General features: G+C 49.0%; 1 protein-coding gene across 1 annotated transcript; it reads left to right on the top strand.

Annotated features, from left to right (window-relative positions):
• The first annotated feature begins 775 nt into the window (after positions 1–775).
• Positions 776–8,063, top strand: LOC119963891 (neurophysin 1-like). The gene is made up of 3 exons (XM_038793261.1): positions 776–1,121; positions 4,646–4,850; positions 7,488–8,063. The coding sequence occupies exons 1-3, from the start codon at positions 1,002–1,004 to the stop codon at positions 7,649–7,651; spliced, it is 489 nt and encodes a 162-aa protein (XP_038649189.1). The 5' UTR covers positions 776–1,001; the 3' UTR covers positions 7,652–8,063.
• Positions 8,064–58,706: the final 50,643 nt, after the last annotated feature.

Below are 58,706 nucleotides of genomic sequence, written 5' to 3'. Positions count from 1 at the left end.
GGCAGCTGTAGTACATCCCCATCATAGTGAGATGGGGGAAAATATGTTTGGGTGGTTGTGGTAGCTGGAGGTGAAAGGTCGGGTGATGAAGGTTCCAGAAAAAAACTCAAAGGTTCACAAACCCTGCTTGCAACTCCACAGGGAATGGACAAGTGGGCTAAGCATTCATTGCAATATATCACTCCGTGATTACAGATTGCAAATTGCACCCTGCCAGCCATTACTGAGCAGTACAACAGCCCAAACAATTTGCACTCTCAATGTGAGTTGCACTTTCCGAATTTTAATCCCGCGTTAGTGGGTGTTTTGGGGGGGAAAAAACAATTTAAATGTAGCTGTTTAAGCAGTAAGCTACGTTTTCGTTGTGCAGGGTAACTGTTAAAATGTCGATGTTTTTCTTATGTTCGAGGTCATTGGACAGACACAGCAGGGTACAACAGACAACAACAACACCCAGTCCCTTCACCTTGTGATTAATAGTTTTACAAACTCGAGTTAACAATCTTTGGAGGTTGTGCAAGAGTTGGAAAGCAGCCTTGAAAAGGACAAAGTTAGAATTTAGAAAATCCAACTATTCTTGTGGTGGGGGGGGGGGGGTATTTTGGCCTCAGATTCTCCTCTATTGTGAAGAAGGCTAAAGACACAAGAAGTTGACAAAAGTTTATGAGCCTGGCCATTTCTCCCCCCGGCTGTAAATTCATGCACAAGGCGTCGTTTGCAGTCCCAGTTGCTTTCTGCTTGCAAATCGTCCCTAATTTTATTTTGCTGTCGGGACATTTAAAAGTTGCTGAGCGACATGCCCGTGCTTGGCGGTGGGATGCAACAATTAAAACCGTCATTTCAATTTAAAAAAAACACAGCAGCAATGTATGCAGAAGGTGAATTGGCAGAAATCAGTGACGTCTGCGATGAAATTGCTGGTGAGTATAAATAAAGGCAGCCCGAGCCCAGGCTGCACTTCAATCCACCCAGTCAAGTGTGCCAAATAGCCTGCGATCACCATGCTGCATCTCTCGCTGCCAGTTTGCCTGCTCTGCCTCCTGCCCTTTACCTCGGCATGTTATATCCAGAACTGCCCCAGAGGGGGCAAGAGGTCCTTTCTGGATGAAGCTGTCAGGCAGGTGAGGTCCATTTACCTTCAACTTTCCTCTACATCTTTTTAAAAGTGGCAGCTTCTTGTTTTTTTAAAAGTTGGGTCCCAGTTTAAATTCCATGTGTACCTAAAGCCTCCCGTGCTTGTGTCGATTAGCTTGCATCTAGTTAGTTTAAACAAATTCAGTTAAACGGTTGGCTGTAGATTTTAACTTTGTGAATTATTCCCAAATTGTAGTGGATTTATAAGCTATGTAAGAACTAAATTCTGCACTAGACATTTTTCAACAAGTTTGTTATCCAGGTCAGAACAGAAGCATTTTTGGAAAAATGATCCACTGTCTTTCATGTCTTTGCTATGCATTCATTTGGACTTTCTGGGCGAGACTTGCTACACCTGAAGTAAATGTTTTTGTTTTGCCTGGAAGTGTGTAGTCACAAGCCTCACTTGGTTCCAAAACTAAATAGCTGTAATTGTTCTGTCACTGGAGTTGGATCTCCTACTTTCTGACAGTACATCCTCAAGCAAGTGCCCCCAAAACAGACATCAAAAAGATAAATAGCTGGCCATGCTGCCCAAACATGCTGACATTGTGAAATCGACAAAATAATGTCCAATTGAGGGAGCATTAACTGTCTTTTCTTTCTCGATGTAGCTCGACCTTGGGAATCTGGCAAATGTGGCAGGATTTGTTTGTTTATTTAAAAAATACTGATTTTGCCTACAAGCATTCTTGTTTTAAACCTTTTGCTTCACTTCAGTACATGATTGGCATTATCAAAGGTTGAAGTAAAAAGGATTTCTCAAACTCAGCTGGAGTCCCGTGCGAATGAGATGTAGTGGACAGGTGTAGGCTGAGTATACGGAAACCAAACTTTTTCAGCATATAATAGAGAAATACGGTGATTGTAAATGTACAAGCTACGAATAGCTTGTGCCATGGATTGTACATTGGGTGCAGAATTGTAAAAACAGATGCACCGACTGATAAAAGGGTATAAACTGGATATAGAATGTAAATTGTGACATAATTTGCCTTCACAGATTCCACCATTCACTACAGCTCCGAGTGTCAGGGGTACAGGTTCACTCCCATTAAACAATGACTGAAATTGGTCAGATTAAAAACAAAGAAAAATCCTCCCATATAGAAATAATTCAGAAAAAAAGGCAAATTTTATCCCAACAACATTAAGTGAGTCTTTAAATTAACATTTTAGCATTCGCGTGTATTTCTTTTGTTGGGCTTTCTGAATGTAAATGTTTAATACTGAAAGACCTTAACCTCACCTGTATTGGTTTTCATTTGTCATAGTTCTGTCCGCTTCGGGGTATTTTTGACGGCCTTCTCCCAAGTGTTTTGCAAACAGGGAGAAGGAGGTTTCATGAGGCAGGTGCTTTGGAAAAAATCCCAGAGGGAGGACTTGAGGGGGTGGGGGGATTGCAGAGCAGGAGTGAATAACTGAGTGAAACAGACTTGACTGTTTGGAATCTGCTTTATGATTTTCACTCAAAGTTTTAAACTTGACCATGGAATTGTTTTACTTGCCCAGAATGGCAGATCCGCATCTTTGACACCTCTCAGGTTCTTGGTGCAGACTATGTTGGGTGTGTGTTCACCCCAAGTGTTCTTTTCACCGTGCCAACCTAGCCCAACATCAACATCTAAAACCAACTACTTTTCATAGGAGAAGACAATGAGACTGTTTAAAAGAAGACACTTGGAATACTTGGCTTTATGAACAGATGCATAGAGTAGCAAAGAGATTCTGTTGAACCGTTACAAATCACTGGTTAGTCTTCAGCTGGAATATAGGCTGGGATTTTCCAGCCCCCACCCTGTGGCGTGTTTTCCCTCAGCAGAGGAGGCTCACCTTTGACCACCGCCGGGATCTTCCAGACCCACCAAAGTCAATGGCCAATTTGCAACAGCAGGACTGGGAGATCCCACCTACAATCTTCAGTCCTGGGCAGCAGACTTTAAGAAGCATATCAAGATCTTTAGTGAATACAGGGGAGATTTACTGGCATGGTAACATAGATGGTGGACTTCAGCTATGGGGGGAGGTTATGCTGTCTGGGATTATTATTTTTATAATGGAGAAGGTTACAGGGGAAATTGATTAGAGATGTTCAAAATCATTCTTGTTTTAGATAGAGTAGGTAGCAAGAAACTGTTGCAGTGGCAGAATGATCAGTAATCAGAGGAAGGAGAAGGAGATTTGTAGGATTTGTAAATCGTTCCTGACAAATCAAATTGAATTTTTTGATGAAGTAACAGAGAAGATGGATGAAGGGAATGCTGTGGATATTGTCTATATGGATTTTAAGAAAACATTTAACAAAGTACCACTTGAAAGGCTAGTTAAAAAAAATTGAGGCTTATGAAATAGAAGGGTCAGTGTCAACTTGGATGAAAATTGTCTCAGCGACAGTAAAACAGTGAGTCATGGTAAGTGGTTTTATTTTGGACTAGAGGATGGCACACAGTGGGGTTCCCTAAGGGTCAGTGCTAGGGCCATGGCTTTTTTTGTTGTTGTTATTCCCTTCACTTCATGCTCAATGTCTCTTCCAAAGCACTCTTAGATTTTGGAATGTAACATAAATGTAATTTGTTGTTGCACTTTCCCATGATGCAGAGCAGCTCGTTCAAGAGGTTAATTGAAATGGATTAATTGACAAGAAACTGGAAGGCCATAACTCTACCTGTCTTAGTGGCTCCGAGGGGTTTGCCTTGTCATGTACAACAAAGCTCGCAGTGTATACCATGACAGTGCAACCAGGTTTGTTTCTGCAGGGATTATTCTGCTGAGCTGTGAAGGCAATGTGACACTGTTGCATACATCCACTCGCAGATACTTTAGAGCTAAACTCTTATGAGAGGAACTGCACTCTTATGTCAGGGAAAGTAAATAAACCTCTCACTCGCATTGTGAAGCTTTAAAATAGACCCTTCAGCATTGTACATGGCACTGCGCAGGAATCACTTGAGCCTGACACACTTAAAACACGCAATTTTCGATTGGCGGATTTGTTACTGCTGGTGAAATGAGGGAGGGGGGGGGACAAACCGACTGATTCAGCTTAGAGACTAATTTCCTCTTTTTTTAAAGTTTCTTTTTTTTTTAAAGGCTCGTGTTCATCATACACACTGCAGGTGAGTTTTGGAACACCAAAGATGATTTTCTAATGATGCACTGTGAAGCATCCACTGCAGTACACAATATATGAACAAAGGACATGGTTTCGGTGGCTATTTCCAAACTAAGCAGGGGTGAAAATGCATGAGATGCACAGCATATACAGAACCAACCCTTAAAACTACCATATTGTATCAAATGGAAGGCCAGTAAAAGTCATACTGAGAATATAGCCTGTGGGTAACATTAGTAGATGTATGTTTAGAAACACCAATTTTAACAGTTCACCTCATCCTTAGATTTGAAGCATTCTGGGTGCAGTGATTAAAATGGGGAATAGGCCTTTGAGCCAGCGCCACTTTGCAAAACGTTGAACCATTCTTTCCTCTTTCCCTTTTCTATGCTTTGTCAGTGCATGCCTTGTGGCCCTGAAAACAGAGGCCACTGTTTTGGAGCTAACATCTGCTGCGGCGAGGAGATTGGCTGCTACATTGGAACCTCAGAGACGCTAAGATGTCAGGAGGAGAATTACCTGCCGTCCCCTTGTGAACCTGCTGGAAGACCCTGTGGTAGAAATGGCGGGAAATGTGCCTCATCGGGAATCTGCTGCACTGACGGTAGGACTATTTTCAAGTACAGATCTCTTAATTTCTAGGCAAATGTCCTAGAAGGGTGGTGGTGGGGGGGGGGGGGGGGGGGGGGGGAAACTATTTCTTCTGCTTGGCGAATTCAGGACTATGGTCCATATTAGAGTCAGATCTTTCAAGAGTGAAGTTGGAAACAGTTTGAGATTCAAAGGAAGTTAGGAAACATTTTTTCATGCAATATCCTAGGGGTTACTATTGACCAGAAAGCCGCTGAATTCTCCGGTGCCGGAGAATTGGCGGGGGCGGGAATCGCGCCACGCCAGTCGGCAGCTGCTCGCAGTGCCCTCCCCCCCCCCCCCCCCGGCGATGGAGTAGATCCCTTACTGGTGGTGTGGGCGGACTCCGTGTCCTGTGGGGGGGGGGGGGGGGCGATCTGGCCCCGGGGGGCGCCCCCACAGTGACCTGGCTCCTGATCGATGCCCACCGATCGCAGGTGGGCCTGTGCCGTGGGGGCACTCTTTTCCTCTGCGCCGGCCGTGTCAGCCTCCGCGATGGCCGATGCGAAGGTGAATCCCCCTGCGCATGCGCGAGGATGATGTCAGTAGCCGCTGACGCTCCGGAGTGGTTCCCGCCACTCCGTCCCACCGGGGCCCCCCGCCCTGTCGGGTACCGGAGAATCCTGCCCCCTGACTCCCCAAAACCTGTCCACAATCTCCAAGGCACAAGTCAGGAGTGTAATGGAACACTCTCCACTTGCCTGGATGAGTGAGGGAGAAGCTTGACACCCTCCAGGACAAAGCAACCCATTTGATTGGCACCCCATCCACAAACATTCACTCTCTCCACACTGACAGACAGTGGCAGCTGCGTGTGCCATCTACAAGGTGCACTGCAGCAACTCACAAGCATTCTTGGACAGTACCTTCCAAACCCACAACCACTACCATCTCAAAGGACAGAGCAGCAGGTACATGGGAACACACAACATGGAAGTTCCCCTCCCAGTCACTCACCATGCTGACTTGGAAATATATCGCTATTCCTTCACAGTTGCTGGGTCAAATTCCTGGAATTTCCTGCCTAACAGCACTGTGGGTGTACCTACACCACATGGACTGAAGGGTTTCAAGAGATCTGTTCACCACCTGCTCTAGGGAAACTATAATGCTTGCTGAGTCAGCGACGACCACTTCGCATAACTGAATAGGTAGAAAGTTTGTAATTCTTTAAGAGATACAAGACCAAGGAGTGTATATAGAATTAGGTTACAGATTGACCCTGATCTCACTGAATAGCGGAACAGGCTCCAACCACTAAATGGCTGACTCCTGGTCCTATGTTCCTGATTGGCTAGCTGGCTCTCTGCTTATGACAGGCGATTGGGGGAAAAAATGGTTGGAATTGAAAAGTCTGTTGGGAGGCAAAGGGTTAAACACTATTTTCAATATAACATCTGCCAGTAGGACAGTAGGTTGATGGATAGGATAGACTGCTTTCTCAACTTTAGCTTTCTCTTGTGCAAAAGGGACATTTAAAACAGACATTTTGGAGGGGGGGGGGGGGGGGGGGGAGAAACAATCTTCTTTACTCAGAAGATGGTAAACCTATGGAGTATTCTATCATGTGAGGTGTGTCACGGCACCCTGGGCTAGTGTGTGATCAATTCCAGCCCTACTTGACCCAAAGTAACAAAACTAGTAAACTTGGATGTTATTCTTAAATACCGGAGGACCTCGGCTGATCCCAATAAAGTGCAGTCACCATGTTTGTACACTTTAAATGCAAATAACCTTTTATTATTTAACAGTAATATATTTAACCTGACAATGTAACTTCAGCACCAAGAGATAGAGAGAGAGAGAGAGAGTTTCTTTTTCTTTCAAGGTCTAATCACTTCTGCCCAGCTCTTTCAGAGTATCACGCAGGAATCAATCATTATCTGTTGTCAGCCAAAACACTGTCCCTGGCTAGTTCACGGGTTGTCAGCCAGCCAACTGAACATACTTCCTCCAAAGCTGACTCTTAAAATTCACCCGCTGCCGATAAGTCTGTTCCTGTCTCTCCAAAATACAAAACCTGGAACACACTGTCCTGGCTAGCAGGCAGCTTCATAATATAATAATCTTTATTGTCACAAGTAGGCTAACTTTAACACGTTACTGCAAAAAGCCCCTAGTCGATGGGAGGTAAGGATATCCCCCAGTGGTGGAGAGCTTGAGGGATCATAGGTCAAGAATCGTCTTTTTCCTCCGAAGAACACCATAATTCCGACATGTCATGTCCCAAATTACTTACGTACTGCATCCGGAGTGTTTTTGGAAACGTACAATTTTGTCACCCTACCCACCTCATCACTTTTACCCAAAGACAACTATTTCACTGATTCACACTGTTAACAACAAGCACTCGTCAGGGAATTAATCCTCGGCCTGCTGAGTGTAGCTCTTGTTTGGGAGTGTCAGATCCTCACATTTATCCTTTCACTTTTACACAACTGAATCAATTTCAGACCAAGGGCCTTCTCTCTTTCCATACTTCAATATGACAGAGGAGAGTGCAGAAGGAATGAACATGGTGGGCAAAATGGGTCTTTCTCAATAGATGCTTTCCAATGCCAGAAATATTGAAATCAAAATCATGATCACGTGTCGTCTTTCTTCTCTCTAGAAACCTGCACTACAGACTCCTCATGTATGGAAGATGAGGGTGAATGGAAACACTCTCCTATGGCAAGAAACGTGACCCTTTTAGACAGTGCTGCAACCGATCTCCTTCTGAGACTAATGCGTCTATCTAACAGGCAGCCCGCAGAGAAGCACCAGCTGATATAAAATTGCGTGTTTAAGTGTACCCTCTCTTTGAAGCTGCCTTTGAGAATTATACAACACTCATGGTATAGGAAGCAGCTGGGTATGAAGCTGATGCTTTAGCAAGATGGCTATCAACAATGCATGTTATTCTATGACCTACGATATATCAAAGTGCTATTGAGTGTACTTATCTAATACCTAACAGTATGGCAATCTCAATATTTATGCTCAAGGTAGTAAATATGCTTTACCAAATGTCAATTTTAGTTACATTTCCTTCACTCAAGTTTTTGTTAATAGTATATAAAAGTACAACCAATTTCCATTTCTTTGGTAACGTGTAAACATTATAAGGAAGCATGTGTACATATGTAGCAAAATAAAATCCTTTATTGCTTAACGTGGAATTGCAATACAAAATGATTGGATCTCATATTGTCTTTGTGTGTTTATTTTTCTGCTGGGTATCAGATCAGTCACAAGGCAAATGTTACGGATAGGACAGGTGTTAATTTAAACAGCCAGGATGTCCTCTCCCCCCACTCACCCATAAACAGTGTTTTTATTTGCTTCCCTCTATATAAACGGTGGTGTATTTCCCAATCCCTCAGTTTTGGTGAGAACCAATTTCTATTAATAACCCCACAGCAAACTTGAGATACTGAACTTGAATTCAAGGATGGCAGAGTCATTAGCACCGCTGCCTCACAACACCAGGGATCCAGGTCCAATTCAGGCTTTGGGTGATTGTGTGTGTTTCCTCTGGGTGCTTCGGTTTCCACCCAAAGTCCAAAGATGTGCGGGTTAGGTGGATTGGCCATGCTAAATTGACCCTTAGAGTCCAGGGATGTGCAGGTCGGGTTATAGTGATAGGGCCGGATGAATGGAGAGTGGACCTGAGAGGAGTGCTCTTTTGAAGGATGGTGCTGGCCTCCTTCTGCACTGGAGTGAGCCTGTGGTAGGATGAACTCAGTGGGTTAGTTTATTTGCACACACAAAGCACAGGAGATGGGGTCACAACGTAGCCACCCCAGGCACTGAAACAGGAAGAGAGGGATAGAAAAAAGAACGATTTACAGGGCAACCGCCCTAGAGAAAAGAATTGTCCAGAATCGAAGTCTAATGAGGAGGTTGACAGGTTGAAAACCAATGCTGTATAATTCAGTTTTCCTGTGATGTTGACTTCATATGATGAGAAAGGCACATGGAGAAGAATCTGTCTTATAGATAATGGTACAGCAGTTCCAGTAGAAAAGGTATAGATGGGGCCAGGTCTTCAGCCTGGACAGGACTCCTTTTCGCTGCTACTGCTAGATGCTAAAATCATAGATTGAGTTTACAGTATAGAAAGCTGATTCCATCAGCTAGAGCTTCATGTCACATGATTCTCACCTCTCCCACATTGTCATTGACAAGGGATATGTGCCCCTTGTCTGAGACCACGAGATGGGTAATTGAATCAACCATTAAGAATTGAAAGAAAGATTGTGGGGCCCTTTGTCATAGCAGACAATTCAGTTGTGATTAGCCAGGCCTCGCTTATGGAATGCAAATGGCCTTTGTACAGTTCGCTTTGAATTTGGTCTCTGCATTCGGAGATAATGAACTGTAAGTTTCTTTGAAATTTCCAGATAGCTCCTTTTGTTCAGGGTCACGGACAGAGACATATTCAGCCATTTTAAAAGGTCTTTGTCCAGTTTTTAAAATTTTAGAAAATGCCATGAGAATATTTATATCTATTTTATAAAAAATATACAGTGAGGTCTTAGTCTCCTCACACAAGGATGAGAATCAGGTACAGGAGCAGCTGAAGGGTTTGTGGCACGATGGGTAGTGGGCCTGTTCTAAACCAGATGCTCTGGTCCAAGTTTCACCCCAGGACTTGATAGCCAGGGAAGGTGATTTGATTTGATTTATTTATGGTCACATGTACTGAAGTTCAGTGAAAAGTATTTTTCTGTGGCCAAGGAAATGTTCACAGTACATACACAGTAGAAAAAACAAAATAGTAGATCATTACAGCGAATGCGAAAAAGTACACAGTACATCGACAAATAAGTAATCAGTTACTTAGTTACAGTATGGAACAAGGGCAAAATAACAAAGCCAATAAGGCATATGCAAGAGCATAGAACATTACAGCGCAGTACGGGCCCTTCGGCCCTCGATGTTGCACCGACCCGTGAAACCATCTGAAGCCTATCTGACCTACACTATTCCATTTTCATCCATATGTCTATCCAGTGACCACTTAAATGCCCTTAAATTTGGCGAGTCTACTACTGTTGCAGGCAGGGCGTTCCACACCCCTACTACTCTCTGAGTAAAGAAACTGCCTCTGACATCTGTCCTATATCTACCACCCCTCAATTTAAAGCTATGTCACCTCATGTTGGTCATCACCATCCGAGGAAAGAGACTCTCACTGTCCACCCTATCTAACCCTCTGACTATCTTATATGTCTCTATTAAGTCACCTCTCAGCCTTCTCCTCTCTAACGAAAACAACCTCAAGTCCCTGAGCCTTTCCTCGTAAGACCTTCCCTCCATACCAGGCAACATCCTAGTAAATCTCCTCTGAACCCTTTCCAAAGCTTCCACATCTTTCCTATAATGTGGTGGCCAGAACTGCATGCAGTATTCCAAGTGTGGCCGCACCAGAGTTTTGTACAGCTGCAGCATGACCTCGTGGCTCCGAAACTCAATCCCCCTACTGATAAAGGCTAGCACACCATATGCCTTCTTAACAGCCCTATTAACCTGGGTGGCAACTTCCAGGGATTTATGTACCTGGATGCCGAGATCTCTCTGTTCATCTACACTACCAAGAATCTTGCCATTAGCCCAGTACTCTGCATTCCTGTTACTCCTTCCAAAATGAACCACCTCACACTTTTCCGCATTAAACTCCATCTGCCACCTCTCAGCCCAGCTCTGCAGCTTATCTATGTCCCGCTGTAACTTGTAACATCCTTCAGCACTATCCACAACTTCACCGACCTTCGTGTCATCTGCAAATTTACTAACCCATCCTTCTACACCCTCTTCCAGGTCATTTATAAAAATGACAAACAGCAGTGGCCCCAAAACAGATCCTTGCGGTACACCACTAGTAACTGAACTCCAGGATGAACATTTGCCATCAACCACCACTCTCTGTCTTCTTTCAGCTAGCCAATTACTGATCCAAACCACTAAATCACCTTCAATCCCATACTTCTGTATTTTCTGCAATAGCCTACCGTGGGGAACCTTATCAAGCGCCTTACTGAAATCCATATACACCACATCAACCGCTTTACCCTCATCCACCTGTTTGGTCACCTTCTCAAAAAACTCAATAAGGTTTGTGAGGCATGACCTACCTTTCACAAAACCGTGTTGAGTATCGCTAATCAACTTGTTCTTTTCAAGATGATTATAAACCCTATCTCTTATAACCTTTTCCAACATTTTACCCACAACCGATGTAAGGCTCACAGGTCTATAATTACCAGGGTTGTCTCTACTCCCCTTCTTGAACAAGGGGACAACATTTGCTATCCTCCAGTCTTCCGGCACTATTCCTGTCGACAAAGACGACATAAAGATCAAGGACAAAGGCTCTGCAGTCTCCTCCCTGGCTTCCCAGAGAATCCTAGGATAAATCCCATCTGGCCCAGGGGACTTATCTATTTTTACACTTTCCAAAATTGCTAACACCTCCTCCTTGTGAACCTCAATCCCATCTAGCCTGGTCGACTGAACCTGAGTATTCTCCTCGACAACATTGTCTTTCTCCAGTGTAAACACTGACGAAAAATATCCATTTAACGCTTCCCCTATCTTCTCTGATTCCACTCACAACTTTCCACTATTATCCTTGATTGGCCCTAATCTTACTCTAGTCATTCTTTTGTTCCTGATATACCTGTAGAAAGCCTTAGGGTTTTCCTTGATCCTATCCGCCAACGACATTTCGTGTCCTCTCCTCGCTCTTCTTAACTCTCCCTTTAGGTCCTTCCTGGCTAACTTGTAACTCTCAAATGCCCGTGTTATGCTCCTCGTGCACAATGTGGGAGTTCAGGGACGCGGCCAATGCCACTGACTTCTTCATGTGCGGGAAGTGTGTCCAGCTGCAGCTCCTGTTAGACCGCATGATGGCTCTGGAGCTGCGGATGGACTCACTTTGGAGCATCCGCGATGCTGAGGAGGTCGTGGATAGCACGTTCAGTGAGTTGGTCACACCACAAATTAGGATTGGTGACGGAGACAGGGAAAGGGTGACCAAAAGGCAGAGAAAGATCAGGAAGGCAGTGCAGGTGTCCCCTGCGGTCATCTCCCTCCAAAACAGGTATACCATTTTGGATACAGTTGGGGGAGATGACTCACCAGGGGAAGGCAGTAGTAGCCAGGCTCATGGCACCGTGGCTGGCTCTGCTGCACAGAAGGGTGGGAAAAAGACTGGCAGGGCTATAGTCATAGGGGATTCAATTGTAAGGGGAGTAGACAGGCATTTCTGTGGTCGAAAACAAGACTCCCGAATGGTATGTTGCCTCCTGGGTGCTCGGGTCAGGGATGTCTCCGATCGGCTGCAGGACATATTGAAGGGGGTGGGTGAACAGCCAGTTGTCGTGGTGCATATAGGCACCAACGATATAGGTAAAAAAAGGGATGAGGTCCTACAATCAGAATTTAGGGAGTTAGGAGATAAGTTAAAAAGTAGGACCTCAAAGGTAGTAATCTCAGGATTGCTACCAGTGCCACGGGACAGTCAGAGTAGAAATTCAAGAATAGTCAGAATGAATACGTGGCTTGAGAGATAGTGCAGGAGGGAGGGGGTTCAGATTTTTGGGACATTGGAACCGGTTCTGGGGGCGGTGGGATCATTACAAACCGGATGGTCTACACCTGGGCAGGACTAGAACCAATGTCCTAGGGGGTGCTTTTGCTAACACTGTTGGGGAGGTTTTAAACTAATGTGGCAGGGGGATGGGAACCAGATTAGGAAGTTAGAGGTCAGTAAAGAAGCAGCAACTAAAGCCAGTAAGGTACGAGACAATAAACTCAATGTGACTAAGGGGAAGAGTAGACAGGGAAGAGATGATGAACTCAAAGGTGGTCTGAGGTGCATTTGTTTTAATGCGAGAAGTGTAGCAGGTAAGGCAGATGAACTTAGGGCTTGGATCAGTACCTGGGAATATGATGCTATTGGTATTACTGAGACTTGGTTGAGGGAAGGGCAGGACTGGCAACTGAATATCCCAGAGTATAGATGCTTCAGGAGGGATAGAGAGGGAGGTAGAAGGGGTGGAGGAGTTGCATTACTCGTCAGAGATGATATCACAGCTGTGATTAAGGAGGGCACGATGGAGGATTCGAGCACTGAGGCAATATGGGTGGAGCTGAGAAATAGGAAGTGTGCAGTAACATTGTTGGGACTTTACTACAGGCCTCCCAAAAGCGAGCATGAAGTAGAGGTACAAATATGCAGACAGATTATAGAAAAATGTAGGAGCAATAGGGTGGTTGTGATGGGAGATTTTAGCTTCCCCAACATTGAATGGGATTCGTGTAGTGTTGGAGGCGTAGATGGAGCAGAGTTTGTAAGCAGCATCCAGGAGAGTTTTTTAGAGCAGTATGTAAATAGTCCAACTCGGGAAGGGGCCATACTGGACCTGGTATTGGGGAATGATCCCTGCCAGGTGGTTGATGTTTCCGTCGGTGATTACTTTGGGAATAGCGATCACAATTCCGTAAGTTTTAGAATACTCATGGACAAGGACAAGAGGGGTCCGAAAGGAAGAGTACTAAATTGCAGAAAGGCAGAGTATAACAAAATTCGGCAGGAGCTAGGGAATGTGGACTGGGAGCAGTTGTTTAAGGGTAAATCCACATTTGAAATGTGGAAGTCTTTTAAGGAAAGGTTGATTAGAGTGCAGGACAGACATGTTCCTGTGAAAATGAAAGATAGAAACGGCAAGATTAGGGAACCATGGATGACGGGTGAAATTGTGAGACTAGCTAAGATGAAAAAGGAAGCATACATAGGATCGAGGCAACTCAAAACTGATGAAGCTTTGGAGGAATATCAGGAAAGTAGAACGAATCTCAAACGCGCAATAAAGAGGGCTAAAAGGGGTCATGAAATATCTTTGGCTAACAGGGTTAAGGAAAATCCCAAAGCATTTTATTCGTATGTAAGGAGCAAGAGGGTAACTAGAGAAAGCATTGGCCCACTTAAAGACAAAAGAGGAAATTTATGCGTGGACTCAGAGGAAATGGGTGAGATTCTTAATGAGTATTTTGCATCGGTATTCACAAAGGAGAGGGACAAGACGGATGTTGAGGCTAGGGATGGATGTTTAAATACTCTCGGTCAAGTTGTCATATGGAAGGGGGAAGTTTTGGGTATTCTAAAAGACATTAAGGTGGACAAGTCCCCAGGACCGGATGGGATCTATCCCAGGTTACTGAGGGAAGCGAGGGTCGAAATAGCTGGGGCCTTAACAGATATCTTTGCAGCATCCTTGAGCACAGGTGAGGTCCTGGAGGACTGGAGAATTGCTAATGTTGTCCCTTTGTTTAAGAAGGGTAGCAGGGATAATCCAGGGAATTATAGACCTGTGAGCTTGACGTCAGTGGTAGGCAAACTTTTGGAGAAGATACTGAGGGATAGGATCCATTCACATCCGGAAGAAAATAGACTTATCAGTGATAGGCAGCATGGTTTTGTGCAGGGAAGGTCATGTCTTTCAAACCTAATAGAATTCTTTGAGGAAGTGACAAAGTTAATTGATGAGGGAAGGGCTGTAGATGTCGTATACATGGACTTTAGTAAGGCGTTTGATAAGGTTTCCCATGGCAGGTTGATGGAAAAAGTGAAGTCGTATGGGGTTCACGGTGTACTAGCTAGATGGATAAAGAACTGGCTGGGCAACAGGAGACACAGAGTAGTGGTGGAAGGGAGTGTCTCAAAATGGAGAAGGGTGACTAGTGGTGTTCCACAGGGATCCGTGCTCTGACCACTGTTGTTTGTGATCTACATAAATGACCTGGAGGAAGGTATAGGTGGTCTGATTAGCAAGTTTGCAGATGATACTAAGATTGGTGGAGTTGCAGATAGCGAGGAGGACTGTCAGAGAATACAACAAAATATAGATAGATTGGAGAGTTGGGCAGAGAAATGGCAGATGGAGTTCAATCCAGTCAAATGCGAGGTGATGCATTTTGGAAGATCAAATTCAAGAGCGGACTATATGGTCAATGGAAGGGTCTTGGGGAAAATTGATGTGCAGAGAGTTCTGGGAGTTCAGGTCCATTGTACCCTGAAGGTGGCAACGCAGGTTGATAGAGTGGTCAAGAAGGCATACAGCATGCTTGCCTTCATCAGACGGGGTATTGAGTACAAGAGTTGGCAGGTCATGTTACAGTTGTATAGGACTTTGGTTAGGCCACATTTGGAATACTGCGTGCAGTTCTGGTCGCCACATTACCAGAAGGTGTGGATGCCTTGGAGAGGGTGCAGAGGAGGTTCACCAGGATGTTGCCTGGTATGGAGGGTGCTAGCTATGAAGAAAGGTTGAGTAGATTAGGATTGTTTTCGTTGGAAAGACGGAGGTTGAGGGGAGACCTGATTGAGGTTTACAAAATTATGAGAGGTATGGACAGGGTGGATAGCAACAAGCTTTTCCCAAGAGTGGGGGTGTCAGTTACAAGAGGTCACGATTTCAAGGTGAGAGGGGGAAAGTTTAAGGGAGATGTGCGTGGAAAGTTTTTTACGCAGAGGGTGGTGGGTACCTGGAACGCTTTACCAGCGGAGGTGGTAGAGGCGGGCACGATAGCATCATTTAAGAAGCATCTAGACAGGTATATGAATGGGCGGGAACAGAGGAAAGTAGACCTTGGAAAATAGGAGACAGGTTTAGATAAAGGATCTGGATCGGCGCAGGCTGGGAGGGCCGAAGGGCCTGTTCCTGTACTGTAATTTTCTTTGTTCTTTGTTCTTTGTACTAACTGAGCCTTCATGTCTCATCCTAACATAAGCCTTCTTCTTCCTCTTGACAAGTGCTTCAACTTCCTTAGTAAACCACGGTTCCCTTGCTCGACAACTTCCTCCCTGCCTGACAGGTACATAGCAGCATAGAGCATTGTGAATAGTGTCTTATAGGGAACAGATCAGTCGGAGAGAGAGTCGTTGAGGAGTCTGGTAACTGGGGAAGAAGCTGTTCCTGTGTCTGGATGTGCGGGTCTTCAGACTTCTGTATCTTCTGCCTGATGGAAGACCTGGAAGAGGGCGAAGCCTGGGTGCGAGGGGTCTCTGACAATGATGTCTGCCTTCCTGAGGCAGCGGGAGGTGTAGAGAGAATCAATGTGAGGGTGGCAAGCTTGTGTGATGCATTGGGCTGAATTCACCACACTCTACAGTTTCTTGCGATCTTGGGCCGAGCAGTTGCCATACCAAGCTGTGCATCAGCCGGATAGGATGCTCTCAATGGCACATCTGTAGACGTTTGTGAGAGTCAATGCGGACATGCTGAATTTCTTTAGCGTCCCTAGGCAGTAGAGACGTTGTTGGGCTTTCTTGTCTGTTGCATCAACGTGAGTGGACCAGGACAGACTGTTGGTGATGGTGACCCGCAGGAACTTAAAGCTATTGACCATCTCCATTTCTGAGCCATTGATGTAGACAGGAGTGTGTCATTCCTGAAGTCCTCAGGAAATTCGGCGTGTCCACATTAACTCTTACCTGGCTGTGTCACAGCCTGGTATGGCAATTGCTCGACCCCAAACCGCAAGAAACTTCAGAGAGTCGTGAACACTGCCCAGTCCATCACACAAACCCGCCTCCCATCCATTGACTCCATCTACACCTCCTCCTGCCTGGGGAAAGTGGGCAGCATAATCAAAGACCCCCCTCCCACCCGGCTAACTCACTCTTCCAACTTCTTCCATCGGGCAGGAGATACAAAAGTCTGAGAACACGCACAAACAGACTCAAAAACAGCTTCTTCCCCACTGTCACCAGACTCCTAAATTAACCTTTTATGGACTGACCTGATTAATACTACACCCCTGTATGCTTCACCCGATGCCGGTGTCTATGTAGTTACATTGTATATCTTGTGTTGCTCTATTGTGTATTTTCTTTTATTTTCATGTACTTAATGATTTGTTGAGCTGCTCGCAGAAAAATATTTTTTTAAGTATCTCGGTACACGTGACAATAAACAAATCCAATCCAATCCAATCCAAATCGATGATCAGTTCCTTGGTTTTGCTAACATTTAGAGAGGTTGTTTTCGGTACACCATACAACCAGGCAATCTATCTCCCTTCTGTAGTCTGACTCACATTGTTTGAGAGACGATCCGCCACGGTCGTATCATCCGCAAACTTATAGATAGAATTGGAGTCAACTCTTGGCATGCAGATGCGTGCGTATAGGGAGTATAGTAGAGGACTGAGCACACAGTCCCTTGCGGGGCCCCGGTGTTGAGGACTATTATGGAGGAGGTGCTGTTACCTATCCTGACAGATTGCGGTGGATTCATTACGTGGCAAAATGGGTTGAGTATCAACCTGAAAACTTGCCCAGCACCCACCAATGGCAGGCAGTAAGAGTGAGAAAGATTCCTGGTTGGCCATATGTGAGAAAAAGTGTTGGTGCCTCTGCCATCACTATCCATGCCTCCAAGGCTTCAACATGCATATAAAAAGTGACAGTAACTGGGACTCTGAGTGAACTGAAACTCAGCATCACCACCGCAAAAAGCATACATTGGTCGGAATTCTCCGGCCGCTGAAATTCTCTTTGCCCGCTGCCCATGGGTTTCCCATTGGCACAGGGCGGCTTCAATTGGAAATCCCATTGACAAGGAGCGGGAAAAGAGAATCCCGTGGCCAGCGAACGCCGCGTCGCCGAGAAACACGTGGCTGGGGGACTGGAAAATCCCACTCGTTGGATTTTAAAAGGCATTCATTGATTCACTTTGTTATGTACGTTATTGAGGAAGTCGTCACTAATTTAGGACAGACTCACTGAGAGCCAATGCTGAGTTACCTCATCAAGTGGCTCTAGCCTGCCGACTGGTCTACCTGACTTCACCGTTGAAATGGTAAATCATGTTGGAGGTTAATTAGTTGAGAACATTAACCCCAGACCAACTTTAGTGGTGTCAGTCACTTGCCCATAAATGGTTGAGACATTGGATATACAAAAGGATGGGGAAGTCATTTCTTTTTATTCGTCCACGGGATGTGGGCGTCGCTATGGTCAGCATTTGTTGACCACCCCTGAGAGCATTTAAGAGTCAACCACATTGTTGTGGATCTGGAGTCACGTGTAGGCCAGACCAGATAAGGATGGCAGATTTTCTTCCCTAAAGGACATTAGTGACCCAGATGGGTTTTTACAAAAATCGACAATGGTTTCATGGTCGTTATTCAATTTTGAATTCAAGATTTTTATTAACTTCAAATTGCACCATCTGCCCAGTGGGATACGAACCCATGTCCCTAGAGCATTGCCCTGGGTGTCTGGGATACTCGTCCAGTGGCAATACCACTGTACCACTGCCTCCCTTCATTAGAAATGGTTTTTACTTCAGGAGTAAAACTTATCCAATGGGCAAAAGACTTGGGGTTGGATTCTCCGGTCCCCCAGTCATGTGTTTCTCAGGCTTGGCACTATCTGATAAATGAACCTAATGGTATTCATATCAGGATTGCTGACCTCAATTAGAATCTGCACTGTCTTTCCTGGCCCATCACTAATCTTCCAAATGCTTCTTCTTTATTCATTACTGGGTTGTGAGTGTCAATGGCCAGGCTGGTGTTTATTGCTCTTCCTTGAGATCTCACTAGAGGCTTCACAACTATCCTCACTCCCAATGAAGCGGGGAGCAGAAATCAGAGTAAATATGAGGGTGCAAAAGATGTGGCTGAACCATTTGCAGCAATCTTCAGCCGAGTAGATGATCACTCTTGGCCTTCCCCGGAGGGGCCCAGCATCCTGCCAGCCAGTCTTCAGCCAATTTAATTCACTCCACGTGATATGAAGAAATGACTGAAGGCACTGGATACTGTAAAGGATACAGACCCTGACAATATTCCAGCCATCGTGCTGAAGATTGGTCTCTGGAATTGCCATGTCTCTAACCAAGCTGTTCAGTACAGTTACAACACTGGCATCTCGCCGGCAATGTGGAGAAGGTCAGAAGTGGGGATGTTCACTGATGATTGCACATGTTCAGCACCATTCGCCATGACTCCGCAGATACTGAAGCATTTCATGTCCAAACACAGCAAGACCTGGAAAACGAAAACACCCATAATCCCAGAGGACCATAGACTGCTCTCCCTTTGAAAAAAGAGAGAGAGAGAGCTAACTGCTGGTGATTTAATCTGAGGGATACCACACCTCTGGTGAGGGACAAGGCTGAGAAGGTGGGGCCTTCATGAATAACCTCAGCTGGTGCTGCAATTGAAACCACACTGTTGATATCTCTCTGCATCATAAACCAGCCATCCAGCCAACTGAGCTAACCAACTTCCCAAATCCTGGACAATATCCAGGCCTGGGCTGAGAATTGGCAAGGAACATTTGCGCCACATAAGTGCCAGGCAATGACCATCTCCTACAAGAGAGAATCTAACCATCACAGCCCGCTTGATTGGCACCCCTTTCACAAATATTCAATCCTTGCACCCTTGACAGACAGTAGCAGTGGAGTGTACCATCTACAAGATGCACTGCAGGAACTCATCAAGCCTCCTTAGACATCACCTTCCAAACTCATGATCACTGCCATCTAGAAGGACAGGGAACATCATCCTGACTTGGAAATCTATCATCATTCTTTCACTGTCGCTGGGTCAAAATCCTGGAACTAGGTCAAATTCCTGGAACTCCCTCCCTAACAACACATGGGCTGCTGTGGTTGAAGAAGGAAGATTACCACCACTTTCACAACGGGGATGCAGTGGAACAGTGATATTGTCATTAGACTAGTAATCCAGAGAACAAAAAATAGAATTGAAGTCCAATGGTGACCATGAAACATTGTCGTAAAAACCCATCTGGTTCACAAATGTCCTTAAGGGAAGGACATTTGCCGACATTTCTGTCGCCTACATGTGACTCCAGATCCACAGCAATGTGGGTGACTCTCACATGCTCTCCGAAATGGAGGGCAGTCAGGGATGGGCAATCCCCGTCAACAAATAATAAAAAAGAGGTGCTAGGTCATATTGAACCACTGGTGGCCATTTGATGCAACTGAATGGCTAGTTTGGCCTAGTCTGGAGGTCAATTAAGATTCACCCACGTTGGTATGGGACTGGAGTCACATATGGGCCACCTATATGCTCCCTTCCCAAAAGGGCATTAATAAATCTGACAGCACAGTAGAATAAAAAGGGACACTTTTCACAGAGATAAGGGCGGGATTCTCCGACCCCCCGCCGGGGCAATAAAATGAACCCTTTTCACAGAGATAAGGGCGGGATTCTGAAACCCCCCCCCGGCCGGGGGAATAAAATGAACCCTTTTCACAGTGATAAGGACGGGATTCTCCGACCCCCCCGCCGGGGGAATAAAATGAACCCTTTTCACAGAGATAAGGACGGGATTCTCCGACCCCCCCGCCTGGTCGGATAATCGCCGGGGGGGGGGCGCCATGAATCCTGCCCGCCGCCGGCTGCCAAATTCTCCGGCGCCGGGGTTTTGCCGGGGGCGGGAATCGGGCCGCGCCGGTCGGCGGCCACTGGCAGCGGCCCACCCCAGCGATTCTCTGGCCCTCGATGGGCCGAGCGGCCGCCCGTTTTCGGCCGGTCCCGCCGGCATAAATCAAACCAGGTCTGTACCGGTGGGACCTGGCTCTACGGGCGGCCTGCAGAGTCCTCGGCAGGGTGCGGGGGGATCTGGCCCCGGGGGTGGAGGGCCCACGATCGGGGCCCAACGATCCGCGGTCGGGCCTGTGCAATGGGGGCACTTTTTCCCTCCAAGCAGGCTGCTGTCAACCTCCGCCATGGCCGGCGCGGAGAAGAACCCCCCCTGCGCATGCGGTGGGATGACGTCAGCACACGCTGGCGCTCCCGCGCATGCGCAAACTCGCGCCGGCCGGCGCTGGCCCTTCGGCGGCGGTTGGCTGGGCGCCAAGGCCTTCTGTGCCGGCTGGCGGGGCGCCAACCTCGCTGACACCAGCCTAGCCCCTGAAAGTGTGGAGTATTCCGCACCTTCCGGGCGGGCCGATGCTGGAGTGGTTCACGTCACTCCTCGGCGCCGGTACTGCCTGCCCCGCTGGGTAGGGGAGAATCCTACTTTCAAGTTGCCATGAATCAAGTACAATTATTTTGTTGAAAAAGGGGCAGCCCTCCCTCAGGCCCCGAAGTGAAATCTTTGGTCATGGCCTTAAGTTCTTTACCATTTAAAATGTTTGCACTCCAGCTTCAGGAGAAATATTCAGTCGTGGGTCATTGTGAAGACAGTAAGCAGCATTGTTTTGCCTTAGCTGAAGGAACATTCCGATCTGGAAAACAAATAACGGTACTCAAAAAATTTAAATCAGCAAGTCTGCTTACAAAAAACAAAGATATATTGGATCTGTGGTTCACTTATTTTGAGCTCTTCTGTGGTATGACCATGGTTCTGGGCTGAAGATTGACTGGGGAGACACTGCACGGGGTAGTGTGCATGGAGCAGGCACCATTTCTGCCAGACACTGAGGGGAGTTCCCCACCTGGAGTCGGAGGGAAAATAGAAATCAGCCTGTGGCAAGCCAGTGCTGACAATGGGCCGAATGGCCTCCTTCTGCACAATACAAATTCTGTGAGGGGAACCAGCTATTTACTACAGAGTGACACCTGATGAAATCTAAGGAAAAATGCAAATGCTTTAGAAACAGTTCAGAGAAGGTTTACGAGACCAATACCAGGAATGAGCTGGTTGCCTTACGAGGCAAGGTTGGAGAGGTTAGGTTTGTATGCACTGGAGTTTAGAAAAGTAAGAGGCAACTTGATTGAAACCTTTAAGATCCTGTGGGGTATTGACAGGGTGGATGTGGAGCGAAAGTTTCCTCTTGTCAGAGAATCTAGAACCTGGGGCGAAATTCTCCGACCCCCAGCAGGGTCGGAGAATCGCCTGGGGCCGCCGTAAATCCCGCCCCCGCCGTGGCAGAGATTCCCCTCCACCCGGGAATTGACGGGGGCGGGAATCATGCTACTCCGATCGGTGAGGCCCCTGCGGCGATTCTCCGGCCCGGATGGGCCGAAGTCCCGTCGCTGGGAGGCCTCTCCCGCCGCCGAGGTTTGAACCACCTCTGGTGGCGGCGGGATTGGCGCCGCGACCGGGCCCCCGGGGTCCTGGGGGGGGCGCGGGGCGATCGGACCCCGGGGGGTGCCCCCACGGTGGCCAGGCCCGTGATCGGGGCCCCCCGCTCAGACTCCGAGCCAGTGCCCTGGGTGCACTATTTCTCCTCCGCCGCCGCCACGGCCTCCGCCATGGCAGAAGCGGAAGAGAAACACACATCGCTGTGACGCTGACGTCACCACCGGCGCATGCGCCGACCGGCGAAAGCCTTTCGGCCAGCCCCGCTGCCGCTGGCACCGGTTTTTTGCGGCAGTCTTCTGGTGCCAACCACTCCGGCGTGGGGCTAGCCCCCAAAGGTGCGGAGAATTCCCCACCTTTGGGGAGGCCCGACCTCGGAGTGGTTGGCGCCACTCCCCTACGCCGGGACCCTCCGTCATGCCGGGTAGGGGAGAATCCCGCCCCTGGTGTCATTGTTTAAAAGTAAGGGGTTGTTCATTTAAGGTAAAAACAAAGTCCCAGCAGCCCATAACTCACCCATACCCACCATCACAGCTTCCAAAGTCAGATCGGAATTCCTGCAAGTGACCCGTCGGAAGGTGATGGGCCCGGACCGGATCCCTGGTTATGCACTCAGAGCCTGCACGGACCAGCTGGCAGAGGTGTTCGCTGATCTTTAACCTATCCCTACTCCACTCCGAGGTCCCCACCTGCTTCAAGAAGACCACCATCATATCGTTGCCATAGAAGAACTAGGCAACGTGCCTCAATGACTACCGTCTGGTGGCCCTGACTTCAGTCGTAATGAAGTGCTTCAAGAGGTTGATCATGAAGCGCATCATCTCCATACTCCCAGAATGCCTTGATCCAGTGCAATTCGCATACCGCCACAACCAGTCCACAGCAGATGCCATTTCCCTGGCCCTACACACATCCCTAGAGCATCTCGACAACAAGGACTCCTACATCAGACTCCTATTTATTGACTACAGCTCTGCCTTCAACACCATAATCCCAGCCAAGCTCATATCAAAGCTCCAAAACCTAGGACTTGGTTCCTCACTCTGCAACTGGATCCTTGACTTTCTGATCCACAGACCACAATCAGTAAGAATGAACAACAACACCTCTTCCACAATAGTCCTCAAAACCGGGGCCTCGCAAGGCTGCGTACTTAGCCCCCTACTCTACTGAAATGAAATGAAATGAAAATCACTTATTGTCACAAGTAGGCTTCAATGAAGTTACTATGAAAATCCCCTAGTCGCCACATTCCGGCGCCTGTTCGAAAAGGCTGGTATGGGAATTGAACCGTGCTGCTGGCCTGCCTTGGCCTGCTTCAAAAGCCAGCTATTTAGCCCAGTGTGCTAAACCAGCCCCAGTACTCCCTGTACACACACGACTGCGTGGCAAAATTTGGTTCCAACTCCATCTGCAAGTTTGCTGACGATACGACCATAGTGAGCCGGATCTCGAATAACAACGAGTTAGAATACAGGAGGGAGGTAGAGAACCTAGTGGAGTGGTGTAACGACAACAATCTCTCCCTCAATGCCAGCAAAACTAAAGAGCTGGTTATTGACTTCAGGAAGCAAAGTACTGTACACCCCCCTGTCAGCATCAACGGGGCCGAGGTGGAGATGGTTAGCAGTTTCAAAATCCGAGGGGTGAACATCTCCAAAAATCTGTCCTGGTCCACCCAGGTCGACACTGCCACCAAGAAAGCACAACAGCACCTATACTTCCTCAGGAAACTAAGGAAATTCGGCATGACCACATTAACCCTTACCAACTTTTACACATGCACCATCGAAAGAATCCTATCTGGTTGGATCACAGCCTGGTATGGCAACTGCTCGGCCCAGGACCACAAGAAACTTCAGAGAGTCGTGAATACCGCCCAGTCCATCACACGAACCTGCCGCCCATCCATTGACTCCATCTACACGTCCCGCTGCCTGGGGGAAGCGGGCAGCATAATCAAAGCCCCCACCCACCCGGTGTACTCACTCTTCCAACTTCTTCCATCGGGCAGGAGATACAGAAGTCTGAGAACACGAACAGACTCAAAAGCAGTTTTTTCCCCGCTGTTACCAGACTCCTATTGACCCTCTTATGGAATGACCTCATTAACACCCGTGTATGCTTCATCCGATGCCGGTGCTTATGTAGTTACATTGTCTACCTGGTGTTGCCCTATTATCTATTTTCTTTTATTCCCTTTTCTTTCCATATGATGGAAATTTTAATGATCTGCTTGCAGAAAAATACTTTTCACTGTACCTCGGTACACATGACAATAAACAAATCCAATCCAATCCAATCCAAAGTCGCCATAGTCCCAGATGACCGTAGGCTGCTTTCCCCTTTGAGTGGGAGAGCTGACTGGGGGTGATTTAACCTGAGGATCATCACACCTCAGACGAGCGGCAAGGTTGAGAAGGCGGAGCCTTCATGATCAACCTCAGCCGGTACGGGAATTGAACCCACATGGTTAGCCTTACTCTGCATCAGGAACCAACTATCCAGCCAACTGAGCTAAACCAGCCCCATTTAAGACAAAGATTAGGAGAATTTTTTTCTCAGAGGGTCTTGAGTTTCTGGAACTCTCTTATTCAAAAGGCAGTGGAAGCAGAGTCTTTGAATATTTTTAAGGCAGAGGTAGATAGATTCATGATAGACAAGGGGGTTAAAGGTTATTTTTCTGCACTTTAGGAATTCTATGGGTAGGCAGGAATGTGGGGTTGAGGTTACAATCAGGTCAGCCATGATCGTATCGAATGATGGAGCAGGTTTGAGGGGCCGAGTGATCTACTCCTGCTCCTAATTCATATGTTCACATGACACAATAAAAATGGGTTTTGTTATAGCCTCGCATTCTTTCACAGATAATGCTCCACTGTCTACCTGCACAAAGAAAGAGGAGCTACTGAGTTGAAGCATTGGAGGATTGTTGCTTCCTCTGCTGCAGCATAATCCACTGACTTCAGAAGCAGACCGATGAATGGGAGATGATGATGAAATGAAAAATGAAAACCGCTTATTAACGTGAAAAATACAAAGGAGTTGATTTGAACCTGCTCTGCCTTGTGGCTCATGGCACCTCTCTGCAAATCTACTCTTCCTTACCATATGTTGGGGCAACACGGTGGCACAGTGGTTAGCACTGCTGTCTCACAGCTTCGGGTACCCGGGTTCAATTCCGGCCTTGGGTGACTGTGTGGAGTTTGCACATTCTCCCTGTGTCTGGGTGGGTTTCCTCCATGTGCTCTGGTTTCCTCCCACTGTCCAAAGATGTGCAGGTTAGGTAGATTGGCCATGCTAAATTGCCCATAAGTGTCCAAAAGGTTCGATGGAATTACTGAGTTACGGGGATAGGGTGGAGGCGTGGCTAAAGTAGGGTGCTCTGTCCAAATGCCGGTGCAGATTCGATGGGCTGAATGGCTGCTTTCTGCACTGTAGGGATTATATGATTCCATGATCTGAATAACGCTGGTATAAACAAAGCTCATAACCGAGAACAAAACAGGGTTAAGATTTAAATGTATGGACATATTACAATGAATCACACAAGAAGTCTCCAATATCCTTGTGGTGTGTTGATCCTTTGTCACCAAGAAGACAGCATTTGAACAGTTGAAGCAGTAGGAGCAACCCTGATTACACAACAAGGACCAAAAAATAAAGTCAAGGAGCAGAAGAATAACAGGCCCGGGATTTTATGGGATGGCGGAGTCCATGGGATTCCATGGTCTGGAAAATCAGAAGGCAGCCCTACCTTGGCTGGAGATGGAAGCCCCCAACTGGATTTTACATTTCTCCAGTGGTTAGCTACCTGTGTGTCACGGCTTTTGGCCCCTTTAAGGGATGAGCCCCCCAAGAGCTGCCAATCAACCAGACAGGCAAATCTTTAGTTAAGTTAAGGAAATTAATATCAGCGGAGTTAAAATATCGGTGAAACTTAATGAACTAAAATCCCACAAATACCTGAGACCTGATGGCCTACAGCCCAGAGTTAAAAGAGATAGCTGCAGAGATAGTGGATTGCTGGCTATTATTTTCCAAAATTCCTTAGACTTGGGAACAGCCCCTTTTGACTGGAAGTTGGAAAATGTTACACCATGTTTGAAGAATGGAGGGAGCAAGAATAAAGTAAATTGCAGGCCAGTTAGCCGAACATCAGTTGTCAGGAAAATGCTGGAATCTAATATTAAGGATATCTTAACAATGCACTTCAGAAAGCAGAGTATGATCAGAAGGAGTCAATATGGTTGTACTAAAGGGAAATCCTGCTTGACAGGATTTATTAAAGCAGAATCCATTTTTTTGAGGATTTAACTAGTTAGGAAGCACGGTGACTCAGTGGTTAGCACTGCTGCCTCACAGTTCCAGGGATCTAGGGTCAATTCCGGCCCTGGATGACTATCTGTGTAGAGTTTGCACATTCTCCCCGTGTCTGCGTGGGTTTCCTCCGGGTGCTCCCATAGTCAAAAGATGTGCAGCTTAGGTGGATTGGCCACCTAAGTATCCAAAAAGGATAAGTGTGGTTACTGAGTTACGGGGATAGGCTGGAGATGTGGGCTTAAGTAGGGTGCTCTTTCCAAAGGTTGGTGAAGACTCGATGGGCCGAATGGCCTCCTTCTGCACTGAAGGGATTCTATGAGATAAAGGGGAATCAAAAGATGTATATTTGGATTTCTAAAAGGCATTCAACAAAGTGCCACATAAAAGGTTTAACAGTCCCAGAGGACCATAGGCTGCCTATAGAAAATGGGAGCACAAGTAGGCCATTTGTCCCTTCGAGCCTGGTTCTCCATTCAATATGATCGTGGCTGATCATCCAACTCAGTAACTATTCCCGCTTTCTCCCCATATCCTTTCCTACCTTTAGCCCCAACAGCTATATCTAACTCTTTCTTGAAAACACACAAGTTTTTGGCCTCAACTGCTTCCTGTCGTAGCAAATTCCATCAATTCACCACTCTCTGGGTGATGCCATTTCTCCTTACCTCAGCCTTAAAAGGTTTCCCTGTATCTTTAGACAATGACCACTGGTTCTGGTCACCCCCACATCGGGAACATCCTTCCTCCATCTCCCCAAGTCTCGTTGCCCATTCCCCTCTCTCAATTTATAATCATTCAGATAATAATTTGCCATACCTTTTTTGATACCGAAGTGGATGACCTCACATTTATCCACATTATGCTGCATCTGCCATGCATTTGTCCACTCACTCATCGGGCTGTTAGGAGATAAACTAAAAAGTAGGACCTCAAAGGTAGTAATCTTGGGATTGCTACCAGTACCATGTGCTAGTCAGAGTAGGAATGACAGGATAGACAGGATGAATGTGTGGCTTGAGCGATGGTGCAGGAGGGAGGGATTCAGATTTTTGGGACAAGGAACCGGTTCTGGGCGAGGTGGGACCATTACAAATCGGACGATCTACACCTGGGCAGGACTGGAACCAATGTCCAAGGGGGGTTGTTTGCTAGCACTGTTGGGGAGGGTTTACACTAATGTGGCAGGGGGATGGGAACCAATGCAAGAATTCGGAGATTGTAAAGAGAGGATAGAAACAAAAGTCAGTCAGGAGAAAAGTATAAGGCAGAGAAACAGATTGAACTGTGTTTATTTCAACACAAGAGGCCTAACGGGCAAGGCAGATGAACTCAGGGCATGGATAGGTACATGGGACTGGGATATTATAGCTATTACTGAAACTTGGCTAAAGGAGAGCAAGACTGGCAGCTCAATGTTCAGGAGTACAGATGCTATAGGAAAAATGAAATGAAATGAAATTAAATGAAAATCGTTATTTGTCACAAGTAGGCTTCAAATGAAGTTACTGTAAAAAGCCCCTAGTCGCCACATTCCGGCTCCTGTTCGGGGAGGCCGGTACGGGAATTGAACCCGCGCTGCTGGCCTTGTTCTGCTTCACAAGCCAGCTGTTTAGCCCACTAGAACAGGAGGGAAGAGAGTTTTTGATTAGGGACAGTATCATGGCAGTACAGAGAGAGGATATAGCCAAGGGTTCACCCACTGAGTCTATATGGGTAGAACTGAAAAATAAGAAGGGTGAGATCACTTTGATAGAACTTCCCAAACGTCCCAAATAGTCAGCGGGAAATCGAGAAGCAAATACGTAAAGAGATTGCAGATAGCTGCCGGAAAAATAGGGTGGTAATAGTAGGAGATTTTAACTTTCCCAATATTAACTGGGACAGCCACAGCACCAGGGGTTTGGATGGAGAGGAATTTGTTGAGTGTATTCAGGAAGAATTCCTCATTCAATATGTGGATGGCCCGACTAGAGAGGGGGCAAAACCTGACCTCCTCTTGGGGAATAAGGAAGGTCAGGTGACGGAAGTGTTAGTGAGGGATCACTTTGGGATCAGTGACCATAATTCCATTAGTTTTAAAATAGCTATGGGGAATGGTAGCTCTGGCCCAAAAGTTAAAATTTTTAATTGGGGCAAGGCCAATTTTTGATGGTATTAGGCGGGAGCTTTCAAAAGTTGATTGGGGTGCCTGTTTACAGGCAAGGGGACAGCTGGTAAGTAGGAGTCCTTCAAAAAGGTGTTACCTAGGGTTCAGGGTGAGCACATTCCTCAGAGTGAAGGTCAAAGCTGGTAGAAGGAGGGAACCCTGGATGACTCAGGATATTGAGGCCATGGTCAAAAGGAAGAAGGAGGCATATGACATGCATAGGCAGCTGGGATCAAGTGGATCCCTTGAAAAGTATACGGCTTGTCGGAGTAGAGTTAAGAGAGAAATCAGGAGGGCAAAAAGGGGGCATGAGATTGTCTTGGCAGATAAGGCAAAGCAAAATCGAAAAAGCTTTTACAGATACATAAAGGGTAAAAGGATGACGAGAGAGAGGGTAGGGCCTCTTAAGGATAAACAAGGTCATCTATGTGCAGATCCACAAGTGATGGGGGAGATCCTAACTGAATATTTCCCGTCAGTAATTACTGTTGAGAAAGGCACGAATATTAGGGAAATTGGAGAAATAAAAAGTGATGTCTTGAGGAGTGTACATATTACAGAGAAGGAGGTGCTGGAGGTATTAAAGCGCATCAAGATAGATAGATCCCTGGGACCTGATGAAATGTATCCCAGGATGTGTGGGAGGCTAGGGAGGAAATTATCGGCCCACTAACTGAGATATTTGAATCATCGACAGCCACAGGAGAGGTGCCTGAAGATTGGGGGGTAGAAAATGTTATGCCCTTGTTTAAGAAGCGTTGTAGGGTTAAGCCTGAGAACTATAGACCGGTTAGCCTTACTTCGGTAGTGGGCAAATTGTTAGAAGGTGTTCTGAGGGACAGGATCTACAGGTATTTATATAGGCAAGGGCTAATTAGGGAAAGTCATGTCTCAACAATTTGATTGAGTTTTTTGAAGGGGTAACCAAGAAGGTAGATGAGGGCCGCGCAGTCAACATTGTCTACATGGACTTTAGAAAGGCCTTTGACAAGGTACCATATGGCAGGTTGTTGCAAAAGATTAAATCTCACAGAATCCAGGGTGAGGTAGCCAATTGGATACAAAATTGGCTTGGTGACCGAAGCCAAAAGTGGTTGTGGAGGGTTGTTTTTCAAACTGGAGGCCTGTGACCAGCGGTGTGCCTCAGGGATCAGTGCTGGGTCCACTGTTATTTGTTATATATATAAATGATTTGGATGAGAATGTAGGAGGCAAGGTTAGTAAGTTTGCAGATGACACCAAGATTGGTGGCATATGGATAGTGAAGAAGGTTATATAAGATTGCAACAGGATATTGACCAATTGGGCCAGTGGGCCGATGAATGGCAGATGACGTTTAATTTGGATAAATGTGAGGTGATGCATTTTGGTAGATCAAATCAGGGCAGGACCTATTCAGTTAATGGTAGGGAGCTGGGGAGAGTTACAGAACAAAGAGATCTAGGAATACATGTTCGTAGCTCCTTGAAAGTGGAGTCACAGGTGGACAGGGTGGTGAAGAAGGCATTCAGCATGCTTGGTTTTATTGGTCAGAATATTGAATATAGGAGTTGGGACACCTTGTTGAAGTTGTACAAGACATTGGTAAGACCACACATGGAATACTGTGTTCAGTTCTGGTCACCCTATTATAGGAAGGATATTGTTAAACTAGAAGGAGTGCAGAAGAGATTTATGAGGATGCTACCAGGATTTGATGGTCTAAGTTATAAGGAGAGGCTGGATAGGCTGGGACTTTCTTCCCTGATGCGTAGGAGGCTTAGGGGTGATCTTGTAGAGGTCTATAACATAACAAGGGGCATAGATAAGGCAGATAGTCAACATCTTTTCCCAAAGGTGGAGGAGTCTAGAACTAGAGGGCATAGGTTTAAGGTGAGAGGGGAGACAAAGAGATCAGAGTGAATTTCTTTTCACACAGAGGGTGGTGAGCATCTGGAACAAGCTGCCAGAGGCAATGGTGGAGGTGGGTACAATTTACAGTTAGACAGTTACACGGGCAGGGTGGGTCTAGAAAGATATGGGCCGAATGTGGGCTATTGGGACTAGCTTAGTGATAGAAACTGGGCGGCATGGACAAGCTGGGCCGAAGGGCCCGTTTCCAGCTGTAAACATCTATGACTATGACTCTGTGGCTGGATGATCTGATTTTCAGGCTATGTCCTGACACCGGTGTGGGTACGGTGGTATTTTATGACCGAAAATTTGTCGCAAAATGGCCACCGATCCTCCGTTTGGCGAGGGACTAGCAGACTGGCAACATATCGGCTCTAGCTGCCGATACGGCCTGGAGAATTGCCGGGTCCGTAGCCGCGCATGTTCACGCATGTCCCCCCTGCCCACGGATCAGCTCTCCCACGACTGTGGCGGCGCTGGACTGAATCCGCAGCCACCACGCCGAGTTCTCAGCATAAATTAGCATGAGACCCACGCCGTCGGGAATACGGTCAGTCGGGGGTGGAACATTGGGGGAGGGCCTCAGGCAACGACCTGAGGCCGTTGGTACGTCGTGCGGCGTACTCCTAGAGTCAGCCTCTTTGTAGGGGGCGGAGCATCGCGAAAGCGGCGCTGCCCCCATTTCCGGCGCGATAGTTGATTCTCCAGCCGTTTACCGAACGCGATTTGGGCGTCGCCAACCGGAGAATCCCATCCCAGTTGTCCAAATCAAACTGAAGGATCTCAGCATCCTCCACACAGCTCACCCTCCCTCCCAGCTTGGTGTCATCTGCAAATTTGGAGATAATACATCTAGTTCCCTCGTCTAAATCATTAATGTACGTTGTGAAGCTGGGGTCCCATCACCAATCCCTGTGGTACCCCACTAGTCATTGCCTTACAGTTTGACAAATACACGTTTATTCCTACTCTCTGTTTCCTGTCTGCCAACTAGTTTTCTATCCATTACACTACCCCCAATGCCATGAGCTTTAACTTTACACTCTAATCTCTAATGTGAGACTTTGTCGAAAGCTTCTGAAAGTCCAAATGAAAACTTCCCCTTCACCAACTCTACGAGTTACATCCTTGAAAAATTTCAGTATAGGAATATAGGAACAGGAGTAGGCCATTCAGCCCCTCAAGCCTGTCCTGCCATTTAATGAGATCATGGCTGACCTCTGGCCCAAGTGCCTTTGGCCCATATCCTTTAATATCCTTGCTTAATAAAAAACAATCAATATCAGATTTCAATTTAATAATTATTCTAGCTTCAGATATGTCAAGCATGATTTAGTGCTGGGGAAAATATTGGAAGCAATTCTGAGAGACAGAATTAATTTGCATTTGGAGAGACAAGGATTAATCAAGAACAGTCAGCATGGTTTTGTTAAGGGGAGGTCATGTCTCACCAGCTTGATTGAATTTTTTGAAGAGGTGACCAGGTGCGTAGATGAGGGAAATGCATTCAATGTAATTTACTTGAGTTTCAGCAAGGCTTTTGATAAGGTCTCACATGGGAGACTAATAACGAAGATAAGAGCCCATAGAATCCAAGGAAATTTGTCAAATCGGATCCAGAATTGGCTGAGTGACAGGAAGCAGAGGGTGATTGTCGAGGGATGTTTTTCTGACTGGAAGCCTGTGTCTAGTGGGATCCTGCGGGATCAGTGTTGAGGCCCTTGCTGTTTGTGGTTTATATAAATTATTTATAATGAATGTAGAGGGTTTGATCAATAAGTTTGTGGATGATACAAAAATTGGTGGGTGGTAAATAGTGAGGAGGATAGGCTTAGATTACAGGGGGATATGGGCGGGTTGGTCAGATGGGCTGGTTAGTGGCAAATGGAGTTCAATCCGGATAAGTGCGAGGTGATGCACTTGGGCAGGACAGACAAGGCAAGGGGAAACGGCAGGACCCTGGGAAGCACCCAGGATCAGAGGGATCTTGGTGAGCATATTCACTGGTCCTTTAAGGTAGTAGAGCAGGTGGATACAGTGGTTAAGAAGGCATATGGTATACTTGCTTTTATTAGCTGAGGCATAGAGTTTTATAGCAGGGACGTTATTCTGGAACTCTCTAAAATGTTGGTTAGGCCACAACTAGGGTATTGTTCGCAGTTCTGGAATCCACATTATGGGAAGGATGTGACAGCACTTGAAAGTGTTCAGGAGATTGATCAGGACGCTTCCTGGGATGGAGAGTTGTAGCTGTGAAGAGAAATTGGATAGATTGGGGTTGATTTCCTTGGAGCAAAGGAGACTGAGGGGGGACATGATTGAATGTATAACATTATCAGGAGCATAGATAGAGTAGTCAGGAAGAAACTTTTCCCCTTTGTGGAGAGATCAATAATGGGGGGGGGGGGGGGGGGGGGTAGGCATCGATTTAAGGTAAGTGGCAGGAGGTTTAGAGGGGGTGTGAGGAAAAACGGTTTCACCCACAGAGTGGTGGGAGTCTGGAACTCACTGCCTGGGAGGGTGGTCGAAGCAGAGACCTTCATAACATTTAAGAAATACTTAGATTTGCACTTGCAATGCCAAGACATACAAGGCTATGGGCCAAGTGTTGGAAATTGTGATTAGAATAGTTTGGTGTTTGTTTATGACCAGCGCAGACCCGATGGGCTGAAGGGCCTTCACTGTACTGTTGATCTCTATGATGCTACGACAGTTTTCCTTCAGTTCATCTCTCTCACTCAACCCTGTGTTCCCCAACATTTCTGGTATGTTACTTGTGTCCTCCTTTGTGAAGACAGAACCACAGTTTGTATTTAGTTAGTCAGCCATTTCTTTGTTCCCGATTATAAATTCCCCGGTTTCTGACTGGGACCTAGGTTTCTCTTCACCAATCCTTTTTCTCTTCACATAACTACAGAAACTTTTACAGTCAGTTTTCATGTTCCCCGCAAGCTTACTCTTGTACTCCATTTGCCCCTTCTTAATCAATCCCTTGGTGCCCCTGTGCTGAATTGTAAACTGCTCCCAATCCTTGGGTCTGTTTGTTTACCTGACCAATTTGTATGCCTCTTCCTTGGATTTAATACTATCTCTAATTTCCCTTGTAAGCCATGGTTTGGCCACATTTTCCGTTTTACCTTTGTGCGAGACAGGAATAAAGAATTGTTGCAGTTCAACCATGCACCTTGGGCTGCCATGACCTTTACATAAAAGTTTAATAGGCAAGGTAAAGGTTCACGAGTAGGGGGTGATTTTTACCATCGATGGAGGATTGTTTATTTATGGGATGTGGGTGTTGTTGGCTAGATTGGCATTTATTGCCCATCCCTAATTGCCCTTGAGAAGCTGGCAGTGAGCTGCCTTTAGGATTCAACTCGGTTCTCAGGTTGCTAATGCAAGTGAGAACCTCGATGAATCCAAAAGTCTTTAATTTGAATGTAAATAGCAAAAGGGTATTAAAAATTAGACCAGTAAACTAGATCCCCAGAGTAATGCTTTATCTTTATCTCTTTCCCCATCTAACAATTGCCCAGACTGTAAGGGACCTACATTTGTCTTTACCAATACCTACCTATGCCAGAGACATCTCTGCACGTGTCCTGCAAACAAGTGGGCTGGAGGGACTGAGATGTATTTGTTGAACTGGTGTTTAAATACGGCCCCTGGAATCTTTTGCCGGCCAGCTGACGGCGAGTGGGCAAGCCAGCTCCCGATCCACTAGGTGATTTGGCCCTGTGTGTAATTAATAAGCTTCCAAACATGGACTCGGGCAAGAGTTCCCGCCATTCTGGCCAACACGGTGGGCCCCACCGCACTTAGTATCATTAATGGAAAATTTCACCCTTTGTATCCAGGAATATTCAGCTCCCAACTCTGTTCTTTATTGGGCCAGGTCTCTATTATCCTCAGACCATATTCCCGTGTGACTTTTTGCATCTGCAGCGAACTAAACCTATTTACCACACTCTGTACACTCACATACGTGCACTGGAAACCAATGTTAGACCTTGTTATATTCCCTCTCAGTCTGAGCCCACCTAACAGTTTACTGTTCTTATTCTGCCGCTGTTTTTCTCCCTCAATCCTTTGTGCACCTTGTTTCTTTTCTTTTTTGTTTATAAATTTAGAGAAACTTTTGTGAGGGCCACGAAGAATCCAGCACAAGTCTTCAGGATACAAAGAAATAACATTTATTTACAATAATATATATATATATATATATATATATATACAACAGCAGCAACTTCCCTTGCAGCTAACTCCTCACTCTCTCTGCTGGTTCCAAACTGGCCAGCTTTATTTATGCAGGGAGTCTGCAAATGATTTCTCCGCCCCCCTCATTGGGGAAGCTCATACTCCCACAGGATTGTGGGATTGTCATTAGTCCCCAGCCAATGGTAAGCAGGCAGGTTATAACAGAAACCCAATGGCTTTTTTCCAATTAAGGGGTAATTTAGCGTGGCCAATTCACCTAACCCGCACATCTTTGGGTTGTGGATGTGAAACCCACGCAGACACAGGGAGAATGTGCAAACTCCACACAGACAGTGACCCGGGGCCGGGATTGAACCTGGGACCTCAGTGCTGTGGGAAGCAGTGCTAACCACTGCGGCACTGTGTGCACCTTGTTACTCCTTTCTAATGTGGCACCTCTACTTTTTTTTAATGTCTATTTATTGGAATTTTCAATTTTTTTTTACAAACATTCACATCAATCAAACAAATAAAAACGGAAAGGTAGCTACAGGTATCAATGACCAGCAGGTACAGCACAAAATAACAGTCATCACATGATTAGGAACAAATAAGACAGGATGAAGCGGGGACAAAATCCCCAACATGTTCCTTCCACAGATAAATGCCCTGTCTGCATCCAAACAGGATACCGGCAACATTATGGACATACATCTCACCCATAGCTACAAAACAAAATGACAAAAGAATAAAACGATACCCGAGACCCCCAGTGCTAAGGGAGCATTGACTAACTCTGACAGCACAATTTAAACTCTTCCCCAGATCCAGACTGGAACAGGCAGTCATCCTACACCTTCGAGATGGAGAAATGACAAAAAGAGAGACAAAGAAAGGACCAGGCAGAACCAAACCTTAATACTCAGCTCAGGGTCTCCCATAGAAGAAGTAAAAAGAGAGCAAGAATCCAAACTTCCATAATCCCATCTCCCAGCCCAACGTCAAAGGGCAAAAGAGATCACCAGACGACCAGCACCAGTACCGTCTTAAATAGGACAAGGGAATATTGTGGGGCAAAGAACTAAAATGAATATAAACTGGTCCCAATCGTAGGGCAGGGGGAGACATACTCCAGGATGGGAGGGCCTTCAGAACGACCCCAAACTGGGGAGTGCCCTGGGAGGGGCAAGTATACATGTGCTTTCTGGACTGTGGTTGTGGGGCCCCTTTAAGGCGCAGGCTCGACAGATCGCATGACTGGCTCGGGTCAATCACGTGGATGCGTGTGACCCCCGGCCAATTGAGTGCTTGAGCGGGGCCCCGGGCAGTGTGGGACCCAGAGCTGAAGTGACCATATCTGTTGGGTGGGATTTACCGGCTGTTCATGGCGGCAAATCCTGCTGGCGCACGGGTTTCCTGGGAATGAGGGGTGCAGTCAACGGAAAATCCCGTGGTCCGGTTTATCCCTCTGACGGGCCGCCTCAGCTGCCGGAAAACAGGGTAGTTGGTGGGTAGATCCCACCTGTAATATTGTGATCTCTGCCTGTTACCTAACTGCCTTTGCCTTTCATCAATAAACCCCTTTCTTAACTCCAGTGTACGTCTCCAGCCACCACGTGCACCCATTAGCACATGGCATCAGGAACAATCCAGAGATCTCTACCTTTGAGATTTTTCTCATTAATCTCTCTCCTAACTCACTACAATCTGCTTGCAGGCCCTCATTTGTGCCATTGCTGACCATGTCCCCTGGCTGTTCATTCTCACAGCCCAGAAGGTCAGAAGGTCCTGAGCTGTTTTACCGAGGAGGACATCGCAACTAAATCAGACCATCAACAAAACCAGCAGTGGCCTTTTATAGTTTAAAAAGTCTCCTCAGTTCATCATTTTGATGAAGTTATTACAGTGCAGAGCTGCAGGGCAGTCCTCATGAAGTTGAAGAAATTGAACAAATCTGTTTGCTCTGAAAGATCTTCTATACATAATAGAATGTGGATTGGAATAGAATTTGAAGACAGGAATCAGTGATTGGCATGTTTGGGTGAAGGAGAAGATTTGAGGTTCTATTAATTTATTTCATTTCGATCTAATGGCTGTTTTGCTGTGTTGATCAAGACTGATATTTATGCACATACAACACTGGCTAATGCAAATGCAAAAGGATAACTAATGTAGTCAATAAAAGTCTAATTCTAGCTTCGACTGTTGTTGCACGTTTGATGATAATCGCACCTTTCCATGTGCACTGTCTGAATGCTAACTTTATGTCCACTCGAGTAACTGAAGTTAGTGCGGCAAAGGAAACAACTGTCTATCGCTTTAAACACTATGGGCGCAATCTACTGGCCGCGCCCCACCTGAACGGGCGATTGACGCTGCCGGAACATGTCGGGAAAGCCCTCTCCCGGGCTTCCCAATAGCCAGAACGCTTTGCAAGATCTAACCAGATCTCCCGCACAGAAAAGTGGGTTTAAGAACACATTTAACCATGCTGACACCGGGGACAGGATGCTCTGACCCTGAGGCTAAGTGTTGACGCCGCCGTAAACGCCGTCACGTTTTACGACGGCGTCAACAAGCCCCCAGTATCAGTGATCCTGCTCCGCACAGGGGGCCAGCATGGCACTGGAGTGCTTCACGCAGCTCCAGCTGCCGATAACGGCGTCAGAACAGGTGCCGCGGGTCCACACATGTGCATAACGGCCGGCTACGGCCGGCTACGGCCGGCGCGCATGGGTTGCATTCTCTGCGCTGGCCCCGGCGCAAAAAGGTGGAGAGCTGCAGGGACCCGGCGTGGAGGAACATAGGCTCCCACCAGGTTAAGCCGCCTGTTGATTGGTAGGCCCCCACCCTGGGTTGGAATCCACCCCCCCCCCCCCCCTCGCAACATGAATGCCAAGGTCCCGCCGGGTAGGACCAAATGTGAACTGCATCGGCGGGACTCGGCCTATCACGGTGGGCATTCAGCCCATCGCGTGCGGAGAATCGCGGGGGGGGGGGGGGGGGGGGGGGGCGTAGAGCCCCCGACTTGTGGCACGACAGACGTGCCTGTGCGAATGGCGGCAATTCTCTGGTCACTGGAGAATCGGCAGACTGGCATCGGAGCGGCGTCGCGTGAATCATGCGCGCCCCCCCCCCCCCCCCCCCCGCCCCTGGCGATTCTCCGACCCGGCGTGGGGTCGAAGAATCCCGCCCAGATCTACCCGGCTCCCGGCATCTACTGGTCTCCCCCAGGGAGACCCCAGCCAGGCGCTGTTTAGAACTGGTCCATAGAACAGCACCTGAGTGGACTCCATTTTATTCCACTACAGGGTGTCAGGGTTTAGTTTTGACAGGTAAACGTCAGCAAATCCCTTGGCCTTAGTTTACTGTCGCAGTGTATCATTCTTTCCTTTATTTGGAGTTGTGGCCAACATTACAGGGCAGTAAATATTTGCTATTCCACGTTATCCCCGAGGGCAGTGAGAAGCAGTTATGAAGTATGGGATTGGAGTCGCACACAGACCAAACTGAGCTCTGACAGCAGATTCCTTCAACGAAGGACAGCAGTAAGCCGCGGGTTAGACTTGCTCGTGGGTGTTCAGTTTTTAAAACCTTTTGCCCACAGTGATGTTGACGTGTAAGCCAATAACGGCACAGTGAGGGCAATGATAACAAGAACAAAATGCATTTAACTGCAGCTTTATCATTCCAGCATTATCAAACAAAACTTGTGGGAGGAAATTGGAGCACCAATTAATAAATCTGGAATATAAAGCTAGTCTCAGAAATGGGGGTCATCAATTGTTGTAAAAACACACCTGGTTGAGAAGGAAATCTACTATCCTTACCACGTCTGATAAGCCACTGCTGGTTTTGTGGATGATCTGATTTAGTTGCTCGGGGGCGTGTACATAACTCCCATCAGGGTCTTTTTTACCTTTGCGATGTTGTTACCAGGTCTGGCTGGCAAGTGACCCCAGACGTACAACAATGTGGTTGACTCTTTACTGCAGACCATTCACTTTCAGGGCAATTAGGGATGGGTAACAAATGCTGCCCTTGTCAACAAGTTCTCATCCCATGAAAAAAGCAGAAGGAGACGTTGCAAAAGGTTCCTGTCAAGCTCAGTTGCTGGGACAGGAAACAGGATACGATGCCACTTGGATATCCTGGCTGGGAGGTTTGCTAGATTCACTCGGGAGGATTTAAACTAGTATGGCAGGGGGATGGGAACCAGAATGTGAGCTTAGACGGTATAATAACTGAAGAGGAAATAGAGAACCAAAATAAAAAAACAACATCACCTTCAGGCAGAGCAAAAAAGGTGATAAGTGTGAAAAGGGAGGTGGTCAATGCAGGACTGAATGTATTGTACCTAAATGCACGCAGTATACGGAACAAGATAAATTAGCTTTTTGCGCGCATTGAAATTGGCCGGATTTTGCCAACTCACCTAACCTGTATACATTCCTCGCCACTTGACTTCCTACCTATTTTTGTGTCACCTGCAAACTTGGCTATAGTACATTCACTTCCCTCATCCAAGTCATTCATATATTTACCAATAATTGTGGCCCCATCACTGATCCCTGTGGTACTCCAATAGTTAAGGTTGCAATGCTGAAAATGCTCCACTAATCCCAATTTTCTGTCTTCTATAAATTAGCCAATTCTCTATCCATGCTAATATACTACCCCCAACAACATGGGCTCCTATCTTATTAAGTAGCCTTTTGTGTGGTACCTTATCGAATAATTTTTGGAAATCTAAGTACATTACATCTACTGGTTTCCCTTAATCTACCCTGCTCGTTACCACCTCAAAGAGGCCCAATACATTTGTCAGGAACTAGGGGTCACTGTTTAAAAATAAAGGGTTACTCATTTAAGACAGAGATGAAGATAATTTTTTTCTCTCAGAAAGTCCTCAGTCCCTGGAATTCTTTCTCAAAAGGCAGAGGAAGCAGAATCATTGAATATTTTTAAGGCAGAGGTCGGTAAATTCTTGATTCTTGATTAACAAGGGGGTGAAAGGTTATCAGGTGTAGGCAAGAGTATGAGGGTGAGGTCACAATCAGATCAGCCGTGATCTTATTGAATGGTGGAGCAGGCTCAAGGAGCCAAGAGGGCTCCTCCTGTTCCTAATTCCTGTGTTCTTACGTTTAAGTTAAGATCAGTTTCATTGAACCCAATTAAAAAGAAGTCAAAGCAGCCCATCCACTACCTTAACCATTCACCCCCTCCACCACCAAGGCACAGTAGCAGCAGTGTGTACCACCTACAAGTTGCACAAATTTCCCTCCAAGCCGCACACCTCCCTAACTTGGAAATATATCGCTGTTCCTATACTGCTGTTAGATCAATATATTAGGAACATCCTCCCTAACAGCACTGCAGGTGTACCTTCACCACATGGACTGTAGCGATTCAAGAGCACAGAGCTTCACCATCACCTTCTCTGGGGCAGTTAGGGAAGAGCAACAAATGCCAGCCTAACTAATGACGTGCCACACCTTGAAAGAATAACTAAAAAAGAAATACATTGAATGTAGGTTAAAAAAAAGTTTATGTTTGTAATTAAGTTGTTACTGCTCTTTAGGTGTGTGTGTTCTGTTTTAATCATGATTTCCTCCACAGTGTGGTGTTTCTTTTTGCTGTGTTTCTTACTTGAAGCAGTTTTTGAAGCAATCACTTGCCTTCATTTGCAAGATGTGGGCCTCACTGACCAGTCCAGCATTCATTGCCCATCCCTAATTGTCCTTGAGAAGGTGGTGGCTGAGTTGCCTTGAACTGTTCAGTTCTTGTGCTATAGGTACACCTACTGTGCTGCTAGGAAGGGTTCCACGACTCTGACCCAGTGATAGTTAAGAAACGGCGATATATTTCCAAGTCAGGGCGGTGAGTAGCTTGAAGGGGAATTTCCAGATAGTGGTGTTCCCATGTTTCTGCTGGCCTGATGGACAGGCTTTGAGATGTCAGGAGGTGAGTTAGTCGCTGCAGGATTCCTAGCCTCTGACCTGCTATTGTAGCCACAGTGTTTATATGGCTAGTCCAGTTCAGTTTCTGGCCAATGGTAACCCCCAGAATGCTGATAGTAGGGGATTCAGTGATGGTAATGTCATTGAACAAGGGGCAATGGTTAGATTCTCTCTTATTGAAGATTGCATTGCCTGGCACTTGTATGGAATGAATGTTGTTTACCTCTTGTCAGCCTAAGCCTAGGTATTGTCCAGGTCTTGCTGCATTTGCATGTGGACTGCTTCACTGTCTGAGGAGTCGCGAATGGTGCTGAACATTTTGCATCATCAACAAACATTCCCACTTCTGATCTTATGATGGAAGGAAGGTCATTGATGAAGTAGCTGAAGAATATTGGGCCTGGGACACTACCCTGAGGAACTCCTGCAGTGATGCCCCAGGACTGAAATGACTGACTTCCAAGAACCACAATCATTTTCCTTTGTGTTAGGTATGACTCCAACCAGCGGAGAGGTTTCCCCCTGATCCCCATTGACTCCAGTTTTGATGTAATGAGATTAGAAGCTAAGTGACCCTGGCAGTGCCTTTAGCCGTTTCTTGATATCACGTGGAATGAATCGAATTGGCTGAAGACTGACACCAGTGATGCTGGGGACTTCCGGCGGAGACTGAGATGGATCATCCACTCCACACTTCTGGCTGAAGATTGTTGCGAATGCTTCAGCCTTGTCTTTTGCACTTCTGTGCTGGGCTCCTCCATCATTGAGGTCGAGGATATTTGTGGCAAGGCCATTTACTGGATTCAATTCTGGACCTGACCAGGTAAGGATGGCAGATTTCCTATCTCAAACATATGGGTTTTGCAACAATGAACGTTAGTGGCATAGTCATCATTGCTAGCATTCAATTCCAGATTTATTGATTGAATTTAATTGCCATGAGCAGCCGTGGTGGCATTTGAAGTCTGGCCCCCAGAACATTAGCCCGAGCGTCTGGACTGGTCTAATATCACCACACCACTGTCTGAGCAGTGAGTGAATTGTGATCTGAAATGTACTGCATTCTATAACAAGCTTCAATGGTGCTGGGTATTGTCACATTTTTCATGTAACATCCCGGGAGTTACCATTGACCAGAAACTGAACTGCACTAGCCTTATAAACACTGTGGTTAGGGGCTGGAGGCTATGCAGTCGGGCAAGGCCCCGGGGCCGGACAGGTACCCGGGTGGAGTTTTGGAAAAGGTATCCAGGAGTGCTGGGGCCCTTGCTGGTAAGGATGTTTAATGAGGCTTGGGAGCGAGGGGCACTGCCCCCAACGATGTCACAGGCCTCGATCTCTCTTATCCTGAAGCGGGATAAGGACCCGGAACAATGCGGGCCATGCAGACCAATCTCCCTTATAAATGTAAACGTCAAATTGCTGACCATGATCGTGGCCTCGAGAATAGAGGATTGTGTGCCAGGGGGGGTTTGCGAAAGGGAGGCAACTTACGGCCAACGTCATAAGGCTGTTAAATGTGATTATGATGCCCTCTGAGGGAAGGGAGGTGGACGTGGTGGTCGCCATGGATGCGGAGAAGGCCTTTGATCAGATGGAGTGGGAGGTACTGGGGTGGTTGGCGGTTTGGATTTGGGCAGGGTTTTGTGGACTGGGTGCTGCTGCTGTACCAGACACCAGTGGCGGGCGAGCGGACGAACCCAGTGAGCTTGGATTATTTTAGGCTGCACCGGGGGTTGAGGCAGGGATGTCCACTCTCCCCACTGTTGTTTGCCTTGGCTATAGAGCCACTGGCAAAGGTGCTGAGAGTGTCAAAGGACTGGCAGGGGATAGTGTGGGGGAGGGGGTGGGGGTTGGAGCACAGGGTCTCGTTATACGCGGACAATCTACTTTTGTATATTTCTGACCCACTGGGGGGGGGGGGGGGATTGGGGAGATAATGGGGATCCCAGGGGAAATTGGCTGGTTTTCGGGGTACAAATTAAATATGGCCAAAAGCCAGGTCTTTGTGATGAAATGAAAATCGCTTATTGTCACGAGTAGACTTCAATGAAGTTACTGTGAAAAGCCCCTAGTCGCCACATTCCGGCGCCTGTTCGGGCGGCTGTTACGGGAATCGAACCGTGCTGCTGGCTTGTCTTGGTCTGCTTTCAAAGCCAGCGATTAGCCCTGTGAGCTAAACAGCCCAGGCGAGGGGGCCGGATAGGAGATTGTGGGGGGGGGATTCCGTTCAAGGTGGTGGGAGGGTGATGGAACCATCAATTCACTAGACACGTGCTTTAATATATGAACAGTGGTTTTAATCTACTTACAACAGAGCCAGCCTGTTCCACGTTGAACTCTCGATGAACTGAACGACTGGCTCTGAGCATTGGTATTTATACAGCAGTCCAGGGGGAGGAGTCATGGGCGGAGCCAAGGGTGGAGCCCTGTACAAACTCCTAAGCATTCCCAGTGCTACTCCCCCTAGTGGTCGGGCAACGCAACTGCACTTATCAATGCATGGTCTCATGTATGTACATTACAGTGTGAATTACGGAGTTACATTCACCACAGAAGGAATTTTTGGTATTTAGGTATCCAGATGGCGTGGGACTGGGAGCAGCTACACAAGCTGAATCTGGCTCGGTTAGTGGAGCAGATGAAGGGGGACTTTAGAAGGTGGGATATGCTCCTGTTGTCACTGGTGGGGAGGGTGTAGATGGTAAAGATGACGGTTCTCCCGAGGTTTGTGTTTGTATTTCAGGGCCTGCCTATTTTTATCCCGAAGGCTTTTTTTAAGTAGGTGATCTCTGGGTTCTTATGGGCAGGTAAATCCCCACGGGTAAAGATGCTGGAGAGGGATCGTCGGGGGTGGGGCTGGTCCTACCGAATTTCAGGAACTACTATTGGGCGGTGAACATAGCAATCATCAGGAAGTGAGTAGGGGGTCGGGATCGGTGTGGGAGCGGATGGAGGTGGCATTGTGTAGGGGCACAAGTTTAGGGGCACTGGTAATGGCACCTCTGCTGTTCTCGCCGGCTCTGTACTCCACAAGCCCGGTGATAGTGGCGACTTGAGGGTGTGGGGACAGTGACGGGAGCATATGGGTACGGACGGAGTGTCGGAATGGGTTCCAAATTGTAGCAATTACCGGTTTGTGCCGGGGGGGGACGGATAGATGGGGGGTTTCGGAGGTGGAAGCGAGCTTGGGGATTGAGTGGTTAGGGGACCTGTTTATTGACAGCAGCTTTCCAGGCTTGGAGGACCTGGTGGAGGAGTTTGAGCTGCCAGGTTGTGGTGAATTATAAATACTAATAATCCACACTGTATTGTACAACATGTGTTGAGCATGTATATTGTATTGGATCACGTGTAGTTGCACGGCTCTACCCATAGGGGGAGATGAGGAGCTTGTACTGGGCTCCACCCTTGGCTCTGCCCATGGCTCCAGCCATGGCTCCTCCCCTTAACCGGAAGTATAAAGGTTGATGTTGAGAGCCTGCCTGCCAGTTCATCTGGAATTCATCTTGTCACAGGCAGGCTCTGTTGTAAGACGATTAAAACCACTGTTCACTTCTAACCACGTGTCGCGTGAATTGATGGTCTCATCAATTTAATCATCTTAAGAAACAGTAAGGAATGACCATGGAATCAGCCCTCAAACCTGATCGACTGGAACTCGACCCACAGGATGCAGAGGTGAAATAAATCTTTTCACACTGGCTCCGATGTTTTAAGGCCTACCTGGGTGAAGCAAGCACCACAGAAACGACGGAGGAGCAGAAACTCAGTCTACTGCACGCAAGGGTGAGCCATCATATATCTGCTCAGTTAAATTGTACCGGCTCAGATACAGAAGCCCTGGCCCTACTCGACAGAATGTACCTCGTGGGGCCCGTCAATGAGGTCTACGCGCGCCACATTTTTACTACTCACCGCCAGCGCCCAACAGAAGCGCGAGAAGAATTTCTAAGAGACTTAAAAGCCTTATCCCGGGACTGTAATTACCAAGCTGTAAATGCTGCTGAACATAGGGAACTCGCTGTCCGCGATGTATTTGTTGCAGGCCTCAGATCCAATTACGTGCGCCAGCGACTGCTTGAGAAGGGGGTCCAAAATTTAGAAGACACTGTTGAACTCGCTACTACTATGGAGGTCTCGTCCCGCAGCCTCACCTCATTCCCTGCGGACTCTGCGACCCTGTCATGGGCCCCCGACCAGCGACTGCCCCAGGCCTGCGCCACACGGCCGCCCAGCCACAATGCTGCCCCAGCCTGCCACTTTTGTGGCCAGCCCCAGCACCCGCGGCAGAACTGCCCAGCCCGCAACGCGACCTGCAGCATCTGCGGTCGCAAAGGACACTATGCCAGAGTGCGTCTGGCGAAGAAAGCCCCAGCCTCTAACCCTCCCGCGGGCTAAAAGCACTCGTTCTCTGAATTCGCAGGCCCGCAGGCCCCGTAACGCTGCGGCCTATACCTCGACTCCACCCCCACCCACCACACGGCCAACCACGTGCGACTCATGGGGGCCGCCATCTTGGACGCCATCTTCCTCGCCGCCCGCCACTTGCGATCCACGGGGGTGGCCATCTTGGGCTCCATCCTCTCCAAATTCAGAAAATCTGATCGAAGACTGCAACCTCAGCGGGCATTCATCACAGGGCCACCGCAACACAGCGGACTGAGCCGCCGACTACCCGCAACTCGGCGCAGTCACATTGGACCAATCGCATCCAAAACACCTCCGCAACTCAATGACGACCGTTCAAGTCAATGGGTACAGTACACCGTGCCTCTTCGACTTCAGGAGCACCAAGAGCTTCGTACACCCAGATCTGGTAAGACGCTGTTCGTTCCCTGTTTTTCCTGCACGGCAAACTATCTCCCTCGCTTCAGGTTCCCACTCTGTTCACATCCAAGGGCGCACAGTCGCGACCCTAACGATCCAAGGCACTAGTTACTCTAATTTCCAACTATACGTCCTGCCCGAACACTGCGCCCCACTCTTACTGGGACTCGACTTCCAGTGTAACCTCAAAAGTCTCACCCTCAGCTTCGGCAGACCCCTACCCCCACTCACTATCTGCAGCCTAGCCGCGCTGCGAATCTCCCCCCCTCCACTCTTTGCCAATCTCACTCCGGACTGCAAACCCGTAGCCACTCGCAGCAGGCGGTACAGCCTGCAGGACAGGGTGTTTATCAGAACCGAGGACCGAAGGCTCCAACATGAGGGGATCATAGAGGCCAGTAACAGCCCCTGGAGAGCTCAGGTGGTGGTGGTCAAGACCGGGGAAAAATTCCACATGGTCGTGGACTATAGTCAGACCATTAATCGGTTTACGCTCCTCGATGCGTAGTCCTCCCCAGGATTGCAGACATGGTGAATCAGATCGCCCAGTATTGTATTTTCTCCACAGTGGATCTGAAGTCTGCACACCACCAGCTCCCAATCCGCCCGGAGGACCGCCATTACACGGTGTTCGAGGCCGATGGCCGCCGCTTACATTTCCTCCGGGTTCCCTTTGGCGTCACGAACGGGGTCTCGGTGTTCCAACGAACAATGGACCGAATGGTGGACCAGTACAGACTGCGGGCCACGTTTCCGTACTTGGATAACGTCACCATAGAACATAGAACATAGAACAGTACAGCACAGAACAGGCCCTTCGGCCCTCAATGTTGTGCCGAGCCATGATCACCCTACTCAAACCCACGTATCCACCCTATACCCGTAACCCAACAACCCCCCCCTTAACCTTACTTTAATTAGGACACTACGGGCAATTTAGCATGGCCAATCCACCTAACCCGCACATCTTTGGACTGTGGGAGGAAACCGGAGCACCCGGAGGAAACCCACGCACACAGGGGGAGGACGTGCAGACTCCACACAGACAGTGACCCAACCGGGAACCGAACCTGGGACCCTGGAGCTGTGAAGCATTGATGCTAACCACCATGCTACCCTGCTGCCCCTGCGGCTATGACCAGCAGGACCACGATGCCAACCTCCATCGATTTCACCAGACGGCCCAGAAACTCAACATCACTTACAACATGGAGAAATGCGTTTTGCGCACGACCAGGCTAGCCATCCTCGGCTATGACATGGAAAACGGAGTCCTGGGCCCCAACCCGGACCGTATGCACCCCCTCTTAGAACTCCCTCATTGTCCCAGGGCCCTCAAGCAGTGCCTGGGATTCTTTGCATACTATGCCCAGTGGGTCCCTCAATATGTGGACAAAGCCCGCCCACTATTTAAGGCCACACTTTTTCCCTTGTCAGCTGAGGCTCGCCAGGCCTTCAACTGCATCAAGGAGGACATTGCCAAGGTGGCCATGCGGGCGATGGATGAATCCGTCCCCTTTCAGGTTGAGAGCGATGCCTCAGAGGTCGCTCTTGCAGCCACTCTAAATCAGGCAGGGAGACCAGTCGCATTTTTCTCCCGTACCCTCTCCGTTTCGGAACTTCGACACTCCTCAGTCGATAAAGAAGCACTAGCCATTGTGGAGGCTATACGTCACTGGAGGCACTACCTCGCAGGTAGGAGGTTCACCCTCATCACCGACCAAAGATCGGTTGCCTTCATGTTTGACAACTCGCAAAGGGGCAAAATATAAAATGATAAAATCCTGAGGTGGAGGATCGAGCTCTCCACCTACAAATACGATATTATGTATCGACCGGGGAAGCTCAACGAGCCCCCAGATGCCCTGTCCCGCGGCACGTGCGCCAGCGCGCAGAGTGACCGCTTAAAAGCCATCCACAATGACCTCTGCCACCCGGGGGTCACCCGGCTCGCCCACTACGTCAAGGCCCGAAATCTACCTTTCACCATTGAGGAGGTCCAAAGATGTGCAGATCAGGTGGATTGGCCATGATAAATTGCCCTTAGTGTCCAAAATTGCCCTTAGTGTTGGGTGGGGTTACTGAGTTATGGGGATAGGGTGGAGGTGTTGACCTGGGATAGGGTGCTCTTTCCAAGAGCCGGTGCAGACTCGATGGGCCGAATGGCCTCCTTCTGCACTGTAAATACTATGTAAAAGCTGTCACCAGGGATTGCCCGATCTGCGCGGAGTGCAAACCGCACTTCTACAGACCAGACAGGGCCCACCTGGTCAAAGCTTCTAGGCCCTTTGAACGGCTCGATATCGATTTCTAAGGGCCACTCCCCTCGACTAACTGGAATGTGTACTTCCTGAATGTCATCAACGAGTTCTCCCGATTCCCTTTTACTATCCCGTGCCCTGATATGACCTCCCACACAGTCATTAGGGCCCTGCATAGTATCTTCACCCTGTTCGGTTTCCCCAGCTACGTACACAGTGACCGGGGTTCGTCCTTTATGAGCGACGAGCTGCGTCAGTACCTGGTCGACAAGGGCATCGCCTCGAGCAGGACTACCAGCTACATCCCCAGGGGGAACGGGCAGGGGGAGATGGAGAACGCGACGGTCTGGAAAACCGTCCTACTGACCCTCCGGTCAAGGAAGCTCCCAGACGCGCTCCACGCTATTAGGTCCCTCTTATGTACCGCCACCAACCAGACCCCTCACGAGCGGCTCTTTATTTTTTCCAGGAGCACTACCACGGGGGCTTCGCTCCCGGCATGGTTGAAGACACCGGGCCCGGTACTCCTCCGGAAGCACGTTAGGGCACACAAAACTGACCCACTCGTAGAAAAAGTGCTTCTACTACACTCAAACCCCCAATACGCCTTCATAGAGTTCCCTGACGGCCGTCAGGACACCGTATCCCTCCTGGACCTAGCGCCTGCAGGATCAAACCCCACCACTACCACCACCGAGGTATCCCTCACACTACATCCCATCCAACTCACCGCGCCCACGCCCCCGCTCCTACCAGTTCGCTACACATGTTCCGCGCGCCCGCACCCGCAAACTTCCAGCGCTCCCACTCCCCAGTCGAACCAGACGGGTACGAAGCTCGGACAGAATCACCCCCAGAGTCCGCCATCGTATCCCAACCGACCGTGATCATCCAGCCACCAGAAGGGGCTGCAACCCCGGTGCTCCGCCGATCACAGCGGTCAACTCGACCACCGGACAGACTCAATCTGTAAACCATCACCCCCGCCGGATTTGATTATTTTACAGCGTGTGAATGTGGTGAATTATAAATACTAATAATCCACACTGTATTGTACAACATGTGTTGAGCCTGTATATTATATTGGATCACGTGTAGTTGTGCGGCTCTACCCATAGGGGGAGATGAGGAGCTTGTACTGGGCTCCACCCTTGGCTCTGCCCATGGCTCCACCCATGGCTCCTCCCCTTAACCGGAAGTATAATGGTTGACGCTGAGAGCCTGCCTGCCAGTTCATCTGGAGTTCATCTCGTCACAGGCAGGCTCTGTTGTAAGACGTTTAAAACCACTGTTCACTTCTAACCACGTGTCGCGTGAATTGATGGTCTCATCACAGGTGGGAATGGGTTCCACTATATGCTTCATCCGATGCCGGTGCTTATGTAGTTACTTGTATACCTTGTGTTGCCCTATTAAGTATTTTCTTTTATTCCCTTTTCTTCCCATGTATATAATGATTTGTTTGAGCTGCTCGCAGAAAAATACTTTTCACTGTACCTCGGTACACGTGACAATAAACAAATCCAATCCAATCCAGGGGATACAGGACAAGATAGTTTCGCAAACGGAAGTGGGGGAGCGGAAGGTCTCGGGAATTTATAAAGAGCTCATGGAATGGGAGGGAACCCCTATAGGGGAGGTAAAGCGAAATGGGAGGAAGAGTTGGGCAAGGAATTAGAGGCGGGATTGTGGGAGGATGCCTTGAGTAGGGTTAATGCGTCTTTGTCATGCGCCTGGCTCAGCCTGATACAATTCAAGGTGGTCCACAGGGGACATATGACTGTGGCCCGTATGAGCAGGTCTTTGAAGGGGTGGAGGATAGATGTGGGCGGTGTGCGGGAGGGCCTGCAAATCATGTCCACATGTTTTGGGCATGTCCGAAGCTTAGGGGATTCTGGCAAGGCTTTGTCGATGTCATGCCCACGGTATTGAAGGTACGGGTGGTTCGGAGTCTAGAGGTGGCGATTTTTGGTGGTCGGAAGGCTAAGGAGTCCAGGGGGCGTGAGAGGCTGACAGTTTGGCCTTTGCGTTCCTGGTAGCCCGGAGACAGATCTTAATGGCGTGGAGGGACTCGGAGCCCCCAAAATGGGGGGTATCGGTTAGTGACATGGTCGGGTTTCTCAGGCTTGAGAAGATCAAGCTCGGCCTGAGAGGATCGATGCTAAGGTTCGCCCGGAGGTGACAGCCGTTTATTGACTTCTTTGGGGAAAATTAAGCTGTCAGCAGCCAAAAGGTGGGGGAGGGGGGGTTAGGGAGGGAGGGAGGTCGGGGGGGGGAATGGTTGAAGAGGTATTAGTAAGTGGAGGAGGGGGACTGGGGAACTGTGTGTGTGAGCCATGTTGGCTGGGTGTGGTTGTTGGTTGGGTGGGTGTTACTTACTTTGCTGTTTCTCCTCTTGAAATTGTTGTTGAAGATTTATAAATGCCTTAATAAAATGTTTTTTTAAAATAAACACTTGTGCTTACAATCTTGTGGAGAGCAACTCACCTCCTGATTCTCCCAAAGCCTGTCCACCATCTACAAGTCACAAGTCAGGAGTGTGATGGTGCCTGGATGAGTGCAGCCCCAATAATAATCAAGAAGCTCGTCACCATCCAGGATAAAGCAGCCCGTTTAATTGGCACCTTGTCCGAAAAAATTCACTCCTGCCAACACCTTCCAAACCCACAACTGCTGCCATCTAGAAGGACAAGAGCAGCAGATACCTGGGAACCCCACCACCTGGAGATTCCCCTGAGGGCACTCACCACCCTGACTTGGAAACAACATTCCTTCACTGTCGCTGGGTCAAAATCCTGGAACTCCTTCCCTAACAGCACTGTGGGTGTACCTACGGAATAAGGACTACAGCGGTTCCAGAAGGCAGCTCATCACCACCTTCTCAAGGACAATTAGGGATGGGTGATGTATCAGCAATTCCCACCTCCAATGAAAAGATGTTTGAAAAAAACTCCCAAACATTCATTATCTTATTCCAACACTGGAAGAGATCGTGCCAGCACTGGCTGGGGTTTCAATGAATTGAATGCGGAAATGCCAATTGCAATATAAATCTGGAGGAGGAATCTTCGATATTGACAGCACTCAACACAACCTTTGGTCAGTACAAATTCGGCTTTAATGACGTTACTGTGAAAAGCCCTAGTCGCCACATTCCGGCGGCTGTCCGGGGAGGCTGGTACGGGAATATCATAACTACCAACTACATGAATTGTTGGAGAGAACCAGGCAAGCTGGAATCAAGCTAGGTGCAGGTAAATACATTGCGAAGGTGACAGATGCCAGTTCTTTGGAATGATATACACAACTGAAGGAGTTAAGCCAAGTCCTGTGAAAGTCAGAACAATCTCTGAGACGGAGGCTCCATGAGACGAGAAAGTGGTGCGAAATTCCTCAACTTGATCCAGTGCATGAGGTTTTCATACCTCTTGTCAGAACACACAGGAAACCTACGAGAGCTGATGAGACAGAATGTTGAACGGCAGAGTCACACGAGAAGAGTTTGAGTGAACCTGACAGTGTGTAAGGAGACAAGTCTCTCATAATGCAACAGAGAGAATCCTGTCACTGTACAAGTAGAAGTTTCTACAAAAGGACTGAAAGCAGCTTTAGTACAAAACCATTCACATTCGAAGCTCTAACTCCAGCTGAGATTTGATAATAACAGAGAAAGAGGGCGTCTGGCAGTTTTGCTGAATGTGAGAAATTCCAAACATATCTCGATGGAATAAAGTTCACAGTGGAGGGTGATCATCATCCACTGGAGACAGCTACAAGAAACCTCTTTGTGAAGAACCAGTAAGACTGTCGCGATTATTCTTGAAGATTTCACTTTGAAAGAGACAGAGTGCTGGCAGATACCCTCCCCCAATTGTCGGTATATGACAATCACGAGATAAAGGTTTAGGTATAAATATCTATCCCATAATGAACATGACACCATGAAACAGAGTCAAATTAGAGATGAGACCAACGAAGTTGAAGGGCGTAATTCAGCGGAGCTGGGCGCAACGGGTTAATCGTTCGCGAGCCCCAAATCGGGCTCTGCGCGGGCTGATTCGTCACCTGCCTCACTCCGCTCGCCGAGATCTGGCACATGATACTCAACGGTTGTGCCTGGGCCCTCATCAGGGTGCTGTTTAGTACAGGCTCACACAAACATGGACTAGGCAAAATGGCGCCTGAGGGGCTCACTCAGGCCATTGGAGACTCCGTTTGGGATTCTCCATTCCTGAGACTAAGTGTTGGCGCCGACACAGGACTCGTGGAGTTCCACGACAGCAAACTGGTGCCGCACCTGGACCGATTCAGCGATTGCAGAGGGGCTAGCACCGGCGCCACATGGAACACAATTGATTCCCATGAGAAACGGTGCCCGAATCGCCGGATTCGTGATCGACACTCAGGAGGTTGACAAGCTGCAGCCCCATATACACACTTCACTCCCCATACACGCCATCCCAGCCAACAAGATGGCAGCGAGGAGAGCGGCCTCAAGATTCATTGACGCTGAGCTGCAGACCCTCCTGGATATGGTGGAGGATAACCCTGTAACCTGGCCCGGGAAGGAGGTTGCCAGACGCCGCCATTGGCCGTGCCTCGGCGCAGGTGGCAGAGGCCATGAGCGCCATGGACAACATTGTCTGGACTGGACAGCAGTGCTGGAAAAAACTGCACAACCTCCTCAGGGTGGCCAGGGTGAGTGGGTAGCAGTGTGCCCCTGGCACTAACCCCGTACCATACACCCATAACCCGACACCCTCCTGCCATGGCTGGTTGCCCTGGTTACTGAGGACACCAGCTACCCACCCCCTGCACTGCATGAGACAGACTGTCTAACACTGTTGTTGTCTGTTTCCAAACCCCCCCCCCCCCCCCCCCCCCCCCAACCAACGAAGAAGGTCGCCCACCACCGCCGGGAGCGGGAGACCGAGGGGGACAGCCGGACATGTGGCCCCCAACCGTGGCAGAGCAGAGGGCCCTGGACGTGGTCGATGGCCCGGAGGAAAGGGCGATCGCCATGATGGAGGTCAGTGGCAGGAGAGAAAGTGAGACTCCGCTGAGTCCCGGTTACCCATGACACGTGTGTCACCCCCCCCCCCACCAAGACCACCCTCACACCACCATCACACCCACACCAACCTCACCCCCACACCACCCTCACCCCCGCACCACCCTCACACCACCCTCACCCCCGCACCACCCTCACACCACCCTCACCTTCACACCACCCTCACCTTCACACCACCCTCACCCCCACACCACCCTCACACCCGCACCACCCTCACCCCCACACCACCCCCACACCACCCTCACCCCCACACCGCCCCCACACCACCCTCACCCCCACACCACCCTCACCCCCACACCACCCCCACACCACCCTCACCCCCACACCACCCTCACCTCACACCACTCTCACCCCACACCACCCTCACCCCCACACCACCCTCACCCCCACACCACCCCCACACCACCCTCACCCCCACACCACCCTCACCCCCACACCACCCTCACCCCACACCACCCTCACCTTCACACCACCCTCACCCCCGTACCACCCTCACCCCCACACCACCCTCACCCCCCACACCATCCCCACACCACCCTCACCTTCACACCACCCTCACCCCCGTACCACCCTCACCCCCACACCACCCTCACCTCCACACCACCCCCACACCACCCTCACCCCCGCACCACCCTCACCCCCACACCACCCCCACACCACCCTCACCCCCGCACCACCCTCACCCCCACACCACCCCCACACCACCCTCACCCCCACACCACCCTCACCCCCACACCACCCTCACCCCCACACCACCCCCACACCACCCTCACCCCCACACCACCCTCACCCCCACACCACACTCACCCCACACCACCCTCACCCCCACACCACCCTCACCCCCACACCACCCCCACACCACCCTCACCCCCACACCACCCTCACCCCACACCACCCTCACCCCACACCACCCTCACCCCCACACCACCCCCACACCACCCTCACCCCCACACCACCCTCACGCCCACACCACCCTCACCCCACACCACCCTCACCCCACACCACCCTCACCCCCACACCACCCTCACCCCCACACCACCCCCACACCACCCTCACCCCCACACCACCCTCACCCCCACACCACCCTCACCCCCACACCACCCCCACACCACCCTCACCCCCGCACCACCCTCACCCCCACACCACCCCCACACCACCCTCACCCCCACACCACCCTCACCCCCACACCACCCCCACACCACCCTCACCCCCACACCACCCTCACCCCCACACCACCCTCACCCCCACACCACCCTCACCCCACACCACCCTCACCCCCACACCACCCTCACCCCACACCACCCCCACACCACCCTCACCCCCACACCACCCTCACCCCACACCACCCTCACCCCACACCACCCTCACCCCCACACCACCCCCACACCACCCTCACCCCCACACCACCCTCACGCCCACACCACCCTCACCCCACACCACCCTCACCCCACACCACCCTCACCCCCACACCACCCTCACCCCCACACCACCCCCACACCACCCTCACCCCCACACCACCCTCACCCCCACACCACCCTCACCCCACACCACCCTCACCTTCACACCACCCTCACCCCCGTACCACCCTCACCCCCACACCACCCCCTCACCAACCTCACCCCCAACACCACCCTCACACCACCCTCACCCCCACACCACCCTCACGCCCACACCACCCTCACCCCACACCACCCTCACCCCACACCACCCTCACCCCCACACCACCCTCACCCCTCATCACCCTCACCCCCACACCACCCTCAGCCCACACCACCCTCACCCCACACCACCCTCACCCCCACACCACCCTCACCCCACACCACCCTCACCCCACACCACCCTCACCCCCACACCACCCTCACCCCACACCACCCTCACCCCCACACCACCCTCACCCCCACACCACCCTCACGCCACCCTCAGCCCGCACCACCCTCACCCCCACACCACCGTCACCCCCCTCACCCCCACACCACCCTCACCTTCACACCACCCTCACCCCAGCACCACCCTCACCCCCACACCCCCACACCACCCTCACCCTCACACCACCCTCACATCACCCTCACCCCCACACCACCCTCATACCACCCTCATCCCCACACCACCGTCACACGACACGCACCCCCACACCACCACCCTCCCATCATCCCCACACCACCCTCACCCCCACATCACTCTCACCCCATCAGCCCCGAGCTGTGGTCTAATTGTGCGTCTTGCATGAGCTGCTGGAGATGGGGCAGGTCCTTCTGGCATCCCCCGCCCCCAGCCAGTGCCACAGCGGGAGCCCCCCCCCCCCCCGCCCCCCCCCCCCCCGCGCCACGAGCTGAGCAGCGATGAGGGAAGCAGCTCGGACACCGGCTCAGGAAATCCCAGAGTTCGAGTCGGAAGATAATACAGATTTCCCATCACAGCTGTCTTCCACATTCTCCAACATCCCAGAGCAACTCACCTCGGTCGGGCACTTTAGTGAAGAGGCCCCTGGGACAGTATCTGCTGCACAGTACACAGCTGATCCAATAAGCAGGTGGCGGTAGGAGCGAGTGATTGGACGGTCAGAGAGCAGCTGGCTCCAGGGATTAGCTGCCGTCCAGATCGGTTTCGGGTTTCTGGAACGGACGGCCCCATCGATCGTGGAGATGCAGTCACAGAGCCTGAGACTACATGAGGGGTTGTTGGCGAGCACCAGAGCCTGCAGGCGCAAGTGGAGGAGTCCAACCGCGTGCAGCAGCAGCAGGTGGTGCCGATCATGCGTGCCACCCAGGCCAGCACCGCACGAGTGGCAAACGCAGTGGAGGCATGGGGGGGGGGGGGGGGGGGGGCTGCGGTTTTGACTTTGTATCAGCATGTCCAAGGCCTGGGGCATTCTGTGCAGGCACTGGCCGAGGTCCCAGGTTCAATCCCGGCTCTGGGTCACTGTCCGTGTGGAGTTTGCACATTCTCCCCGTGTTTGCGTGGGTTTCGCCCCCACAACCCAAAGATGTGCAGGGTAGGTGGATTGGCCACGCTAAATTGCCCCTTAATTGGAAAATATTAAGTTGGTATCCTAACTTTATTTTAAAAAACCATGTGCCAGAGCCAACTGGACTTCGCAGTGGCGCTTCAGAGCATGGCCCAGTCACAGCGGGCCATGGCTGGGAACATCGGCGGCATTGCCCAGGCACTGACTGACATGGCGCAGGCACAGAGGGAGATGGCCCAGTCCCAGACAGAGATGGTCCACTCCTTGTGCGCCATGGCCACGGACCCTGGTCGAGACCAGAGCGGACCTCCAGAACTGGCAGTGCCAGGTGGTAGGGGGAGCCCCGGGGATAGTTCCGCTCACACCCCCAGTCCAATGGAGTAGCCCGGGGGCCATCAGGCACCCTGAAAGAGGAGGAGGTGATGGGACCCGTACCTGTAACTCCTGCAGGGGAGGTTCCGGAACACAGCAGCACTTGGTACTCCCCCTTCCTGTCCCTGGTGCATGTGGTAGGCAGCAGGCAGATCAGGGCGGCACCACGCCACCTGGGCCATCCAGCAACAGCCCCAGAACAAGCCCGTCAATGGGGTCCCAGGTGACAGGGCGGGAATCACAGCAGTCTGCCTCCACTCCTCCATTCCCATCACCACCCTCTCCCTCAGCCTGGCAGCCCCCCCCCCCCCCCCCCCTGCCCACCCCAGCATACCCTACCAGTGACCAGGTCTGCAGCTCCTCTCTGTGTCCTATCTCCTCTCTCCCTCATCAGCCACAAAGCCGGTTTCATGTTTTTTAACAGCACAAGGAGGAGAATAGCGGCGGCCCTGGAGAATACCGGGTCGGGCCCGCTAATGACATGCAAACGGTGTTTACTGTTCGTTCGTTCCGGAATGCATTGACGCCGCTGTCAAGGTGACGGAGAATTACAATTTGGCATCAAATCGGCTCCCACCACATCAGCCAATGGAGAATCCGCCCTATGTTCTCTCGCCAGAGCTGAATTGTATTCGGTTTACAAACACCCTGGGAATACAAACTGGTCAGCAATTCCCTATTCCTTGCCATGCAAATTTAGGCATGGTGTGGAATACATGGGATTCCCAGGGAATCATACTATTGGACCGCTGTAGCGAGGTACTGCGGCCGAAGAACAGCTGGAAGAAGAGCAGCTATAGCCTGTGTCTGGTTACCACAGATCCATTAGCTCCAAGCCATTCATAGCTTTCCAGTAGTGGTCTGTGATCGACAGCTTCTACAAACCATCTGCAGCTTTGATTCATCCATCTCCCCTCACCATTTAGTGGATTAAGTGGTGAATGTTTGTAAACATTGACCACATCAAAGAGAGGTAAGTGCATTCCAAACACTAAGTGCATTCCAATCACTCAAGCGTGTGATTTAGCAGGCCAGGCCTGGTAAATAGATGCAAATTGGTCATTAAGACCTATTTGCATTTATTTACATGCTCCCACTGGCGTGCAGCGTGAATCCTATTCCGGCCACCGGAAGGGGGTTGGACCATCGCGATCGGGTTGGCACCCGGTTTTGATCTTGATTTTGCCCCGGACGCCTGATCTCCATCCCATCAGGGAGCATGATTCATGCATCCTGGGACGGAGAATCCTGCCACAATGTTTTGGCCTCAGCTGCTTCCTGTGGTAGTGAATTCCACAGGATCAGCATCCTCTTGGTGTACACATTGCTCCTCATCTAAATCATAAATGGTCGACCCCGTAGCCTCAGACTATAACCCTTGGTTCTGGACACACCCATATCGGGAACATCCTTCATGCACCTACCCTGTCTCGTCCTGTTAGAATTTTATAGGTTTCTATGAGATTCCCCCTCATTCTTCTGAACTCCAGTGAATACAATCCCAACCAACTCAATATCTCCTCATTTATAGTCCAGTCATCCCTGGAATCAGTCTGATAAACCTTTGCTGCACTCCCTCGAGAGCTAGAACATCCTTCCTCAGATAAGGAGACCAAAGCTGCACACAATATTCCTGGTGTGGCCTCACCAAGGCCCTGTATAATTGCAGCAAGACATTCCTGTTCCTGTACTCGAATTCTCTCCCTATGAAGGCCAATATACCATCTGTCTTCTTTACTGCCTGCTACACCTGCTTCAATGACTGGTGCACAAGGACACCCAGGTTTTGTTGCACATTCCCCTCTCCTAATTTGTAGCCATTCACAACTCCACAAGATGGAGCCACTGCATTCTACCACTTAAGCAATGCTGTGAGTGACATTTTAAGAAAAGAAAACAAGCGAGAACAGACTCTAAAATTGTTCTATTCAAAGCACGATTTTTAATCTTATTTAGTTTAGATACTACTAAACATAATGATCAGAACATTTAAAAGCATTTTTTAAAAAAAAAGGCATGATATATTATCATATTACGCGTAAAGAACCAGAAACTAAGTGTTATGTGGAGCTATGTTTGCTGCTGTCCAGGAGTCAGTTGCTGAACAGAAATGTAACAGTCCATTAACCACATGGAGAGCAGCAGAGACACGTTCAATGATATTCCAGCCTAGAGGTGTCATTATTTTGAACTTTTGAGAGCATCTGCTCCAACCATCTTATGGGCAGTTCATGAAAACTTGTGGAAAATATTCTCCTCATATCCACCAAATTATCCTAATTTGTTGTTGATTCTCTGCCCATTATTTGTTCTTCACAATTTTGAACACATCTATCAAATCTCCCATTAACCACTGTCCGAAGGAAAGTGTTTTCTCTGCTCCCTCCACAGAACAGAAGCCCCTCAAACCTTGAACAATTCTACCATCTGCAATTTATTTTCAAAGCCTGGGTATTTCTGGTTTCCAGAATTGGGAATGGAACATAGGGTCTCGCTCTGTGCAGACGCTTTGCTCTTGTATATATCAGACCCATTGGGGGGATTGGAGGGATTATGGGGATACTAGAGGAATTCAACCGGTTCTCGGGGTATAAGTTGAATATGGGCAAAAGTGAGGTTTTTGCGATCCACGTAAGGGGGCAGGAGAGGGGATTGGGGGAGATGCCATTCAGAGTGGTGGGAGAGAGCTTTAGGTTCTTAGGCATCTGATGCACGATCAATTGTACAAAGAATAAGGTTGGATACAACTGTGG

Source organism: Scyliorhinus canicula, chromosome 3, assembly GCF_902713615.1.
Source record: "Scyliorhinus canicula chromosome 3, sScyCan1.1, whole genome shotgun sequence".
In the NCBI taxonomy this organism is placed as follows: domain Eukaryota; kingdom Metazoa; phylum Chordata; class Chondrichthyes; order Carcharhiniformes; family Scyliorhinidae; genus Scyliorhinus; species Scyliorhinus canicula.
The sequence above is the reverse complement of the archived record's forward strand: the minus strand, read 5'-3'. Positions and strand labels throughout refer to the sequence as shown.

Excerpts from the sequence above, each read along its gene's own strand:
- LOC119963891 (XM_038793261.1), top strand. The coding sequence starts at position 1,002 with ATGCTGCATCTCTCGCTGCCAGTTTGCCTGCTCTGCCTCCTGCCCTTT. Across the intron at positions 1,122-4,645 it reads TGGATGAAGCTGTCAGGCAG|TGCATGCCTTGTGGCCCTGA; the intron begins GTGAGGTCCATT and ends ATGCTTTGTCAG. Across the intron at positions 4,851-7,487 it reads GGGAATCTGCTGCACTGACG|AAACCTGCACTACAGACTCC; the intron begins GTAGGACTATTT and ends TCTTCTCTCTAG.